The 72089-nt window shown below is 43.3% G+C and overlaps 1 long non-coding RNA gene across 4 annotated transcripts; it reads right to left on the bottom strand.

Annotated features, from left to right (window-relative positions):
• Window positions 1–13961: 13961 nt before the first annotated feature.
• Window positions 13962–68409, bottom strand: LOC110223183 (uncharacterized). Of its 4 annotated transcripts, XR_013486047.1 has the most exons (7): window positions 68162–68409; window positions 30591–30646; window positions 28754–29023; window positions 26354–26430; window positions 21920–22028; window positions 21261–21389; window positions 13962–20842 (listed from the first exon to the last, which is right to left on the bottom strand). It is a non-coding gene; the product is annotated as an uncharacterized LOC110223183 (long non-coding RNA). The 4 variants fall into 4 exon arrangements; XR_002328608.2 differs by having other exon boundaries at window positions 13962–21389; XR_013486046.1 differs by lacking the exon at window positions 30591–30646 and having other exon boundaries at window positions 13962–21389.
• Between the last annotated feature and the right edge of the window lie 3680 nt (window positions 68410–72089).

Genomic DNA, 72089 nt, shown 5'->3' with positions numbered 1-72089 from the left:
TTTGTTGAATGAATGATTATAATTCTAGGGCTTATAAAATGACTGTATAGAGCCATTGCCCCAATTCATAAATGGGGAGTGAAAGCAGTGACTTGCTTGAGCTCTCCCCCAAACTCCAATTCATAATCGGTCAAAGGACACGAACAGTCTTCTTTTAAAGAAAGAAATCTGAATTATCAATAGCTATGCAATACACAATTGCAAATTGTGGTCCCGACTCACAACCATCACTCTGACAAAGTTGACAGAAAAGGAGGATACAAATGCTGGTGAGATGTGGGGAAACAGGTATATTAATACCCTGTTGGTGGACCTGTAAACTGGTCCAGCCATTCTGGAAAGCAATTTAGAACCATGCCCCAAAAGTTACTAATTGTATATTGTGAAGACAGTGTTGAAAGACTCCAATCGACACAGTGACTGACCATGATTCTAGAACATTCCGCCTCCAGATAGAGAGATCATGGACTCAGAGCACAGATTGGGATGGACATGGCCAATGCAGGAATTTGTTTGCTTGATTGTGCAGTCTGAAGCAAGGCTGAAACCTTGCCCGACTCTTTGTGATCCTGTTTGGGGTTTTCTTGGCAAAGATACTGGAATAGTTTGCTGTTTCCCTCTCCAGCTCATTTTTACAGATGAGAAAACTGAGACAAACAGAGTGAAGTGACTTGCCCAGGGTCACACAGCTAATAAGTGTCTGTGGCCAGATTTGAACTCCGGAAAAGGAGTCTTCCTGACTCCAAGCCAGGCACTCTATCTATTGCACCACCTAACTGCCCATACCTTCCTTGACTTATACATGTCTGTAAACAGAAGTTTTATTTTTCTTTCTTTTTTAATGAGAGTGGCAGGAAATAGAAGAGGAGAGGGCAAATTTTAATTAATTGCTAAAAAATGTTTAATTAAAAAAATAAAACAATAGACTTGTATCTTGAAGCAAATGTAGGGTGCAAGACCATTTACTGTCAGCTTTTCCACTCTAATTAAACTTCAGCCCAGTAGGATGAGGAAGCGGATGTCCACACATCCCCTGACTTTGGGGAAGTCTCAGTCACCAGAGCTTCCTTCCTTACAGCACATGCAGTGCCCCAGACCATGATTCCAGAGGACTCATGGTCCAGGAGATGATGGGGAGAGACTGGCCCTGAATGGAGCCGTGGGAGTTCTGAAGAGACTTCCTGAGTGTGGCAGTGTATCATTCTCACAGCTGATAGCTTAAAATAATAATTTACATTTCAACAGTGCTTTCAGGTTTCAAAAGAAGGTTGGGTTGTTGTTTTTTTTTTGGTGAGGCAATCAGGGTTAAGTGACTTGCCCAGAGTCACACAGCTAGTGAATGTTACATGTCTGAGGCCACATTTGAACTCAGGTCCTCCTGACTCCAGGGCCCGTGCTCTATTCGCTTCAAAAGCACTTCCAATCAGTCGATCATTAAGCACCTATTGTGTGCCAGGCACTGTTCTAAGCTCTAGAATAACATGCAAACAACTATGTATAAACAAACAATATACAGGGTAAATCTGAAATAATGCACAGAGGGAAGGCACTAGAGTTAAGGGGATTATCTGGAGAGGCTTTCGAAGAAGGTGGGATTTTAGAAGGTGGCACTTAACAGGAAGCCAGGAAAGCCAGGAGGCTGAAATGAGGAGGGGGAGAATTCCAGACATGAAGGACAGCCAGTGAAAATGCCCATGAAGTGTCTTATTCTTGTGGAACAGCAAGGGGACCGTTGTCATTGGCTCGAAGAGCATGGTGCAAACGAGATGACCTTTGAGACCCCTTCTACCTCTTGAGATTCTATAATTTTATGAATTTAAATCTTCTTTATTGTGAATTCTTCAAGGGCAGAGATTAATTAGGAGCTTATCTTGATGAATAGATTATGGATGAGCAAGCTAAACCCAAGGAGGGGATGTGACTTACCCAAGATTGTTTGGCATTTCAGTCGTGGCCAACCCTTTGTGACCCCATTTGGGGTTTTCTTGGCAAAAATACTGCAATGGTTTGCCATTTCCTTCTCTAGCTCATTTTACAGATGAGGAAACTGAGGCAAATAGGATTAAATGACTTACCCAGGGTCACACAGCTTGTAAGGCCAAATTTGAACTGAGGAAGGTGAGTCTTCCTGATTCCACTTCCTGACTGCCACTGCCTAGCACTCTACCCACTGCACCATCTAGCTGCCCCAAAGTTTCTGTACAAATAGGTCCTTTTCCTTTTTCTTTGATCTCTTCGGGATACAGACCCGAGGTCCCACAGCTAAATTAGTAACCTAGAATTGAGGTATCCTATCTTCCAGTCCAGGTTTCTTCCCATCACTGCATCCTTAACCTAGGGGTTGGTCCTTGCTTAGCTATGATACAAGTAACTGGTTCAACCCAAGTGAAGGAACATGTAAGCCGTTGTAATCAGGAAAGATTTCGTGTGAATGATAACAACGATAGCTAGCATTTATATGGCACTTTACGATTTGCAAAGTGCTTTATGTATTTTAACTCTTATGGAGACACATGCCTCCCACACCTTGGCCATGAAATTTGGACCAGAGGTCCAGGATGAAACGTACCTTTTCAAACATGGCTAGTGGGTGGATTTCTTCTCTTTAATTATGTTCATTTGTTGCAAGAGTGGGCTTGTATTTGGAGGAGGGAGGGTGAGTTAGTGGGTTATGTTTATTGGGAACAAACCTGTGATTTCTTTTTGCATGATGAGGAAATTCTTTTTACCAATGCAGATGGGCGTGTACTCTGTAACTTACAGTTCCAGAGGGTTTCCTGAGGCGTTTAAACGTGAAGGAATCTCCATAGGGCCAACCAGAACCCAGTTCTTCCTTCTCTATGAGGCTGGCTTTCTATCTACCTTGCTACACGATGCCTCTCTGTAGGATAGTGATGGAATTATAGAAGGATAGGAAGGGGAGTTAATAATTTTTTTTTTGGTGAGGCAATCAGGGTTAAGTGACTTGCCCAGGTGAATAGCTTATACGGCTAGTAAGTGTCAAGTGTCTGAGTTCAAATTTGAACTCAGGTCCTCCTGACTCCAAGGGCGGAGCTTTGTCCACTGCACCACCTAGCTGCCCCTTGTTTCTTTTTTTTTTAATTAACAAAATTTTTTTTAAATACCTAAAACAACAGAAATAGGTTCAGCACAGGACACAAGCAGGGTAATTTTGTCACTTCTGTGTTAAATTTAATTTATATTTTAAAAAACTTTACAGGGGGGCAGCTAGGTGGCACAATGGATAGAGCACCGGCCATGAAGTTAGGAGGACCTGAGTTCAAATCCAGCCTCAGACCAAGCAGTTGACACGTACTAGCTGTGTGACCCTGGGCAAATCACTTAACCCCAATTGCCTAAAAAAAAACCCTTTACATAACAGTTTTGTGTCATATTTAATCTTTTTTATAATGAAATGTCTCTTTGATCCAGCAATACCGCTAGGTCTGTATCTCAAAGAGATCAAAGAAAAGGGAAATAGACCTATTTATACAAAAATATTTGTAGTACCTCTTTTTGCGGTGGCAAAGAATTGGAAATTGAGGAGATCCCATCAATTGGGGAATGGCTGAGTAAGTTGTAGCATGTGATTCTGATGGAATATCATTGCGGTATTGTATATGGTGTTCAGGAAGGGCTAGCACCTCTGGGGTGGGGGCTTGTCAAGCCCTTTTCAGGGCTGCTTATCCACCTTTGGTATCCACCTGTCACCCAACTCTTCTGTGCAATGACCACATCGTGGTAAAACCTGCATTGAGGGTAACTGACAGGCCTCAAACCATTGGTGAGTTAGGGGAATATCTACCCCAAGCCTGTGAAAATTTCCCCTGGAAGAATGGCCACAGAGATCTTAGAGTCTGATCAGACATCAAAGCTGCCGAGGTTGTCCACTGCATCCCGGGCCCTGTCCAGTCTTCTTGACTGGACTTCAGTGAGTCTGGAAGAGAGAGTGAGAGGCTTAGGACTTTGTGCAGCTCTGCCTCACTTAAATCCAATTTGCGTGTATTGGCCCTCTTCAGAAATAAAGGACAGACAACAAGAACAACAAACAACCAGAAATGACCAGCAGGATGATTTCAGAAAAACCTGGGAAGACTTATATGAACTCAAGCAAAGTGAAGTGAGCAGGACCAGGAGAACTTTGTACATAATGTCATTGTAACAACGATCAGCTATAAATGACTAAGCTATTCTGAGCAATGCAATGACCAGGGGTAGGAAACCTGCGGCCTTGAGGCCACATGTGGCCCTCTAGGTCCTCAAGTGCAGCCCTTTGGCTAAATTTGTCAAAGGGCCACACTTGAGGACCTAGAAGGCAGATGTGGCCTCAAGGCTGCAGATTTCCCACCTCTGCTTGAAAATCCAACAGAATTCCAAAAACCTATGGTGAAAAAGGCTGTCTACATCCTGAGAGAGAACTGATAGAGTCTGAATGCAGACTGAAGCATACTTTTTTAAACTTTCTTTATGTTTCTTGCTTTTTATTTTTTTTTTTACGGGGGAACTTTGCTAATATGGAATATATTTTGCATGATTTTACATGTATAATTGATATATTGCTTGCCTTCTCTAAGGTAAGGGAGGAGCAAGAGGGAGGGAGAGAATTGGGAACTCAAAATTTTTTAAAAAATGAATGTTACAAATAAATAAAAACTGAAATCCTATGTTTGTTGATAATTTTAAAACATCTTAAAAAAGACTTTATGAAGAAGTGGGGTTTGAGCTGAGCCCTGAGGGTGGGTGGGTTTGGAGGGACAGGGGGAGAAGGAAGCAGTCTAGGCAGAATGCCTATGAAAGGTTTGGGGCAAAGGGAGGTACCTGAACAGTCTGTCTGGAGAATAGAGGGTCAGGTTGAGCAATTATGAGAGATCTATCTGCAGAGATAATAGGGACTTGAAAATAAGTCTTAGGAGCTTGGACTTGATCATGATAGCTAACATCTATATGATGCTTTAAGGTTTTAATTGCACATCACTTTACATGTGTTGTGTCATTTAATCTTCATAACAACGCTGATTGGTAGAGGCTATGCTCATCCCCATTTTGCACGCTGAGAGGACGCTAATCCCTGCACCACCTAGGTAGTTAGTGAGCTATGACAGGTTCTTGAGCAGGAAAACTGAAGATAGACCCAAAAGAGAATCAGCCTGAAGGTTTGCCCTCGGCGAAGCTGGAATCTGGGTCAGCCCAGACTCAAGCTGGGTTTGTTAACATCATCTACAAATAGAGGGCCAGGAACCCAGTGGAAATGCAGCTCAAGTACTAGGTCACAGAAGAGCAGATGTCTTCATGCTTTCTTCTGTGGGGCCAATGAGAGGGCCTGCTGATGGAGGAGGGATGAGACCCAAGTCAGTCTTCCTGTAGTCAGGTCAGGTCCAGGCAGAATGGATGTGGTGAGTGGAGGCTGTGCCAGAGGATACTTTTTAGGAGATGATATGGTATATGAGTGGTCTAGGGAACTCCCAGAGGGGGAAACTTCCTCCATCAATCAATGCAAGTCAGCCCCTTCTCTGCAATTTAGAGGGTTAGAGCAGTGAGTGATTCTCAAAGTCAAAACTATTTTCATGATAAGAATATATAGAGTGTGGGCTGCACCAGAGGACACAGTATATATGAGTCAGCCTTTGAAGAAAGCTTCTCCTAAGTGGGAGCTGACACATGCTGGTTATTTTGGGAGCAGAGCCCTCCTGGTTTTAGGCTCTTATCATTTAGAGCTGAGGCGCCACCAATTTTATGTAAAATGTAAATGAAATATGGAATATAAACAGATGAAATATATGTGAATTTTACCAATTTACATATTGAATATAAATATTATATAGCATATTTGATACAAAATTGATATAAATATGTTGTGTATATTATTTATATTAATATGTCCTTTATATTTGATATAATGCTTGTATTTCATATATAAATCCTATACATTTTATTAGGATTTATTTTGTTTGTTTCATATATGTGTGTATATATGTATATACACATATATGTGCATATACACATATGTCTGTGCGTGTGTAGATAGATAGATAGATAGATAGATTTATATCCCAGCTCAGCTTAAACCCTAATGAAAAGTAGGCAGAGAATGAACTCCTGTCAAAAAAAAAAAACGTGCATTTTATTTTTTTCCTTTAAAAATCTCTCACAGCTCCTAACCCCAAGGATAGGCAAAATATGTGCATATCGATTAATTACAGATTAGAAAACTGAGGCCCAGAGAAGGCTAGAATAATAACTAAAATTTATATAGCGTTTTGAGGTTAACAAAGCACTTTACCTGTGCTCTCTCATTTGATGTCAGGGATGGGCAGGAGCCCTTTCTGGCTTTTGAGGGCCAATTATTAAAAGTTCAGTGTGAAAAAAAAAAATTTTTAAATAAAAAAATTTTTTTTTAATTAAAAAATGTTCAGTGTGAACATTTATACTTTAGAAGTTGGCATTTGCTACAAATCAGGACTTGATTTATTGTTTCATTGATTGTCTAGAAAGTGCTAATAATGCAGATGAAACTTAAAAGTGCATCCTGTATAATTTGGGAGAGTTGGGTTTTTAAACGTCCGCATACCCCTTATATAAGCATTGTTGATCTCAGCAGCAGTAAAATAGAATGCTCAAGCAATGAAATCATCATCAGACTGGAGACCTGGTGACTGTAGGCTAATAATAATAATAGTAATAATAAGCATTTATATAGTGCTTTACAATTTACAAAGTGCATTAAATCCATTATCTCCTTTGAGCCTAATCCTTTTTTTTTTTTGATCCATATGACAGGATCTTGTGAGTTACTGCTGTGGGTCAGTCACTGCCGTCATGTCCAACTCCTTGTGACCCCATTTAGGGTTTCCTTGGCAAAGGTACTGGAGTGATTTACCATTTTCTTCTCCAGCTCATTTTACAGATGAGGAAACTGAGGCAGAGTGGTGTGACTTGTCACACAGCTATTGTCTGAGGTTGAATTTGAACTCAGGTCTCCCTGACTCCCAAGTCCAGAAGCATCTGGTGTAGTCACCCATCCAGTTTGTAGCATAGTAGACCTGAAACTAGCTCCCCAGCACAGCGTTTGTCAGTAACTCTTAGCTGATTTATTCCCCTCCTGCCCCCACCCCCCATCCCCCACCACTGCCTTCTTACAGCCAAGATGGAGGATTGGGCTACAGATGTCAGATAACAGTTTCCTGATTCCAGGGCCAGGGTTCTTTCCCCTGCCACACCCTGTCTCCCAGGGTGTGGGGCTGATCCTTGTTACATTTTATTGGTTTAACTCATAAGAAGCCAGAGGGGGTAACTCTAGTAGGGCAGATGAGATGGTAAGAGGCAATGGGAGAGCCCCTGTCTGCAGGCCAGGCCCCTGGATGAGCCCAGACACTGTCAGCAACAAAGGGCCCCTCTTCCCCACTCTCCCCAGGAGGGTTTCATGGGTGATTGCCCCATAGATCACAGCCTGAAAGTGCCTCCCACACTTATCTCCAGTTCCAGATGGGCAGCAGCATTGTCCCTGCTGAAAGGAGCCCATTTGTCAGAGCCCAGAAGAGCCTCTTCACGTGGCATGCTGGCCCTCCCGGCAGACACTCCTACTCCCCCAGCAGGCATCGCTCTCTCACGCTCTCCTCTCCCCCATCCAGGCCGCTCCAGTTGCCCAGTTTGAGAGAGCTGCCACATCACACACAGCTGGTCGGAGAGTGTGTGAACTCGTGTGAGCCAGGGCCTACATTCCTCCTGACTCTTCCTCTTGCATCCAGGCTTTTTGCTTGCTTAAGCATAGCAGGATTCCAATCTCAGTTCTGCTAGAACTCGTTATATGACCTTTGGCAAATCACTTTCCTGTCTGGGCCTGTTTCCAAATCAAATCACTTCCCCTCTCTGGGACCGTTTCCTTCTCTGTAAAGCGGGAGGTGTGGATTGGGTGATCTCTGAAATCCCTTCTAACACGGGCAGTTTGTGGTTGTATACTGAGAAACCCACCAGGAGTTGGAGGCAAATGGATACATATATAGGGCCTCAGACAGGAAAGCACCCCCCTTTCCATGAGTGATCACCTGTGACAGTGGACAACCTGTCTGCTTTGCTAGAAGAATAATAGCTTCACCTGAATTCAAATCCAGCCTCAGACCAAACACTTGACATTTACTAGCTGTGTGACCCTGGACAAGTCCCCAACTGCCCAAAAAAACAAAAAAAGAAAGAAAGAAAGAAAAAAAGAATAGCTTCATATTTACTGTGTATACATACTATGTTGTATTTACCGCATATGTTGTTCCCATCAGTGGAATGCAAACTCCTCAAAAGGCAGAGACTTTTGTTTTTGTATCCCCAATAGCTAGCTTATAGGGTGGGGATGGAAACTGGATCTGTGATTTCATCAATTTAGGGAACTCCCAGAGGAGGAAAATCCTTCTGCTTGCAGATCAGCCCCTTCTCTGAAATTTATAATCTTAGAACAATGGTTCTCAAAGTCAAAACTAATTCTGTAATAATATTAAAGACGTTTTATTTCTCAGACTGGAAATATTGGTAGATATAACTCATATGAACAAAAGGTTTTTTAGGGGAGGACACCTCTGGCCCAGAGAATTGAGAGAATTGCCCAAGGTCACACAGTCAGTTTGTGACTTGAACCCAGGTCTTCCTGGCTCTGACTGATAGCTCTCAATCCAATACATCACACTGCTGCTTGCCTGGCACATGGTAGACACTTAATAAATACTTAATGAGTGAATGAATATCTGTGCTGGCTGAGCACTGTGCAGGGGACTGGGAGAACCCTAGAATATCAGAATTAGAAGGGGTCTAATAGCAAAGAACACAAGGGATTTAGGCGAGGAGGGGTCATAGAGATCATGGAGACAGTCTGATTCAGGGGAAAGAGAGTGAACTTAGAGTCACAAGACTTGAGTATGAATCCTGACTCAGCTATTTACTACTTTTATTTGTTGTAGTTCTGTCATTTCATGATCCAGTTTGGGGGCTTTCTTGGCAGAGATATGGGAGTGGTTTGCCATTTCCTTCTCAATATTATTTTACACATGAGGAAACTGAGGCAAACAGGGTGAAGTGACTTGCCCAGGGTCACACAACTAGTAAGTGTCTGAGGCCAGGTTTGAATTCAGGAAGATAAGTCTTCCTGATTCCAAGCCCAGTGTGCCAACTAGCCGCACCTATGAGTAGAGAAGAGCCTCAGTTAACTACTTTCGTCAAATGAAGGGGTTGGCAGTTATGACCTCTAAGATCCTTTCTATATCCAGATCTAACCCAAACCCTTCATTTTACAGAGTTGGAAACTGAGGTCCAGAGATTGGAAGCATATTGGCTATATTAATGGTAGAACCAGGAGAGTTCAGATAAAATCATGGGACGGCCGTCCTCCAAGGTAACTTTTTTGGAATACTTTGGCATACATTTTCCTGGCTGGAAAGATGAAGTGTAATTAGGCTCTAAGCCAGGAGGATAGACAGCCTGGACTGTAAAATCTTTGTCTAGATCAGGTATTAACTTTTTTTGTGTCATGGACCCCTGTGACAGTCTTGTGAAGCCTAGGGACTCCTTCTCAGAAGAATGTTTTTAAATGCACAAAATAAACGACATCGGATTACAAAGGATACCAATTATATTGAAATTGTCATAGGATATTTTTTTAAAATAAAGGTTTTGATTTAAGGTTAAGAGTGCTAGCTTAATGGCTGCTCCCTGTGTGTTTACTTACATGAATGTTCTAGCATAAGCAAATGGTTATTTATGTTCCTGTGTACACAGACCCAACCCTACATAGGCAATAATATTAGTACCACTCCTGTGATTTATTGTAATAGGAGTGAGGGTAGGGGCAAGATGTCATATCCCACAAACTCCTCCCCACTTTTTAGCCGTGGTGAGGGTCAGGTGGCGCAAGACAGACAAGGGTTCATTTTGGCAACTCCACACAGCATTTTGGGGGACAAAGGGCCTTTTCAGAGAGGGGTGAGTTATGGCCCCAGATGACTCCTGTTTGTGGGAAGGAGAAGGATTTTCAGGCGGATCATGGGCAGCAGTGTCTTCTCCAGAGGTCTATGCTTGCCTCCCTTTCATGGGAAGTCCCACTCACGAGCACAGTGGGAGCCCACTCTCTGTCACCATATATGGGAGCGGGGAGGAGGCAGGAGGTAATGAAGGTCTTCTGTAAGGACGAAGGAGGCCCTTCTCATGGGAATAATACTAATAATACTAATAGCTTATATTTTGGGTTTGAGGCTTAATAGCTTAGTACTGAACTTGGGGTCAGGAAGTTGTTCAGTCTGTGTCTGACTCCTTGTGATCCCATTTGGGGTTTTCTTGGCAGAAATACTGTAGTGGTTTGCCATTTGCTTCTCCAGCCCATTTTACAGATGAGGAAACTGAGGCAAACAGGGTGAAGTGACTTGCTCAGGGTCACACAGCTAATAAGTACTTGAAGCTAGATTTGAACTCAGGTCTTCCTGACCCCAGGCCCTTCAGTCTATCCACTGTGCCACCTAGCTGTCCAGAGTCAAGAAGACTAAGGTTTAAATGTCTCCTCTGATACTTACTAGCTTACTAGAGTAAGTTTAATTTCTCTGAGCTTCAGTCTTCTTAGCTTTCAAATGGAGCTATACTTATTCTATGTTGAAAACTATTTTTACACGTAATTGGAAAAAAATAAAATACTATTAAGTGGGAAAAAATTACATATTCTGTCTACCAACAGGATTGTTGTGAGGTTCAAATAAAATAATGTATGTTAAATGATTTGTAAGATTTTAAAGTAATCTGTGTAAATGCCAGCTGTTGTTACTACTTATCGCCTGTGTGACCTTGGGCCAGTTAGATCCCCTCTCTAGGTGGGCTTCAAAAGGAGGGTGCTAGACTAGATGAAATCTAAAAAGGGATTTTATGGACAGGAGTAAAACTATTTACTAAAGGTAAGCAATCCTGATTGGTAGACCTCTCAATGAGGAGGTGGGATTAGTGTTGCCTCAGTTTCTCCCCATTACAATCATTACATCATTGAGAGATGGAAGTTGCCCTCAGGAGATGGGATTAGTCGTAAGGGGACCTAGCCCTCTCCTGCAGGCTGGTTGAGCACAGTACCTCCCCAAAGGTTGAGCAAGGTTAAGACATCTGGATCACTCAGAATGACTCTGTCCCAGTGGCTGACTTTGCACAATTTTCCCCATCCCCATCACACTGGTGCTAACCACACTCATGGTGCAGCACCACAGTCGGTTCTATATTGTTCCTCTATCCTCAGTTGGATCATCATTTCTGCGGCTTGTGAGTAAGCATTAGTGGCTATAAACTAGGGGACTTAAATTTACAACAGGAATGTATTGTGGCTATGAGTATTACAAAAATCACGATCCCATGTTTCCTCCAATGTCATAAACATTAAATAAATTTAGTTGCACAGAGTCATAATCCCATATATGGGTTAGCTAGGGGGTGCAGTGGATAGAGTGGTGGGCCTGGAGTCAGGAAGACTTATCTTCATGAGTTCAAATCCAGCCTCAGACACTTACTAGGTGTGTGACCCTGGGCAAGTCACTTCGCCCTGTTTGCCTCGGTTTCCTCATCTGTCAAATGAGCTGGAGAAGGACATGGTAAACCATTCCAGTATGTCTGCTGAGAAAACCCCAAATATGAAGAGTCGGACATGACTGAGCAACAATGACAAACTCTCATCTATCCCTTAAGGAGACAAACCTTGTTTAAAAAAAAAGGTTCTATAGGTAAGCTAAGCAAGAATACAGATTAAACCACTTAGAGGACTCACCAGGTACTGATTTGTAAACTCCTAAAGAGTGCTATAAAAATGTCATCTATGGTAATCATCATACCAGAGGTATCCAGGGTAGGACAGCCAATAATCTTTCATCAAGTTGTTGGGACCAATAAGGCAGGTTCCTTTAGCTTTCTTTTTTTTTTTTTTTTGGTGAGGCAATTGGGGTTAAGTGACTTGCCCAGGGTCACACAGCTAGTTAAGTGTCAAGTGTCTGAGGTCAGATTTGAACTCAGGTCCTCCTGACTCCAAGGCTGGAGCTCTATCCTCTGCACCACCTAGCTGCCCCATTCTTTAGCTTTCAAACTGATACTAAAGACTACCAGCAGATACCCTGGAGAGCCTATATTTTGTCCAGGAATGCGAATGGATTGCACTGAGCCATCCACAGTGTCATGCCCATTCCCTTAACAGCCAGGCTGCACATTTAGACTAGAAATCACAATTCTGAGGCTTGAGATAGACAAGAAGAAGCTAATTGGCATGTGGGAGGATAAAATATATTCTTGGCCTCATTTAAGCATTAGCTCAACTTATAGAAAAGCACCAAAAACGATTCTTTATGTGGGTCTCCTAATTTTGTAGTTTATTGTAGTGCAATGGAAAGAATTTACATTTTCCTTTTTCTTAGTGGCAAGGTGAGGGAGTACAGAGGTGAAATGTTGCATACATCATTAGACGCAGTTGTTTTGTTGTTTATTTTTCTTTGTTATGAGGAAGGTTCCTTAAGGGGTAGATATTAGGAAATGATTGACGTTAAAAACCAAGAGGGATCAAAATTATTTTTAAGGAATGTGGGAGTTCCCAGTCCATATTAGGCACGTGACAAGCCTCAGAAGAGTTAAATGGTGACATGACCAATCTGAGTCTGAACCAAGGTTCAGATCCCAAGTACCATGCTGTTTCCACTTACCACAGTGCCTTGCGGCCAAATTCAATAATGGTTCTGGCCCTTTGAATGGCTTAGAGACATAGGAAGGATGAGATTGATTGTGGGACCAGGGGTCTAACCACTAAGCTCATCTGATCTTCTGAACTTTGCAGCACACACCTGGTTATCACCAGCATCAGACTCATAATTCAGTATTTCAAAGGATCCACGACCTCATTTCCATGGGTACTCTCACCACTGACAAAGGGTAGTCAAATCCACACTGTCTCCGCCTGTCACCATCCTTTTTCTCCCATAAATCTTCCCAGAGTGCTGCAGGTTCCTTCCTCTTATACCTTTTGTGGGTACTAGGGCATCAACTAGACTGATGACCACCTGTTAGCCTTCCCTCTTTTTTTTTTTCACTTAGGCAATGGGGTTAAGTGACTTGCCTAGGGTCACACAGCTGGTCTTATGTGTCTGAGGTTGGATTTAAACTCAGGTCCTCCTGAATCCAGGGCTGGTGCTCTATCCACTGTGCCACCTAGCTGCCCCCTATCCTTCCCTCTTAATACATGGCCAGTTCACCTCTTTCTCTATCAGATATTTCCTGGATAATGTATATCCCTCATGCTAATATTTATAATATACTGCAGATCATCATTTCGAAGATATAGCAGCCTACTCAGGATTCACAAGCCTGCAGCATCATTGGTTAAAAAGATAGGTAAAAGGTTTCTGAATGTGCAACGACCGAAAATTAATTTAAAATCAAACAAGTAATGAGGTGTTTCTGGCAGCATTTGCCCATATTGCATGGCACAACTTCACTGCAGCCTTGATTCTGAACACAAAGCATGCGCACTTTGCATTGTACGTGCTGTCACGTCAGGCAGTGCATACCAAAATGGGAAAAGGGGTCACAAGTGGAAAAAGTTTAAGAAGCCCTGAATTCTAGCATGAGCAACTGAGGCAAACGGGGTTAGATGACTTGCCCAGGGTCAAACAGCTAAGTGTCTGAGGCCATATTCAAATTCAGGTCCTCCTGACTCCAGGGCTGGCATTCTATTCGTTGTGTCACCTAGCTGCCCCCAATGTTTTCCACAGGCTGGGGAAATAGGGATTTTTTTAAATATATTTGGTTTTTCTTATAGGAATTACTAGATTAATCTCATTAAATGGTCATGGGTTTCTTCTAAGAAGCCTTGTAATATTCTGGGACTTGATACAATCAATAATCAATCAACAAGCATTAATTAAGCCTTTCATATATGTCTGTCACTGTGGTAGGAAATGGAGATAGAAATATAAACAAGATTTATTCACATGGAGCATATATATATAGGCAGTCTCAAAAAGTCTTAGTACAGTTTCAAATTGTAATAACATGAGAAGTTTAAATGCTACAAACTTACAAAAAACAGTATTTTAGAGGTCAATAGTTTGTATTTTTAAAATACTTCTGTTTCTTATTAAAATTCAACATAATCACTGTTTTGTGTTCTAGTTGATTTTTGAACTTTGTAAAAATTTTCATTAGATGCTGCTGCTCAGTAACTGAAAGGATTGCATTTGTAATATTAGCTTTACAATCATCCAAAGAATGAGATTTTGATGCATACCTGACAGTCTTGACATAACTCCACGATAAAAATGCTAATGGAGATACAGCCCTAATCATAACCCTAAGCCTAACCCCAACCTTATTGTCCTTTAACCCTAAACCTAACTGTAACCCTAAACATAAGCCTAATCCTAATTGCACTCTAACCCTAACCCTAACCCTAACCCTAATGGCGCTCTAACCCTCCTTCCCAGCCTAACCCTAATTCAAGCCAAGCCCTAACCCTAATTGCTCTCTAACCCTAATAATAACCCTAATCATAACCCTAATTGCTTTGTCACTCTTTATGGTTCCTTTCTAACCCAATGATTAATTTCTAACCCTAAACCTAATTGCTCTGTAACCCTAAACCTTACCCTTATGATTCCTTTCTAACCCTAACCCTTTCTAATCCTAATCCTTATGATTCCTATCTAACTCTTAGGATTCCCTTCTAACCATAATTGCTCTCTAATCGTAATCCTAATTGGACTCTAACCTTAACCCTAATTCCTTTCTAACAATTCCTTTATAAACCTAATTGCTCTCTAAACCTTTGTAACCCTAATTGACTCCTTTCTAACCCTAATTCATTTCTAACCCTAACCCTAACCCTTTCCAACATTAACCCTAATTCCCTAACCCTAACTCTTTCTAACCCTAATCTTTATGATTCCTTTCTAACTCTTATGATTCCTTTCTAACCCTAACCCTAACTCTGATTCCTTTCTAACTCTAACCCTCCCCCTAACCCTAACCCTAACTCTAAACTCGAACCCGAACCCTAACCCTAATTGCACTCTGTAACCCTAACCCTAATTCCTTTCTAACCCTAACCTTTCTAACCCTAACTCTAACCTAATTCCTTTCCAACCTTAATCCTTTTTAGCCCTAACCCTAACCCTAAGCTTTTCTAACCCTAATTTTGCTCTAACCCAAACCCTAACCCTAAACTTTTCCAACCCTAATTCCTTTTTAATGATTCTTTCTAACCCTAAGCCTAACCCAACCCTTATGATTCCTTTCTACCCTTAATTCCTTTCCCTAACCCTAACCCTAACCCTTTATATTTCTAAACTTAACCCTAATTCCTTTCTAATCCTAATCCTTTCTAATCCTAACCCTAACCCTAATTCCTTTCTAACCCTAACCCTTTCTAACCCTAACGCTAAGCCTAACCAAACCCTAATCCTTTCAAACCCTAACCTTTATGATTCCTTTCTAACACTAATCCTAACCCTAATTCCTTTCTAAACCTAACCCTAACCTTAATGATTCCAAATGATTCCTTTCCTTTGTAACCGTTTTTAACCCGAATCCTAACCCTAATTGCACTAACCCTAACGATTATTTTCTAACTCTAACCCTAACCCTTTACTAACCCTATTTCCTTTCTAACTCTAAACCTAATGATTCCTTTCCAATCCTAAACCTTTCTAACTCTAACCCAAATGATTCTTTTCTAACCCTAACCCTAATTCCTTTCTAAACCTAACCCTAACCCTTTCTAACCCTAACCCTTTCTAATTTCTTTCTAACCCTAACCCTAAACCTAATTGCACTCTAAACTAATGATTCCTTTCTAACCCTTTCTAACCCTAACCCTAACCCTTTCTTTATGATTCCTTTCTAATCCTAATTCCTTTCTAACCCTAACCCTAATCCTAATTGAGCTCTAATTCCTTTCTCACCCCAAGGTCTAACCCTAATTCTTTTCTTGGCCACACAGGTGGCCAAGGAAAATGACCTCATCTACCAATCCACCAGTCTGTGCAAGTGTCATCCAGAAACTGTCACACACTGCATGTCACACATGCAGACAGGGTGTCTGTCTTGATAAAATTAAAATTTATTACTCATAATTAACAAAACTAAATTTAGTCATTTAAATGAACTTCCAAATAGCTTTTTGTAAGCTTGTAGTAATTGTACTTCTGGAGTTATAAAAGCTTAAAACTGCACTAAGAATTTTGGGACACCTTGGATTTAAATGGGGACACATCTAAGTATATAGAGAAGACATACAATCATATTAACAAATGGGAACATCTACAGAACCTAACCATTTATACTGAATCCCTCTCCCACTTGGATTCTGCCTGGGGCATCCTCTGTGATGGTGACAAGCATGTTTCCCAAGCATACGTCTCTCTATTTTATACCTTGATTGATGCTAACAACAGAGATATGGAAGAAAGATATTTTCTGTGGTTGCGTTTATTAAAGAATTTTGTGTAACCTCAACATAGGTATGTCCTTTCTCATTGGAGGAGAGCCTTTAAGGCTGTCTTTTGCTCTGCCATTCAAAGGCTTATATAATAATATTAATATTAATAATATAACATATAATATATTAATATATAATATATTAATATTAGTAATAGCTGGCATTTCTATAATGCTATAAGGTATGCAAAGCATTTTACAAATGTTATCTCCTGTGGTTAGTATCCCTATTTGACATATGAGGAAACTGAGGCCAAGAGAGGGTAAGTGGTATTCGCAGGGTCATACAGCTAGTAAGTGTCTGAGGCAGGATTGTAACTTACATCTTCTTGACTCCTTGTCCAAGAGTCAAACCGTGATACCATCAACAAGCAATGAACTCATTCTATACCTTTTAGTTAGTTACATAACCGAAGATATGGACTGCTTTATGATAATAACAGTGATCCTTAACTGTTAATAATGACTGACATTTAATTTTAATGTTGGCAAATAATTTAAAATATAGTATCTGTTTTAAATCTTAGGAGATAGGCACTATATGTATTTTTATTTCTGTTTAAAAGATGGAAAAAACGAATAGAAAAATAATTTGTGGAAAAGACTGACAGTTCCTTTCCCATATTTTTATGAATGATACCCTCAATATATATGTAACTCATTCTCATAAAGATTTCATAAAAATGAGAAAGTATGAGTATGGGTCAGTCATGACGTTAATTTCGATTGCCTTTTGGGGGTAGAAATATTGTGCATGTTTTTTTTCCCCATTCTTTTCTTCTATTTCTGAAACTATCTTGTAATCACAATATTTTCAAGTTGTGTTGCATCCAACATAGACTTCCTCGGGTGTGTGTTTAGATTGGTTTTGCACTCTTCCTGACTGCCTTCTTAAATACCATTTCTACTTTCTCATACAGCAATCAATCCAAATATGGCGGTGACATTGTCATCTATTATAAAAATATATCATTACACTAATAAAAATAACAATTAACTAACTTGATAATAATTAACAAATAATAATTAATAATAATGACATTTTATACAGTGCCAGACACTACGCTCAGTGCTTTACAATTATTATCTCATTTGCTCTTCACAAAAACCCTGCAAGGTAAGTGTTACTATTATCCCCATTTTAGAGGTGGGGAGGCAGAGTGACTTGCTCAGAGTCACAGAGCCAGTAGGGGTCTGAAGTCACATCTGAACTCAGGTCCTCCTGACTCCACAGCCAGTGCTCTATCCGCTGCACCACCTAGCTGCCCATGTTTAATAACATTTAGCACAGAATTAAGTTAAACTTATTTCAAGTCACATCTTATCCACTGAATTTAACTGTAGGCTATCTGAGAGCAGCATTTGTGGCTTACACCTCTCTAAATTTCCTTCCAAAGTCTAGCATGCATGTAGGGTCATGGTAGGTGATGAGGAAATGTCTATTAGATTTATCAATGTAAAAACCTCAGGTTGTTTAATTATGTCCATCTTCTCTGCCTACCTGGATTGTAAACACTTTGAGGGCAGGGCCTTAAAGCAATGCGAGTTAGATTGATGGTCAGGAAAAACTTCATGGTTCTGGTTTCTTCTCTGTACTCAAGGGTCTGGTCTCTCAACTCTCCTAGGCTAGAGCATCAGTGATCAGCTAATTTAAGAGGAGCTTAATCAAACTGTACATATCCTTTGATCCATGCCATCATAAAAAAGGGGAAAGGACCCACATGTAAAAAATCTTTATAGCAGCCCTTTATGTGGTGGCAAAGAACTGGAAATGAAGGGATGCCCATCAACTGGGGAGCAAGTTGTGGTATATGAATGTAATGGAATACTATTGTGCTATAAGAAATGATGAGCAGGCACACTTCAGAAAAACCTGGAAGGACTTATATGAACTGATGCTGAGTGAAGTGAGCAGAACCAGGAGAACGTTGTACACGGTAACATCCACATTATGCGATGACTTAACTTTAATAGACTTGGCTCTTCTCAGCAACGCAAGGACCTAAGACAATTCCAAAAGATTCATGATGGAAAATGCTATCCACATCCAGAGAAAGAACTACAGAGTCTAAATGCAGATCAAAGCATATTATTTCTACTTTTTTTGTTTTTCATGGCTTTTCTTTTCTTACGTTTCTTCTTTTACAGCATGACTAATGTAACGTGATTACACATGTATAACCTATGTCAGATTGCTTGCCGTCTTGGGGAGGGGGAAGAGGAAGGAGGGAGGGGGAATATATTTGGAACTCAAAATTTTATAAAAAATGTTAAAAACTATCTTTACATGTAATTGGAAAATAAAATATTATTTAAAAAAACAGAAGAGCCAGCTCTGAGGGAGTTGGAGTGCATTGCCCAAATCGCCTCTGAGGCTGCTGTACAAAGCCAATGTAATAATTTACAGGGAGAATTATATAACAAAATGGACTCACAGCCTTCTGAAGAAGGAAGAATGAAATGAAGAGCCCCAGCAGCCCTGATCTGTGAAAGTGTTAACAAATGACCCCTTGGGCCCATAAAGAGACCTGAAATGAAACAGTCTCATCACTAATTAAAAGCACTTATAGGGCAGCTAGGTGGCGCAGTGGATAGAGCGCTGGTCCTTAAGTCAGAAGGACCTGAGTTCAAATCTGGCCTCAGACCAAACACTTGACAGTTACTATCTGTGTGACCCTGGGCAAGTCACTTAGCCCCAGTTGCCTAAAAAAAAATAAAAAAGAGAACTCATCTGCCCTTTTGGGGCAGCTTGGTGGCGCAGTGGGTAGAGCACTGGCCCTGGATTCAGGAGGACCTGAGTTCAAATCTGGCCTCAGACCAAACACTTGACAGTTACTATCTGTGTGACCCTGGGCAAGTCACTTAGCCCCAGTTGCCTAAAAAAAAATAAAAAAGAGAACTCATCTGCCCTTTTGGGGCAGCTTGGTGGCGCAGTGGGTAGAGCACTGGCCCTGGATTCAGGAGGACCTGAGTTCAAATCTGGCCTCAAACACATAACACTTAACTAGCTGTGTGACTCTGGGCAAGTCACTCAACCCCGTTGCCTAACGCAAAACAAAATAAAACAAAAAAAAAATAAATAAAAGCACTTATTGTCTGAGAAAAAGACTTGTTGGAGAGAGAAGACCCTACAAGGGAGAAGGGAAGGAGAGTTTTTCAGCTGCTCAAAGAGGACAGAAAAAGAGTGAGATATTGTAGTTTTTAGAGGCTTTCGGGCAGGGAGCGGGGGTTAAGGGAGGGGACATCTGTAGACACAATAAGCCAGGCAGCAGGATGTTTACAAAATTCGGAGCAAGGTCCCGACTGTAGTTTCAGCTCAAAGTTGAGCTGGTCAAGGCTGGTTTCTGGCAGATACAGGCATCTCCAGATTCAGCTAGAGTTCACTCGCAAAGGATCACTGCTGTGTCAGGCAGCTCTGAGCTTCAGAAAGCCTTCTAATTGGCTGTGTCACTCCATTGTCCCGCTCCCCTGTGAAGAAGGGACTTCTCACACATAGTAGGGTCACGACGGACCCATGTCCACCAGAGCAAAAAGGCAAGTCATAGGTATGGCATGAGCAAGGGTCATCACTTGGACATCCAGAATGTCAGAACTGGAAGATGGTTTAATAATCAGCTAGTCGAGCTGACTCATTTTACAGAGGAGGAAAATGAGGCACAGTAACTTATTATATATAAGAGCCAGTAACTTATTTCTGCTAGCCAGGACCAGACCTCAGTGTTCTTCCGCTGTTGATAATTGTCTTCTTCACCTGTCCAATTCATGTCTCCCCAGCTAGACTGACAAGCTGCCTGAGGGCAGGGACATGTCTGAGAAGTCTTGCTATCCCCTACGTCCAGAGAACATGGCTTTACACAGTAGGCACTTGGTAAATCTGTGTGATTGATTGACTGGTCAGTTAAAGGAGCAGAACCTGAAAGATTCCCATCACACTGGCAATGCTAGGTCTGCCCAAGCCAGCCCAGGGTTCCTCTTGGCCGCTCTCTCCCTTACTTAGCACTGCCCAAGAGTACAGAATGATTCTCTTAACTCTCCTTTTACAAAGGAGATTTGCCCTTTCAGTTCTAATTACATCATGGCCTAGTTTACAGCAAAAGGTCGTCCCAGATTGCTTCAGGGAAAGCCTGTCCTTACAGGTTAGTCTCTCTTTTAACACTGTGGCTTTTGGCTGGCTTCTTTTCAAGGAGGATACATGTACCTGCTCCTAAACTCAAATTATGTCTTCTTCTTGTCTGGTGGCTCTGCCCTGGGGAAACTTCTGAGGCCTCTCTGATGCAGCTAGACACATGGCAAGACCAGTCATTGTCTAATGTTTGGAGAATCTCAGGTTTGAGCCGCAATGGGGAGGGACCTCAGGAAGGCTTGTGTCCTTAGATGACAAGAGGAGACAGACTGAAACATTGTCCAGGGCATTGAAGGGGATGGGGGAAAAAGTTTCCATTCAGCTCTGGGTTTTCTTACATGAGATGCTCATAAGGGCTAAGGGCAGCAAAGGAGTAGAACCTCATTTACACTCAACCCAGGAACTCAGAGTGGCTGAAGGAGGGGGTGAGGAAGGGAGGGAAAGGTTGGGGTGTATTTGGAGGGGCAGGAAATGCCTGACCAGGGAGTGATGGGGCAAGCACAGTGTCCCAGGGACAATTAGAGCAGTTTGGATAGATCAATAACTGGGAATGTGGGGAGACAGCAGGGATTTGTACTGTTCCGAATACAGCACAAAAGCCAGGGTTGTTTTTGCTATGGAATGTGGGACAGGAAGGTGGAGGACAAAGACCTTGCTTTCTTACCCCATCCTTGTGGAGACACTCTATCTCTCAGCTCCAGTATTCTCTCTGGCCGTCCCCCCATGCCTGGAATATTCTTCTTCTCATCTCTGCCTCTTGGCTGCTTTCAAGTCTCAGCTAAAATCCCACCTTCTAAAGAAAATAAAATACAATAAAATAAAATAAAATCCCACCTTCTAAAGAAAATACAATAAAATACAATAAAATAAAATAAAATCCCACCTTCTAAAGAAAATACAATACAATACAATAAAATAAAATAAAATCCCACCTTCTAAAGAAAATACAATACAATACAATAAAATAATAAAATCCCACCTTCTAAAGAAAATACAATACAATAAAATAAAATAAAATCCCACCTTCTAAAGAAAATACAATACAATAAAATAAAATAAAATAAAATCCCACCTTCTACAGGGAGCCTTTCCAACCCCTTAATTCTAGCATCTTCCCGCTGTTAATTATTTCTAATTTATCCTACATGTAGCCTGTTTGTACATGGTTGTTTGCATGTTGTCTCTGTGATTAGATTATGAGCTCCTTGAGGAACTGACTGTCTTTTGCCTTTCTTTGTATGCCTCAGCACAGTGAGTGGAACATAGTAGGTGCTTAATAAGTGTTTAGTGACTGACCCACTTACTGCTTATTGATTGACTTACTAACAGCTCAGATTCATTTGCATTCCAATCCTGAGGAGATCTGGAGAGCAATGTGAGCTTTCTCTTCTAACTTCTGCACAGCTCCGATGGGGTTTCTTTGGTAAAACCACTTGAAAAAGATTTTGGGAAAGCACAGAATCTCCATAAGAAGTTAAGCAGTAGTTAAAAGGACTTTTTAAACCCTAGCTTCGCCGCCCCCTCCACCCCAGTCTTTTCTAACCCTAAGTCAGGAGCTTGGAGAAAAGACTTTGAACCTACCAGCAAGAGGAAATGAGTTTCAAAAGTCAGACTAAGTGCTTTTTGATCTCTTATAGGCTGGCTGGCCTGCCTGTGTTCCAAAAGAGCCTAGCCCTTGGGGCTGAGATTTAGGAGCTGAGAGCTCTTGTCTCCTTATGGAAAGTTACTTTTCTGTAGCTAAAAGTAGCACAATGGCTAGAATATCTGGCCTGAAGTCTGGAAGATCTGAGTTCAAATGCAGCCTCAGATGCTTTACTAACTGTGTCATCCTGGGCAAGTCACTTAACTGTCTTTGACTTGGTTTCTTCATCTGTGAAATGAACTGGAAAAGGAACTAACACAAACTACTCCAGTATTTTTGCCAAGAAAACCGCAAATGGGGTCACAAAGAGTCAGACACAACTGAACAACCAAAGCTTATTTGTAATTGAGTGTATGAGGACCCAGCTTTCTAAGAGAGCTAAAGTTTTGCCTCTAGGATATAAGCTTTAAAAAAAAAATCACCAGGGGCAGCTAGGTGGCACAGTGGATAGAGATCTGTCCTTGGAGTCAGGAGGACCTGAGTTCAAATTCAACCTCAGACATTTGACACTCACTAGCTGTGTGACCCTGGGCAAGTCACTTAACCCCAATTGCCTCACCAAAAAACAAACAAAAAAATCACCATATATTTATTTTGCATATATTCTGTGAACAGGTAGAATCCCTCTAGTTTCCCAGTGAGGTAAACTCCTTGAGAGCAGGTACAGTCTCATTTTCAGATTTGTTTTCAGATTTTCAGACAGAGAGAGAGACAGAGAGCGCAAGAGAGCAAGGGAACAGTAGGGATGGGACACGCTTCACAGTGGGGCCCAGAGACACCCAGCAGGAAGCAGCAACATTGTTCCCAAAAAGGAACTAGCCCAGCAGAGAATAATGATGACATCACCAGAAGACCTAGTATGATTTTGAGGTATGACAGATAAATAATAAACATTTATTAAGCCCCTGCCAAGTGCTGAGTGCTCACAGCAACTCTAGGAGATAGATGCTCTTATTATCCCCATTTTACAGATGAGGAGCCTGAGGTAAATGGGTAAAGTGACTTGCCTAAGACCACACATATAGGAAGTGTCTGAGGCCAGATATGATTCCAAGTCTTGGACTCTACCCACACACTGTACCACCTAGTTGCGTCTCCACTCACGTGTCCTGACCACACACTCAATATATAGCCCTCTATGTAAAATCTAAACATGTCTACTCTTCCCTCTGATGGAATAAATATTCCATTTTTCATTTTTTTTTTACTGATGGAATATTTGAAGGAATGTTGCTGTAAGGACCTCATTGTCCTTCCCGGTACTGTAGCCAAAATAGCCGAAAGCCCCTTTTCCTACCATCAAGAAGTATTACTGTCAACTAACCTAATAATTTTCCAGGTGTTCCCCCCTAGCACCAGTCCCCAAACCTTGACCTACACACTCAATCTGAGCACTCCCTGCTCCATCTCACCAGTGTTGAATCCTACCTGACTGACCCATTGAACAGCCCCATTAAAAACCCACTGGCCTTCAATTTGGATCCCCTATTGCACTAGGGGCCTCAGCTGACCTGACCTGGTTGCATCCTCCCTGACTGCCCCCTTGTACTGTGTATTTCCCTTCCATAAAGCTTGCTTGCTTTACTCTCTTCTAGCTCCCAACTTGTGCTGTATTCCGTCCTGTGGTGCACGGCCCTCTCCTTCAACTGTACCCTGGAATTCTGAACCTCTCTCAAACTACATTAAGACAATGCCCCAAGTATAAGAGGGATTCTAGTGCTACTTTGCTATTTTATTTAATGCCTTTGCTTTGCAACTAATTATATCCTCTGGCTAACTAATAAAAAGTGAATACATCTATGGGGGCTCATTAGCTATGTTTTTGAGTGAATTGGATACCATAAAGTGCTTTGAAACTAGGATAGTTTCTCTGGGGTCTCATATGTAAAGGGGGGTGTTCTAGGTACTCGAGAGGTATTTTACAGAAGGGACCAAATTAGCTAAACCTTCCTTGATCAATAAGAACCTTCACTTTCTCACTTTTGTTTCTCATCTTTCTAATGCAGGGATGGAGAACCCTCGGCCTGGCCGCATGTGGCCTCAAGGCCACAGGTTCCCCACCCTTGCTCTAATACAGTTATTATGTAATATTGTGTATGATAGTTATCTGTGTCTGTGCCCTATCCCCCATTAGACTGAAAGCTCCATGAGGGCAGGGACTCCATTATCTCCAGTGGCTAGCACAGAGCTTGGGGCATAGTAGGGATTGTTGACTGATAAGTGATTGACCTCTGACTGGGGCCCCTCTTCTCCTTCCCCATGTCTCTGACAAGCTTTCACTTGTTCCCAACTTTACCCTCCAATAACTACCCTCTCAGCTTCACTGGTGCTATACCTCTGGCTGCCATGCAACCCCCAGCATGGTTCAGAGGATACGTTCCTGTGCCCTCTAAGGATATCTCACAGTTCTGTCCCTGGCTTATTTCCCCCTCACCTTTACATTCTGTCTGGGCCAGCCACTGGGGCAGATTTCCCTGCCTTCTCTGAGCACCTTGTTATATCACAGAGATTTAGATCTGGAAAAAAAAATCTCAGAAGTCATCTATTCCAACCTATAGCTGAACCTTTAGCTATAGCTATATTCAGCCTATAGCATGAATCCTTTCTATAATATGCCTGATAAATAGACGTCTAGCCTCTGCTTAAACAGAGAGCCGACTACCTCCTAAGGCAGTCTATTCCACTCTAGAATGGTTCTAATTGTTAGGAAATCTTTGCTTATATGGAGCAAAAATCGGATTCTAAGCACCTTCCACCCATTACACCTAATTCTCCCCTCTGGGACCATGAACAACCCAATCCTTTTTCCATCACCCATCTTTCACATTACAGTCTTTCTCATATTCCAAGCCAGTTCAATTTGAAAAGCATTATTTAGTGCCTGCTCTGTGCAAAGCACAGAAATAGTGTTGTGCTGTGTAGCCCCTCCTGCAAGCTTCCAGGGAGTAATGAGAGAGCTTCTTAGGGGGAGGGAGTCTTCTATCCTGGATGCATGAAATTTGGGTCGTGAGGAGATGAAATCTGGTAGCAGCACAAAGTTTGGGGGCACTGAGAAATGGGTGGTGTGAGACTGGACTGCACTCTAGGCAGATGGAGCCCAGACACCAGAGAGAGAGAGATCCTGTAGGTAATGTGGAGAAAAATTCCAATACTATGTGTTTGTGTCTCCTCATGCAGAGAATTATACCATAAATCTCTAGAAGCTTTTCAGTGTGGTCACAACTCTAAGAAAGGAGCATGTGAGGAATTTAGAGAAATATGTGATGATTTGTATGAACTGATCCAGCATGAAATAAGCAGAACCAGGATAAAAGTCTACACATGAACTATAATAATATAAATGAAAAGCAAACTAAAACAGAGGCTGCTTTAATTATAATGTCTAATCCTATCCAGGAGATAAGGAAATGTTCTATCACCCTTTCTTTGGAGAGATAAGGTGTGGAATGATAACTAAGCTGGGGTTTTTTTTGTTTATTTTCTTTTTGGTGAGGCAATCAGGGTTAAGTGACTTGCCCAGGGTCACACAGCTAGTAAGTGTTATGTGTCTGAGGCTGCATTTGAACTCAGGTCCTCCTGAAAGGCCAGAGCTCTATCCACTGTACCACCTAGCTGCCCCATAGCCTTCGCTCTTAATAAAGAAAAACAGTTCATCAAAACAGGATAGGTGGGGCAGCTAGGTGGTACAGTGGATAGAGCTCTAGCCTTGGAGTCAGGAGGACCTGAGTTCAAATCCAGACTCAGACACATAACACTTACTAGCTGTGTGACCTTGGGCAAGTCACTTAACCCTGATTGCCTCACTAAAAAAAAAAAAGAGGTAAGTCTCACTCTGGGGAGGCAGAAGGAGGAGTACATGTATATTTCAGAATGACTCTGATGTAAAAATAAAAGGCATCTATAACACTTTTAAAGACAAAAATAAGATAGTCTCTGCCCCCAGAGAGTTTTCATTCTATGGAGGTGGGGGGGGGAATCTAGAACTTAAATAGATAAGTATAATACAAGTTAATTTGAGGAGAGAGCATTAGGTGCTTGAAGACAGCTATCATGCCATGCCTCTTTTCCCCCAGTGTCCTGGCTTCTTCATCTGATGTGCTCTCTAATATACTCACCATCCTTACCACCGTGGGAGACAGCTCGGTGTAGTAGAAAGAGTGGTCCTCACTCTGCCACATGCTGTTTCGGTGACCTTGGGAAAGTTATTTAAACTCTGAGTCTCAGTTTCCTTATCTTAAAGAAGAGAATTCAAATAGATAACCTCTAAGGTGCTTTGCAGTTCTAAATCAATCAACGTCCTTCCTAAATTGTGGCCCTCAGAACTGAACACACAGCTCCAGAGGCAGACTGGCCTGGGCAGCATGTAGTGGGACCTTCACCTCCCTCATTCTACTGTTGTAGGCTCAAGTCACTCTTTGGAATGTGGCTCTGCTCCCTGCATGGACTTTCCGCCCAAAGGAGGAATTGGCCCTTCAGGAGTTGGGGGGTGGGGGCAGCATTCTCCATGGATTTGGTTGTCATCCTCACAGGCTTTAAATTGTAGCTGTTCTCATTTAGTGCCTCTGAGCTTCCAAAACCTGCTTTTTTCTGGTGTAGGAAAAAAATTACACTGCCCCTCAACCCACTCCTAGGCCGTCTACCCCCCCACTCCCCTACTGGCTTTTGGGATAAATCCTTCCTTCCCTCTCATCCAAGTGTCCCACACTGAGATCTGATTTGAGTTGAGTGATACTCGTGAGGCCTACGGGAAATCCTTCCCCTTCCTAAGAGCTGGCCAAAGGAAAGAAATCAAGTTACTCCTCCCATGAAGAAACCTATAATAGGAAATTCGGTCCTCCCAGGCCAGGTCAGCCTGAGTCTAAGTTCCCCAAAGAGCAGAGAAATGGGAAAAGGAATTTTGTAGGATATATTGAATAAAGAAGAGAGAGGAGCCCATGGGACACCGATGTACACACACCTGCATGAAAGGACACAAATACTTATGTATGAGACCCATGTGTCCATATGTGTAGACATATATACATGTGCACACTCTAGCAGTGGCCCTAAACGGGGGGAAAACTAAAACCAGAATTTCATTTATGTTTGTGTTGACTGGAATAGGGATTAGGGGAAGGAAAGGTGGCGAAGTGGAGATCAGGGATGAGAGTATGAAACTGCAGGTCTGAAGTCAGTGCAGGGTTTGTCTTGTAATGGGAGAGATCCTTGTGTGTTAAGCTAGAGAGCAGAGATCTCAGGTAGAAAAGAAAAAAAAACCAACCACCTAGATCTTAGACTGTTAGAAGCTGGAAGCAGTTTTATTGCTCATGAAGTCCAATCCCTTTCTTCCACTGAGGCCCAGACACAGGAAGCAAGTCTACAGCAGAGCTGGGGCAGGTTAGGGGGCCCAGAAAGGGGGAAGAAGGCTAGACAGCCGCCACCCCCCCCTTACCCCCCGGGCCTTTTCTAGCTCCAGCAGGGACCTCATTCAGTCTACCATCCCCATACCCCAGACCTGAACTCTTAGGGGTTGAAACACAGATCTTTGTTTCTCTCAGAGAAAAAATGCACAAGTTACAGGTTATTCCAGATTCTGAGCAAACAAAAACCAGCCCAAAGTAGGGGGCCTATGCCTACTCCTGTTTCCCCCATTCCAAGGGGAAAGGCACACCTGCAAGAGGGTGGGGCTCCCTAAAAAGAAAGGCACACTGGTTGAACAGCTGTATGGGTTGGTGAAAGATGAAAGCTCAGTGCAAAAACCCTGAGATGCCCAGGCTGTGGGTGATGTCAGGAGGGTGTGGGTGCGGGGTGGAGTGTGTCTGCCTGTCATTTGTCTAAGTCACTAGCTGTGGATGGGAAGGAAGACTCAAATATACATGTGGGGTCATAGGAGCTAGGCTTGGGGCCACACCTCCTATTCTTCCTTTGTGATATTGTGCTTTTTTAAAGAGAGAAACTCAAATCTTTTCCAGGGTATTGGGGTGGAGTAGGGAGAGAGAGAAAGAGAGAGAGAGAGAGAGAGAGAGAGAGAGAGAGAGAGAGAGAGAGAGAGACAGAGAGAGAGAGAGAGAGAGAGAGAGAGAGAGAGACAGAGAGAGAGAGAGAGAGAGAGAGAGAGAGAGAAGACAAGAGAGAGAGAGAGAGAGAGAGAGAGAGAGAGAGAGAGAGAGAGAGAGAGAGAGAGAGAGAGACAAGCAGAGGAGGGGGTAGACTTCTCTTTGTTGTGAAAGGAGCCTCTTCCGAGATTGATACTCCCATAATGCTTTAGAATCAAGGAGATGTGTTTCTGGGAAGACGAGTCTGAACTACATATCCCATGGTTCTTTGAGACCCAAGAGACTCATTGGGGAGAAGGCCTCGAGTACGTGGAGAAGTGACAATGTTTAAAAAAAAATCAATAAATAAAGACGACAGGCCTGTAGAAGGGAGATATGAAAGAGAACACTGAGAAAGAGAAAGACAGAGAGAGAGAGAGAGAGAGTTGTCTCCCCTTGACTCCTCTTCCCCTGGCAGTTCACAGGAATTGAGAAATGTACCTGGAGCAGCAGGACCCAGGTAGCTGTTGGAGGAAGCCTGGAGGGGCAGATAGGATGGGAGCCAGCAGAGCAGGGCCTAGAGGCCACTAGGAGGAGCTGACGAGGTTTCCTCCAATGACCATCGAGCCAGGCCCAGAGGCCAGCACACCCCAAGGACTGCAGTCAGAAATCCAGCCTCAGAAGAGGATGGAGAATCACGTTCCTATGCGGCATTTTAAAGTTTCCAAAATGTTTTCACAATAATATCAAGAACTTCGTGGCATCCTCATTCTGCAGAGGAGAAAGCTGAGATTAGATGTTAAGTGCTACAAAGCTAGTAACTGTCAGAGCCTGGATTTGAACCAGGGTCTCCTGCCTTTGATGAGTGCTCTTAGGCGGAGCCAGGAGGCTTCTTCAGTTTCTGAAGGCCCTGCCCCAGGTCACTTCTATTTATGGAGGCCAGGGTGATTCTGGGACCCAATCTGGAGTTCTCCTCCAGGTAGTGTTTAATCAGGGAGGAGGCTTTGCAGAGGAGAGGGAGAGGGTAAACTTCACCATATAGGGTTAGTCTCCTGTAGGACCAGGTAGTCCTGGAGGAATGTGGAGAAGACTAAGAAATAGGATCCCACCTCACATATGGTAGCCAGGTGTTCTTTTGTCAGCAGAGCAAAGAACAAGTGAGACTTTATGGGAAACAAGAAGAAGACACTAAATAAAGACTTATCCCACTCCCAGCTTGGAAGAGCCAAAGCCTGCCCTTTGAAGATGAAGCCAAGGCAGCGACCACCATCACGGGCAGGAGTGCTGTCCTCCCGTTAGTGAGGTTGCATACTGCTTTACCCTGATGCCCCAATAAACCACAGGCTGGAATTAGGGATTTATTCTTAAATAAGGCCAGCAACATTGCCTCCTATATCCTTAAATTACCCTTTTTTGGTTTTTTATTTTCCACAGATGTCCAGGGCCCTTATGCTCTTTCCCCCTCCTCTGTCATTTATACCGTAGTATGAATTCTCAACATATAATAAATGTATATACACATGTATGTGTATGTATATATGTATGCATATATTCACGTTCAATCGTTTTCAGTTGTATCTGACTCTTTTGTGAGCCCATTTGGGGTTTTCTTGGCAAAGATACTGGAGTGGTTTGCCATTTCCTTCTCTAGCTCATTTTACAGGTGAGGAAACTGAGTCAAACAAAGTTAAGTGACTTGCCCAGGGTCACACAGCTAGTATCTGAAGCTGGATTTGAACTCCTGGCACTCTATCCACTGCACTGTTTAGCTGCCCTGTGTATGTATATATGCATAATTTGTTAAGAATTCTATAAGTATTCTCAACAAATGTTGAGTATGTCAATAAATATATTTGAAGATATGTATACCTATACATATATGTATATACGCACACATATATAGAATTCTATAAATATTCTCAACAAATGTTGAGTATGAATTCTCAATAAATATATATGTAGGTGTATATATACCTACATATAAGTATATATTCATATGTAGATATATATCTATATATAGATATATATACCTACATATATATATCTATTGAGAATTCTATGAGTATTTTCAAACATTGAGTATGAATTATCTCTCTATATATGTATGTATGTATGTATGTATGTATGTATGTATGTATACAATGCCTGCTACATATAAAGTACAGTGCTAGGAAATGGAGATACAGGAGTGGAGAAAAAGACAGCCCAGCATAGTCCCTGTCCTAAAGGAATTTACAATCTAATAACAGGATGAAACATCATTACTATACTATAATGCAAAGTAGAGTGTGATGAAGGGTAGAAAAGAGGTTAAACAGTAGCCTGAGAGAAAACTCACTTCCAACTGGGGAGATCAGGAAAGGCTGCATGGAGGAGGAGGCAACTGGGCTGAACCTTGAAAGAAAAGAAAGATTTCAAGATGTGAAGTTTGAAAAATTCTTTACAGCCGCTTCCAGGGACGTTGTGCGTCAGGGGGATCTCTAGTATCAGGGCACGGAATGGACTTGTAATTTCACAAGAATAGGCCATTCTTAGATGAGGAAATCCTATCTACCAAAGAAGGCTGGTGCCTTCTCTGCCACATATAGTCTTAGAGAACAATGAATGTCACTGGAGTACAAACAACTTGTCCAAGGTTAAACAGCCAATGTGTGTCAGTGATGGGTCTTGCTCTTAATGACTTTGAGACCAGCTTTCTATCCAACACACTAGTGGTGTCACTAAACCCTTTGTATCTCTGTGGGCAGAATGTTGACTTAGAAAGCCACGCATTAAGATTGTCTATGTTCTATTGTATTTTTATTTATTTTGTTAAATATTTCCCAATTATATTTTAGTCTGGTTCAGGCTGCAGCAGCAATGTGGCCCTTGGACAGCATGTTTGACACCCTTTCGACTATACTGTTCAACCTTGTTATTACTCTGCTCTCACCAAGCAAGGTGACTAACCCAGTCACATTGCAAGCATGTAGTAAGTGCTTATTATGTGCCAGGTGTTGTGTTAAACACTGGGGGTACAAAAAAAGGCAAAAAGTCCCTTCCCTCAAGTAGCTCACAATCTAATGGGAGAGACAACATACAGACAACTACATAAAAACAAGCCGTATACAGGATTAATGGGAAATAATCAGCAGAGAGAAGGCCCTAAAATTAAGAGGGGTTGGAAAAAGCTTCTTATAGAAGGTGGGATTTTAGTTAGAACTCAAAGGAAGCCAGAGAGGTCAGTAGGCAGCAATGAAGAGGGAAAGCATTCCAGGCATGGGAGAGAGCCAGAGAAAATGCCCGGAGCCAAGAGATGGAGGATCTTGTTCGTAGAACAGTCTCTCTGAATCACAGGGAGTAAGGTATAAGAAGACTGGAAAGAGAGGGAGGGAGGGTTAGGTAATGAGGGGCTCTGAAAGCCAGAGGATCTTATATTTGATCCTGGAGGCGATAGGGAACCACTGGGGATTATTGTGGGGATGCATGGTCACACCTGCGCTTTAGGAAAATCACTTTGGTGCAGGCACGGAGGATGGACTGGAGTGGGGAGAGACTTGTGGTAGGCAAACCAACCAGGTGAACTATCACAGTAGTCCCGGTGTGAAGAGATGAAGGCCTGCATCAAGGTGATGGCAATATTAGAGGAGAGGAGGGGACATATTTGAGAGATGTTACAAAGGTGAACTCAATAGGCTTTGGCAATGGATTGAATGGGGGTAGGGTGAGAGACAGGGAGGAGTAAGGATGATACATAGGTGGGGAGCCTAGGAGACTGGGAGGATGGTGGTGTCCTCCATGGTAAGAGGGAAGTTTGGAGGAGGGGAGACTTGGGTGGGTGGGGGGGATAATGAGTTCAGGTTTGGATATGTTGAATTTAAGATAACTACTGGACATCTAGTTCCAGATGTCTGATAGGCAGTTGGAGATGTGAGACTGAAGGTCAGCAGAGATGTTAGGACTGATTAGTTGATTTGAGAATCAACAGCCTAGAGATGATCGTTGAATTTATAGGAGCTGATGAGATCCCTAAGTGACGCAGTGTAGGGATAAGAGAAGAGGACCCAAGACAGAGCCTTGTGGGACACCTATGGTTAGTGGGCATGACCTGGATAAAGATTCAGAAAAGGAGACTGAGGAGTGGTTAGATGAGAAAGAGGAGAACCAGGAGAAGGTGGTGTCCTGAAAACATTGAGAGGAGATTAACAAGGAGAAGCTGGTCAGCAAGTCCTTGGATAAACTTAGAAAAGTCTCCTTCCCACCAGAAAAGGCATCAGGATTAACCACTTTCTGGGCATAGAATTCCAGAAACTCCCCCCACCCCAATTCTGGAGGAATTTTGAGAGTTAGACTAAATTGGAAGGTGAGTTAAACCTCACCTCAGCCTGCTATATCTAGTAAGCCCCAAGATGCTTCATCCTATCCATTTACCAGGCACCATGATACTAAGGCCTCGATGGCATTGGCATCTTTCCCTCTGCCTTGTTGCAAATCATTCCCAAACATGCACACATCCCCTTCCACCTCTTGCTCAGGAAATAATAATCAAATCAATACTATCATTGCTACTGGAAAGAAAGTACTTCTGCCCTATTGCTTCATTCAGAATCTTTGTGACTACCTCCAGGGGTGGGGAACCCGCAACCTCAGGCCACATGTGGCCTTCTAGGTCCCCAAGTGTGGCCCTTTGGCCACATGTGGCCTCGAGGCTGCAGGTTCCTCATCCCTGACCTAGACCAAAATCCCTTATCCAGGCTGCCACTTCTCATTAGTGTTTGTTGTACCCACCCACCCACTCCCATGCTGTACACAGAAAATTAATCATTTTTGAATTTGGGGCTCTTTGGGCAATTTAGTGAAGCCTATAGACCACTCCTCAAAAGAATGTTTTTAAAATGCATAAAATAAAATACAGAGGATTACGAAGGTTAGTGAGAATAAAGATGTAATTTTTCTCCATCCAAGTTCACAGACTCCCTGAAATTTATCCACAGTCTGTGAGCCCCAGATTAAGAACCCCTGCAAGCTCTCTGAGGCAAGGCACTGCTTCACTTTTGTATCTGTGTCCTCAGTGCCTAGGACAGTGCCTGGCACATAGTACACACTGAATAAATGTTTATTAGTTGATTGATTCATTGATTCTCCTTTCAAATTTCCTCCTTTGTAAAGTGAGGAATCTGAATTAAGGTCCTATCCAGCTCCTACTGCACCTACTTATTGAGCACCCACAGAATGTATAACCGTAGAACTCCCATGGAAGGTGGCAAGAAAAAAGGACTTGAGTCCCCAGCCACTGGCCCTGGTGAGCCCCAAGGCTCCTCCCACCCCATGTCTCTTTTTGGCCCGCTATTTGGAACAGGCTGTGGGAAAATCAAAGGAAGACACTGTGAACAGCATTGTCAGGATGGATTTGCTTGGGACACTGGCCAGCTCCTGAGTCATTGCCTGCTTCCTGCCAGGGTGGGGGTGCTCCTGGTACCATGTAGACAGACTAGTAGGGAGCACCCAGTGCCCCATTATTGCCTCTTGAGGGTCCCCTTTCTCAACAAAGGGAGAACAGAATTTTGCCTCAAGAACACTTGTCACCCCAAAATTTTCCTTTGGAACTCTCTCCTTAATCTTTCAATATCTTTCTCTCCCTCCTCTCTCTCTCTGTCTCTCTCTCTGTCTTTCTGTCTCTCCTGCCCTTTCTCTCTCTCCCTCCCTCCTCCTTTCCCCTCCCTTCTTTTCTCTCTCCCTCCTCTCTCACTCTTCTCTTTCCCCCCTCCTTCTCTCTCCCTTTTCCTTCCCTCTTCTCTCTTTTCTTTCCCTCCTTCTCTCTCTCTTTCCCCTCCCTCCTTCTCTCTCTCTTTCCCCCTCTCCTTTCCATCCCTCCTTCTCTGTTTCTCTTCTTCTCTGTCCCTCTGTCCCCCCCTCCTCTTTCTCACCTTTCCCCTTTCTCTCTCTCTCTCTCTCTCTCTCTCTCTCTCTCTCTCTCTCTCTCTCTCTCTCTCTCTCTCTCTCTCTCCTACTGCTTCCCCTCTACTCATACAGGAGCATTCTCACTTCCTCACATCTGCTTCTATCATCTCCACAACTGGAATACCTTCTGCTCTCCCAGCCTATCCATATTCTAGCCATCCCAAACTTAAGTCCCTTTTCCTTTAAACAGAGCCTCCAGGGACCTTTCCTTTTCCTAAAGTCCCATAGGCATGCATTGACTATACTATTTTATTTTGCCACTTAATCCCTTATGTCTACACAATGATTTTCATTCTTTTCCAAGAAATTTCAGAGGTTATTTTTGTTAATCCTCATAATCTTGGGAGGTGTGGGCAGCTAGGTGGCTCAGTGGATAGAGTGCTCAGCCTGGAGTCAGGAAAGATTCATGTTCCTGAGTTCAAATCTGGCCTCAGACACTTCCTAGCTGTGTGACCCTGGGCAAGTCACTTCACCCTGTTTACCTCAGTTTCTTCATCTGTAAAATGAGCTGGAGAAGGAAATAGCAAACCACTCTGGTATTTTTTGCCAAGAAAACCCCAAATGGGGTCAAAAAGAGTTGGATATGACTGAAAACACCTGAACAACAAAAAGCCTGGAAGGTAGACAGGGCAGGTTTTGCTATCCTTATTTTACAGGTAAGGAAACTGAGGCCCAGAAATATCGCTAACTTAGCCAAGGTCACAGAGCAAGCTGAAGGTCCCGTTTTGCCCTCCCAAGAATATTGCAAGGACACATGGAGATCTAAAATATGAATGGCCTTTGAGGGCAGGTGGAGAAAAGGAGCACCTGAAAAAGGAGGTGAAACCTTCTGTCTTGGCCAGAAGAGAAGAGGGTGCCACCTTCTTCCAGCCAAGCCCCAAGAACCAAGCCAGTCTATTTTCTGCCTTCCCCTCAGGAGTCAGGCACTGAGGAAAAGGAAAGGAATCCCTCCTGCCCTCACACTTTGTTGGCTGAAGACTTCAGAGTGGCTTATGGGCTGGAGAGGGGAGCTGGGGTGAGTGAATCATAATCCTGCTACCCACTCCCCAGAGCATCGAGAAGCGTCTTCCTTCCCTTCATGCCCAGAGAAGCTGCCAAGGGGAACTCCCACTTCCATAAAGGCTATTTTGGGGACAGACTTTCCCCCCACACCATCCTCTATCTTCTTGTCATTGTTAGAGCTTAACAATAGAAGCAAAGGAGTCCCCCCTGGGGTCTCCACGGGCGGGATTCCAAATTTAAGCAAATGTTCACAATGGCAGGAAGAGATCTCTTCCTTCCAGGGGCCACAGCTGTACCTGGTGCCTGACCCCGCAGCTGTACCCGGTGCCTGACCCCAGACTGCCCCTGACCCCGGTCTTCCCCATGCACCATCAGGGTACTAGAACAGAGTAGATCCTCCCTCTCAGGGGTCTGCCCCCGCCCCCCGGGGCGTGGGTGAGGTTGCCCTGGTTTTTCTTTTTAAGTGCTTTCTGCCAGAGGAAGGAAGGCACAGGCAGGTCCCTTGCAGGGTGTGCATGGAGCAAGCTTGAACCAGCTCTTGAGAACTGATTGTTAAATTTTCAGTGTGAGGTTTTACAACTCGAAAATCTGCAAACCTATGAAGCAGGGCTTGGTTTATAGTTTTGTTGATTGTCTAGACTTAAGAAGTAATGGAGGAAATCTTAGTATTACAGGTTGAATTTAAAAATCTGTCATGCAGACATTTATTTTCTCAGAAAGTTAGTTGTTGAACCTTTACCAGCATACCTCTGCCTTTCCTCCCCCTACCTCCATACATCCCAAGGCTAGACCTGTTACCATATTGACCACAGTCCTTCCACCTCCCCAGTTATATGGCTCAGCAGAAACAATTATTAACAATATACTAATTTAATTCACAATGCTATATCATTTCCTTACAAAGTGTGTTTCTTACTATGACCCTGTGTAAATACTATTAGCTCCATTTTACAGATGAGGAAATTGACTTGCCCAAAGTCACATAGCTAGTTAATGTCAAAGGCAGGATGTGAACCCAGACCTCCCATCCCCAAGTCCTGCTTTCTTTTCAACCCATTCTATCACACTGAAAGTCTCTGCCACAAATGCTGGATGAGTTTTCCCCTAGCCTTTCCCCTCTGTAGGCAGGGGTTCCTGTGCTGGGGACAGCACTGCCCACTCCCTCAGCTCCAACACCCACATGTACTCCGTAACCCTAGTCACATTTTCTTCTTTAAAAGTCTATATTGAATAACTTTTATGTTCCCAGGGCTCTGTGGGGGTACAGAAGACACAGATTTTCGCCTATCACTATCCAGTTGTGGGAACAAGACGTGAAACAACAGCAAACGCTCTAGGATTGAATATAATTAAATGCTGAAATGAATGGTACAGGCGGTATGCTGTTAGAACTCTACCTTTAGAAACTGCTTTCTATACTTTGTGTCATATCCTAGCACCAGCACCCCTCCCAAGAATGTAAACCCCTTCAGGGAAGAAACTTGCATTTTTATTTTTGTATCCCTAGCTGTTAGCTCATATTGGCCACTCAGTCTTTGTCAAATTTAATTAAGCGCTAAAGGAGGGCTGGGGTGGTCAAGGAAGTCTTCCTGGAAGCAGGATAGGTAGAAGGATAGGTTGGATTCAGACAGCTGGAATAGGAATCAGCATGAGGTGGCTGGTTCAGGGAGTAGTATAGAGCAGTAGCCTTGGGGACTGGAGGGATGCCAGGCACAAGATGGGTGGCTCCCAATAAGAAAATAAATGTTAGCCTTGGGTTGGCAGGGACACAAGGAACCCACCCAGCAAGTCAGCAGAATCCATCTGCCGCTTCCTTCGGTCACTCCTGTCATCTCTTCAGGCAGCTCCCATCTCACAAGGGGCCCTGGCTCTACTCCAAACAGTTCCAACAGGAGCAGGGGTGCAGTTCAAGGATTGGACTGAAGAACCCTCACGGCTATGGCCAACAGCCCAGATCACTGAGTTCAACCAAAACCAAATAGCAAATTCTTGGTTATTCATGTGAACTATAGAATGTTGGGCTGGAATAGTAATAATAATTTCTACAGTGCTTCATGATTGACAAAGCCTTCTTTACAACTGTCTTTTGAGATAAGAAAGGCTGGTATCATTACCGTTTTACAGATGAGAAATTTGAGGCTTACAGAGGCTGGCCCAAGGTCATGGATAATGAATAGCAGAGCCCAGATGCCTGGCTTCTAGGACTCTTTCACTCTAACATTCTCCTATCAGTGAAGAAGGGGGGTGCAGGGTCCCAGAAAATTCCAAACAGTGGATGTCATCATAATTTTGCTAGATATAAAGGGTTCTTAGTCTGGGGCTAACTGTTTTTGAATATAATTGATTTTCTTTGTAATCCAATGTATTTTATTCTGTGCATTAAAAAAAAAAACCAGCTTAATTCTGAGAAGGGTTCAGGTTTCACTAGACTTCTAAGAGAACATAATAACACCAATGGGATTAAGAACCCCTACTATAATGGGGCAGCTAGGTGGCGCAGTGGATCATCAGCCCTGAAGTCAGGAGGACCTGAGTTCAAATCCAGCCTCAGACCTGACACTTACTAGCTATGTGACCCTGGGCAAGTCACTTAACCCCAATTACCTAAAAAGAAAAAAAAAACAAGAACCCCTGCTATGGTGATTAAGAGAGGGAAAGAGTGGGCTAAAATGGTTGACCCATATTTGCATTTCCTAAGCTCATTCTGTGGGAGGGTGAAGTGCTAGGATTGGCCAGACATAGCCTGGTAGTATATAATATATAGTATATCATATGCGATATACTATATATTATAGCATATATTATATAGCATAATGGAGGGTTACCTAGTGTACTTATTGATGCTACCTATTCATGTACACAGGAAGGAAGGAGGGAATGAAGAAGGGAAAGAGGGAAGGAAGGAAAAGAAGAGAAGAAAGGGAAGGAAAGAGAAGAGAAATGAAGGAAAGAAGCATATATTAAGCACCTACTGTGTGCCAGACACTATACTAAATGCTTTAGAAATATTATCTCATTTGATCTTAACAATGACCCTGGGAGGTAGGTGCTCTTATCATCCATCCCTATTTTAGAGACAGTGAAACTGAGTCTGAGAGAGGTTACGTGACTTGCCCCAAATTACATAAATGTAGAAGGTAAGTTTTGAACTCAGATCTTCCTGACCCCAAGTCCAGCACTCTATCCATTATGCCATCTACTATAGACACTTTGTAAGCTGATCTAGTACTATAAAAAAGTCTGAGGCTAAAATGAAGTTTTTGCAAACAACTTTGAAAGACTTAAGAATTCTGATTATCAACACAATGACCAGCAATAATTCCAGAGACCAGTGATGAAGCATGCCTCTTACTTCCTTTTTTTTTTGTTTGTTTGTTTTAGGCATTTGGGGTTAAGTGACTTGCCCAGGGTCACACAGCTAGTGTTTGGTCTGAGGCCGAATTTGAACTCAGGTCCTCCTGACTTCAAGGCTGGTGCTCTATCCACTTCGCCACCTAGCTGCCCCATGCCTCTTACTTCCTAGCAAAGAGGTGATGGACTCAAAAGGATGAGACAGATATTTTTTGGACATGACCAGTGGGGGATTTGTTTTCTCTATATATAGTTTTCGCAAGTTTTTTTTCTTTGTCAAGGGGGAAGGAAGGGAAAATAGATTTTTATTAATTAGAAAAAAATAATTTTCCAAAATGAGGTCTTTGGATTCTCTGTGGGTTTAAATTCTGCCGTCTCCCCCTATAGTCATAGAAATAATAGTAATACAATAGTAATAGAAATAATAGTAACAGAAAGCTGACCCTTTAGCAATACTTTTCCTATGAAAACTACCCCTGTGGAATCCCCTTTTTATTCAGTCCTGGTTTTTTTGTTATTGTTGTTTAGTTGTTTTCAGTTGTGTCCCACTCTTCGTGACCTCGTTTGGGGTTTTCTTGGCAAAGATACTGGAATGGTTTGCCATCTTCTCCAGCTCATTTTATAGATGAGGAAACTGAGGCAAACAGGGTTAGGTGACTTGTCCAAGGTCACACAGCTAGTAAGGGTTGGAGGCCAGATTTGAACTGAGGAAGATGAATCTTCCTGACTTCAGGCCTGGTGCTCTATCTACTTTGCCCTTTCCCTGGGATATTTAATGCAACTTTGTATCTGCCCTTTTAGGTCCGTGGTCATACCCAGATCACACCCCCTTAGCCTGAACCATATCTTTAAGGAAATTGGCCTTAAAGAGGGCCAGTACAAGTTCAGATAGGAGGCATTAACTTTCTAGGAGATGGGCCCAACAGATGCTTGAACTATCACTCCATCCAAGAACCCTCTTGAGGGGATGAGTCAATAAGTCCCCTTCACTTGGTCTGGACCGAAGTGGCTTCAGCTTTTCTCCTAATTCTTGTCCCCCAACTGCTGCATTTGTCCTCATCCCAAAATCTCTCCTCTCCCTACAAACCTAAAATGTTCTTTCCCTGGGGAGGGGAGAGGGGTGTCGCTGACTGTCCTTTCCTGGTTTTATCCATTTGTTTAACAACCATTTCATGGGCATCTTCCCCAGGCCTCGCCCTGTACTAGGCACCATGGGGGACACAGGTGGGATGGAAATGAACTTCAGCTCCACAAACATTATTGTTTACCATATTCAAAACACTTTGCTGGATACTAAGGATTACTGTGGTTCAGTCATTTCTGACTCTTCATGACCCCACTGGGGATTTTCTTGGCAAAGATACTGGAGTGGTTTGCCATTTTCTTCTCCAGCTCATTCTACAAATGAGGAAACTGAGGCAATCAGGGTTAAGTGACTTGCCCAGGGTCACATAGCTAGGAAGCATCCGAGGTCCGATTTGAACTTAGGTCTTCCTGACTTCCGGTCCAGCACTCGCGCCACCTAGCTGCCCATACTAAGGATACCCAGATGAAAAATGGGCAGTCCCTTCCCTTCCCTTGAGAATACAGCCTCTTGGGGGTCTGATGTTTTCATATTGCCCTGGAGGTGTTGAATACATGTGTGCTAAAGGGAAGGGGAAAAGGGGAAAATAAAAAGAAATTTACAGGATAACTTTGTTGTCTATTTGGAGGGAATAGCAAGCTGTCCATGGTGGATTTGCAGTTTTTTGTGCAACCCTCTTTTTTTTTTTATTGTATTGTGGTATGGAAATGCTTGTTTTGTTCCGTGAATTGAAAATACAATAAATTTTTTAAAAAGAAAGAGCGAGAGCTTTGTGTACCTGGGCCTATTCCTTCTTACACCCTCGTCCTTGTAGGACTTCATTCCTTGACCCCAATCTGTTCCTCCCCTTCAGCGTCTTCACCTCATGTGCACTTCCTCACAGAAAGGATAATGATTCTTGGCTGAAAACAGTGATAGGTGGGAGTGGGGGTGGGAACTGACTTACTCAGGTAGCAATGTTTTATGCCATTGCTAGGGCCTGCCAGGCGGCCAGGACAGCCTTAAATAGCACACCGGCTGAGGGGAGCAGGAAAAGAGGCATAAGAACCAGAGAAGGGGACAAAGGAGTCAGGCTGGTAATCTGACAGGAAGGGATGGAGGGGCTGGGGGACGGCCAGCAGTGCTCAACCTGAGAAGGTGCCTCTTCGTCAGCACGGTGTGGTGATAGGAACGGGACTTCCGTGGGGAAAAAAGCACTGGACTAGAAACTGGGTGATCTAGGTTCAAGTCCTATCTCTGTCACTAACCTGAAATGTGACCTTGGACAGGTCCCATCACCTCTAGAGGCTTCACTGTGCTTATCTGGAAAATGATGAGTGGATGATGCCCAATGTCTCTGCGAGCCCTAAAACTCTGTAATTTTTAGTATGCTCTCAAATCTGCTGTTCCCGTCTTAGCTAGGTAAGCTGCCTCCATTAAACCCCTTCTATGAGCTGGAGGAGGAAATGGCAAACTAGGGGTCACTAAGAGTCAGACACAACTTAAACAAGTGAACAACATGCTAGGCACTGAGGTGACAAAGAAAAAAAATGAAAGTCCCTGCCCTCAGGAGGCTTCCATTCTATTGGGGGAAATAGCAAATACACACTTTAGTATATATCAAATAAATATCAGAACATTTTAGCGAGGGAGGCTCTGGCAGCTAGAAGAACAAGAAAGGCTTTACGTAGGAGGTGGCATTTAAGCAGAGATCTGAAGGAAACTGAGAGGTAGAGGTGAGAAAGTTTGTTCCAGGCATGAGGGGCAGACTGCAAAGGCAGAGTTGGGAGACGTTCCATATATGGGTTATAGCAAGAAGGCCAATTTGGCTGCAGCATGCCATTCCTACGGGAAATCATGTATAATAAGCCTGGAAAGGTTGGCAAGGAGGTTAAATGCCAAACACAGAAATTTACATTTGATGCTAGCGACAATAGGGAGCCATGAGAGTCTATGGAGGAGGAGCATGACACGGGTCAAACCTGTGCTTTAAGAATATCATTCTGCAGGCAGCTAGGTGGCACCGTAGATAGAGCACTGGCCCTGGAGTCAGGAGGACCTGAGTTCAATTCTGCCCTCAGACACATAACACTCACTAGCTGTGTGAATCTGGGCAAGTCATGTAACCCCAATTGCCCTACAAAAAAAAAAAAAGAATATCATTCTGGCAGCTGTGTGGGAGACAAAGGGGAGAAACTGGAGGCAAAGAGACCAAATAAGAAGGTGCTGAAATAATCCAAGCGAGAGGTAACGAGGGCCTGAAATGGGGTTGTGGCCAGGTAGGTGGAGAAGAGGGAAGGAGTGCAAGGAATGCTGTGGAGGTAAAATTCAAAAGACTTGGCAACTGATTGGCGATGGGGGGCCGACGGGGACTGAAGAGGTGAGGATAGAGATCTGGGGTGACTGGAAGAACCATGGCTGTCCTTAGAGATGTGTCTGCAGACTCCAAGAGGGCAAGGACCAGGATGTCAATGTACAACTCCCAGCATGGTGTCAGGAGCACTTTAGTGTCTCATAAACGCGTTCACATAATGAGGAGGAGCAGCTAGGTGGTGCAGCGGTTACAGCACTGGGCTGGGAACCAGGAAGACTCATCTTCCTGAGTTTAAATCCTGCCTCAGACACTTACTAGCTGTGTGACCCTGGGCAAGTCACTTCACCCTATTTGCCTCAGTTTTCTCATCCATCAAGTGAGGTGGAGGAGGAAATGGCGAACCACTCTAGTATGTTTGCCCAGAAAACCCCAAATGGAGTCACAAAAAGTCAGACACAACTGTACAACAACAAATGATAAGGAGAAGGCAAAAGGTGGAGGAAGGTTCCTCTGGCCGTCAATAGACTAAGAATTCTCTACAGGCTGCTCTGGCCAAAAGTGGGGTTCGCTTCCCTAGTCAACCTCTCATTCTCAGGGTCCCTTGTCTCTGCCAGAAAAAATGGTAGGATGGTATCAACAACCAGTCATTGAACAAATTTGTGTTGCTTTTTTTAATTTTAATTAAGCACCTACTATGGGCCAGACACTGTGGTAGGCCCTGGGGCTACAAAGTGAAAAAAAAAAATCAGAAGCAATCTTTGTCTTCAGGGAGCTTACGTGCTGTCAGCAAAGTGTGTACATATATATAAGTAGAGATGTACTAGTAAATATTTAACAACTGACTCCCCCCCCAAAAGTATATATAACACATTTTAAGTTTAATCTGCATTATTAACATTTTCTCCATCACTTTCTTAAGTCTAGATAATAATAATTATTATTATAATAAAAATGATAAATCAAGCCTTGATTTTCAGTTTGTTAATTTCTGGAGATGTACATGCTTGTGCTGACAATTTAACAACCAGCTCTCTCCAGGCAGTTCCAATTGGTTCTAGCACACCCCTGTGTATTCGAAATCTAGGCATTGGGGCCAGATCTGTGATTTCCCTGGTATAAGGAACGTAAGGAAACTCCCTTTGCCAGGACAGATGAACGTCACATATGCAATCGATGATCATAGGGAGCTGCCTAGGGATTCAGTGTCTAAGCCAGGGTCAATCATCCAGTATCACCATCAACAAGGATTTAGGGGGCAGCTAGGTGGTGCAGTGGATAGAGCACCAGCCCTGGAGTCTGGAGGACCTGGGTTCAAATTCAGCCTCAGACACTTGATACTTACTAGCTGTGTGACTCTGGGCAAGTCACTTAACCCCATTGCCTAGCCAAAACAAACAAACAAACAAACAAGCAGGCACTTAGTGGGTATTTACTGTTGGCCAGGACCTGTGCTAAGTGCCTGTTATCATAGGCAGTACTTGAACTCAGGTCTTCTGGGTTCACAGGCTAGCTCTCTTACCACACGATGCCTCTCATACAAAATATATGCAAAATAAATACATGGACACAAGATAACTTTGGGGGAAGGCACTAGGACCTGGGTGGAGTTTATCACTTTTCAGCTACAAGACATTCAGTGGGTCATCCTGGATGGATCCTATTTCTGTTCTCTTTTACTGAAGGACATCCTGTGAGCAGAGGAACACACTGAGACATCTGCTAAGGAAGACGAGCAAACTTTTCCTCCCCACCCTCTTTCCATCCCCAGGGGACCCAACCAACCCAGGGTGACCAGGTAAAACTTTCAACCAAGCATCCTTTCCCAGACCCCATTCTTGGCCCAGGTTGACACTCCTGGCTTGCCTGCCTCAATGGTGCCACCTGGTGACTAGTCTAGGCATCTCAGCAGCACCGTCCTACTCATGGGCGGTCCTCTGGAGAGAGAAATAAAAAGGATACTTCTCAAGATTCAGCCTTAGCTGATCTATCTCCTGCCTTGTGAACTGGGATATTGCTACAATAAGAGTGGACCTAGCCCGCCCTATCTACGAAGGCTCATATGTGAGAGGCAATGTGGTTTGATTTAGTAAATAAACAAATAAATAAATAAAAACAAAAGCCAAGCATTAATTGCTTCCTATATGCCAGGCACTGTGCTGATGTTTTATAAATATTATCTCATTTGATCCTGCCAACAGCCCTGGAAGTAAGTGCCATTATCATACCTATTTTACAGTTGAAGAAACTAAGGATGAGAGAGTGGTTGGCCCATACTTTTGGAAGCAAGGACAGTGAGGTTCAGTGGAAAGAGCGCTGGGCCTTAAGATCAGATGACCTGAAGTGTGGTCCCTGCTATACCCCTTAGCTGCTACATGACCTTGGGTAAATTATTTCACCAAGAGCCTCGGGTCCATCGTATTAGACTAGATAGTGTCTAAGGTTGTTTCCAGCTCTGCTTTATATGTTTTATGTTCTTGGGTCCCTACAGCTCTAACATTTCACATTCTAGGACTGACATACAATGTTCTAGGTTCTTAGGTTCCTTCCAGTTCGGTTCTGACGGTGCTGGGTTCTAGCGCTAACATTCTGTGTTCTATGTTTTCAGCCCATTCTGGCTCTGAAATTCTATAGGACTGTATGGGCATCATAAAGGCCCTCCCTTGTTGCCAGTTTTTGTCCAGAAGGTGAAAAAAAGGCAGGATCGAAGGGAGGAGGGGAGGTGGCTGTTAGGTGTCTCTGAGAGCTCCAGTGAATGCAGATATAATTGGGAGAAGATGAAAGAAAGGATATTGACAAAGCTGGGGAATTGGGACAATTGCTCTGGACCACACCTGTCCAAATTCAAGCAATTTGGGTTGCTTAATGTCACTGACCCCATTTTTTGAGAAGATGAGCAACCTTGGAACTCCATGAAATATTTTGGCATTTCTAAAGAATAGAAATTCCCATTTATTGAGCACCTACTGTGAAAAGGGCACCATGCTGGTCACTGTGTGGGACAGAGAGAGTCTCCACCATGAGCATGGCTTACTATATGGGGGGTAAGAGAAGGAGATAGGCCCAGGATTAGTCTGGCGATCTTCATCGCTATCAAAGTCTCTCTACTAATACAGCTCAAGGTCCTCTTAGGCCAGCTAATCCATTCCCCTTATTTTACATCTGAGAAAACTGAGGCCCAACAATGTAAGTGACCTGCCTAAAGTCACACAAGCAGACAAGTCTTGGAGTTCTAAAACCTTAAAAGATCTGCTTTGGGGCAGTTAGGTGGTGCAGCGGATAGAGCACCAGCCCTGAAATCAGGAGGACTTCAAATTCGGCCCCCGACCAAGCACTTGTGTGACCCTGGGCAAGTCACTTAACCTCAATTGCCTAAAAAAAAAAAAAAAGATCTGCTTAGTGAGCATCAGAAGCAAGGCTTGAATCCAGGCTCCAAGGCTGGCTCTTTATCTGCATGCCTTTCAAAGAAACAGGATATTTACAAGAAAAGGGATCTGAGAATACAAGGCAATATTCGGCCAATGTTAAGAAAAGCAGAAATAAGCAGATTAGAGGAATTCAGAGGAGGGAGTGTTGACCAAATTCACGGAGGCTTGGGACTGACCAGTGGAAAGATCTCCTGGAGGAAGAATGACTGAGCTGGGCCCTGAAGGATGTGTAGGATTTAAATAAGGAGTGGGGTGTGGGCATTCTGGGATGGGGGCGATCACATGAGCGTAAGCACAGAGAAGGAGGGAGGACAAAGTCTGTTCAGGGTTTAGCATGACCCTTTTTCCTCCTCAGTTAATTTGTCAGAAGGACAAACTCTCTTGCATCTCCGTAAAGGGGAGCCAGAGAAGGCTTCCTGGAGGAGGAGGTGATTCTTTGCAGTGCCAACTCTTCACTCTGTAGGAACATGTCCCCATCTCCCCAGAGGGGGCCCTCCTGTATTTAGAAAGAAAATATCTTAGTTCGCCTCCACCAGGCAGTCTTCCTAATCTTCCAGGATAGGGAGAAGTCCTTCAGACACAAATAGGCTACTAGAAATACTGAGGGGACTCTCCTTCTGCTAGAGAAAAACAAGGGCTTTATTTTGACTGTGGCATCTCAGGGGGTCAGGGCTGGCTTGTCTTGTCTTACCAGTCCCAGTCATTGTATTATACAGTTTGGAGGAGAGTCACAACTTGGGTGAGGCAGGTGGGGCTTTGATCCAGGGCACTGAAATTTAAAGGGGGGTGGAGACAACACTGTCAATCCTTTAGCAGCATAGAAGCAATTTAGCACCTTGCTAGCAAGAATGGACTAGAACAATAATTTTATTGGAAGAGAGAAAGAGTGAGGAAACTCCCTCTATTAATGAAGATGAGCACTTACCCTGCAACTTATATACTTAGAAGGTTGCCTAGGGCCATTGAGAGGTCATGAGGATCACCTAGCCAGTACACAGGGATCAAAGGCAGGCCTTGAACCCTGACTCAGAAGCCAATTCTTCATTCCTTTCCCCTTAAAATTAATTAAAATAGGAACCTACCAAACGGCTCCTTCCTCTTCCCTCCTTCCTCCAACATTGCCACATACAAGTTGAGGTCCTCCTCTGCCCCACCCTGCTCTCTCTCCCTTCCTCTTCCTCCACTGGGCTCTAGGTCTCTGAGCTATCCCAGCATCTTCTCCAGCTCCCCTCTTTGTCCTTAAGTGGAGAGAGTTGGTTTGGTGCTGCTTGCCCTAAGTACAAAAATTGCTAGTTAAAACTCTGATCTGGGGCAGCTAGGTGGTGCAGTGGATAGAGCATTGGTCTTGGAATTAAAAGAATACGAGTTCAAATCCAGCTTCAGACACTTACTAGCTGTGTGACCTTGAGCAAGTCACTTAACCCCAATTGCCTCAAAAACAAACAAACCTAAAAAACTCTCTAATGGTAGGCCTGAGAGCTTGAAGGTGAGGTATTTGATCCTGGCCTGAGTGCCCTGTCATTCTGTATTCCTCTGAGCTTGAGCATGTAACAGAGAAAGGGGTTGGGCTTACCTAAGACAAACAAGGGAAACTAAGGCAGCTAGGTGATATAGTGGGTAGAGTGTTGGGCCTAGAGTCAGGAAGACCTGAGTTCAAATACAGCCTCAGATACTCATTTGGGCAAGTCGCTTAACCTCTGCCTCGTCAGTTTCCTCATCAGTAAAAATAGCACCTCCCTCCTAAGATTATTGTGAGGATCAAACTAGAGAGTATTTGTAAAGCGCTTAGGCACACAACCGGCGCTATATAAATGCTAGCTGTTGTTATTATTACTATTTGAAATCCCCGAGGTTGTTCGTTTTTACAACGTCATTGTTACAGTATAAATTTTCTCCTGGCTCTGATCACTTCACTCTGCATCAATTCATGCAAAGTTTTCAAACCATCCGCTTTGTTGTTTCTTATGGCACAATAGCTTGTTAATTGACAAAAAAAATAATGAAAAATAATAATAGATAAGATCTCTGAGTCCTGGCCACCTGGAGTTAACGGGATTTTAGCACCATCGTTAGCATAGCCCCTCTGCCCTGGCTTTCTGAGCCCCAGAGTTTTCCCACCTCGGGGCTGAAAACAGGTCGGGAGTCCCCAGGTGAGTGGGCTGACTGGACAAGTCACCTCCCTTCCCGGCCCAGCCGGTTCAAAGGGGAGCCAGCTCTCCTGGTTGGTTTAGGATGAGATCACATGACCGTGACCCCCAAGGAAGAAAGCTCAAGAAATCTGGAACTGGCTGTGTCTGGGTGGGTGGAATGCTCTATAGCCCCAGGCAGAACAACTGAGTGTGGAGAGGCCTGTGTGGCGGTGCAGGCAGGAAAGGAAATAGATCTGGAAATAAAAGAGTAGGGGGTGGGGGTACGAGGGACAGGAGAATAATAGACTTGATTCAAGACTAGACTTTGAAACAGGCTGGCTGGTCTAGCTTGGGAGACAGGAAATAGCCTAGCCAGCCAGACCTCCCTGACCTCTGTTCTCTGAGTTCCTTCAAGAACGTCACTTCATGACCCCAAGTGAAGGAGAGAGATGCTTGAGGGCTTATCCTTTTGAAAATGTCCCAGTGTGGGATGTAAAGCTGAAAGAGATAATCTAACCCATCCTCCTCACTTTACAAAGGGGGGAAACTGAGTCAAGTTAAGCATTTATTAAATGTTCTCTATATGCCAGGCACTGTGATAGTCCTTGGCCCCAAAGAGCTCCCATTCTAATGGGTTAAATGACATGACCAAGGCCACAGAGAGCAAGTGTATATTCAGAACCAGGTTGTCTGACTCCAAGGATTAAATGATTTGCTAGTCAAAGACTAGTTCCTCCCAGGCTACTTTCCAGTTTCCCCAGCAGATAGTATACAGTGGGCCTGTCAATTAACTATGTTTGATTACTTTTGGGTGTCGTATACCTAATCAATTCCATTGATCATCTTTTTTACTTTTTAAACAGTGCCGAGTTGTTTTATTGATTACTGCATTGTAGTATAATTTGAGATAGGGTATTGTTAGACCCCCTTCTTTCTTACTTATTAAATTTTTTCCCTCAATGGAGAAAATGTTAATAATGAAAATTGACCTTAAAATTGTATTGTTTTGGGGCAGCTAGGTGGTAAAGTAGATTAGAGCACTGGCCCTAGAGTCAGGAAGATTAATCTTCCTGAGTTCAAATCTGGCTTCAGATACTAGCTGTGTGAACTTGGGCAAGTCACTTCACCCTGTTTGCCTCAGTTTCCTCATCAGTAAAATGAGCTGGAGAAGGAAATGGCAAACCACTCCAATGTCTGCCAAGAATACCCCCAAATGGGGTCATAAAGAATAGGACACAAATGAAAACAACTGAACAACAACAAATTTCCCTAGCACCTAGCGAAGTAGAGGCTCAATGAAGTTTTGTTGATTATTTGGTATGAAACACAGTCAAGAATCAAGTGATAAAGAAGGCAGTAAGAGAGGCAACATGGTGCCTTGGAAAGCACACTACATTATTTGGAGTTGGGCCTGGCTTAGAATCCCAGCTTCTCTAGTTAAGACCCACAGAACCTTGTGCAAATTGCTTTACAGTAATTACTCCCTCTGTGGGCCTCCATTTCCTCACCTGCAAAGTAAAGTAAAGGAATTGAATTAAATGAGCCTTAAGATCCCTTCTAAATCTCTCCTATGAAAGATCAGAATTTCCAGCAGGCCTCTAAGAAGGTGATTTTAGGGTGAGACAATATTCCAGGGTCAGGCTAAAAATTCACTTTTCCCTCAGTTGAGATTGGCAGTCACTTAAATACCTGCCACAACGGCTGACTCAGGATGGAAAGAACAGCCAAAAGACAGAAAGGAAAAGTAGAGAGGCCTCTGGGATTTTCTCCTTCCACTCCACATCTGGATAGCCTTGTTGGAGCTTTGCCACCATTTCTTTCCTTTTCTCTCCCTAACTGTACAGGAGACTGCTCTTAAGGAATCCCTAATCATCAAGAATTCCTGGAAAACCCCAGGCCATGCAGCCTTTATACGAGCTACTGGGACCATCACCTCCATTGTCTACTCCCCACAAGTAACCTGGACTCCACCGCTCTAGCCTCAGCTGCCTACTCTGGACAAGACGCAGACCTCAAACACTACTTCCTGGACTGTTCCTGGCTATGTTGTCATGCATACACCTTCCCCTTTCCAGTTCCTCTTCAGGTTATTTCTCTCCAGCAGACTGTAAGCTCCTTCAGGGCAGAGACTGTCTTGTTTGTATTTGCATCTCCAATGCTTAGCATAGTGCCTACCACATACTAACAATACTTCTCTCTCTCTCTCCTCTCCTCCTTTTTTTCTTTCCTCCTCCTCCTCCTCCTCCTCCTCCTCCTCCTCCTCCTCCTCCTCCTCCTTCTCCTTCTCCTTCTCCTTCTCCTTCTCCTTCTCCTCCTTCTCCTTCTCCTCCTCCTCCTCCTCCTCCTCCTCCTCCTCCTCCTCCTCCTCCTCCTCCTTCTTCTTCTTCTTCTTCTTCTTCTTCTTCTCTTCTTCTTCTTCTTCTTCTTCTTCTTCTTCTTCTTCTTCTTCTTCTTCTTCTCTCTCTCTCTTCCTCCCTCCCTCTTTCTTCATCTCTCTTCTTAGCCTTCCTCTCTCTTCTTTCTCTGTCTCTCTCCTTTCTCTCACCAAGGAGAGTTATTCATGTTAATCATGAACCCACCCTCAGCCATGCTGGGCCCCGCCCCAGGGCCTGTCTGCCTCACTGTGCTCTGGGCTTCAGTAGATCCCCAGGGGAATTACAGTTTCTTTGCTAATGAAGCATCACTTTCCTTTCTCATATCACTGAAGTTCAGCTTTATCTCCATGGTACTAGGTCTGCCTAGTACTAGGTATTTGTCTGCCCAGAAAAATAATTGCTTCTAAGTACCAATAACATCTTAGCAATGCTTCCATTCTCTCTCCCTACTCCTTTTGTTCTCTGTTTCTGTCTCCTCTCTGCTCTATTTTCTTCTCTATCAATCTTTTTTTTGTTTGTGTTTTGCCTTTTTTTTTTTTGGTGAGGCAATTAGGGTTAAGTGACTTTCCCAGGGTCACACAGCTAGTAAGTGTCAAATGTCTGAGGCTGGATTTGAACTCAGGTCCTCCTGACTCCAAGGCTGGAGCTCTATCCACTGCACCACCTAGCTGCCCCAATCAATCAATATTTATTAAGTGCCTGCTATATGCCAGGCACTCTACTAAGTGCTGGGGATATAAGAAGAGGCAAAAGACAGCCCCTAATCTCAAGGAGCTTACAATCTAATAGGGGACACAACATGCAAATGAACTATACAAAACAAACTACAGAATAAATAGGAAATAATCAACAGAGGGAAGGCACTGGAATTAAGAGATGTTGGGGAAGGCTTCCAGTAAAATTTTAATTAGGACTAAAAGGAAGCCAGGGAGATCAAGTAGGCCACAAAAGTAAATTGGTTCCTAAATATACTGTACTGCTCTTGTCTAGGCCATGAATTAGGGTCAGGCACCTTCGTGGCCTGTCATTCAAGGCCCTCTACAATCTGTTCCCAATTCACTTTTTCTAATGGTATCTCCCACTGCTTCCCTTTAGGGAAGAGACAGTGTCTGAGGTCACATTTGAACTCAGATCTTCTGGCTCTAGGCCTGGCACTCTATGCACTGTACCATTTAGCTGGCCTCCCAGAACAGTTTGTAAAGTACATTACATATACTCTCTCATTTGTCCCTCCCAACCCCATACTGGCTGAAGAAGCTTTTAGTATGAGTTTCATCTTCAGGGTCACTTGGCAGTTCTCTAAGACAGAGAGCAGGTTCCAATTGGCATTAATAGAAGGGAGTTTCCATACTGGGAGTTATCCATGACATCCTGGTCTCACCTAAGCACTCAGCATCAGATTCTACACCTAGTACAGGAAGTAGTGCTAGACTTAGAGTCAGAAAGAGTTGGACTGAAATCCTTCCTTTGCTTCTCATTAGCTGTGGGACCCAAGCAAGTCACTTCATTTCCCTTCATGTCAGTTTATTCATTTGCAAAATAAGAATAATAACAGTTCCTATAGTTCCTCGTCCCATCTGCTAACTCTTCCGTCTAGTCTTCCTTGAACACATCCCTCCCTCGCCAGACTCAGCATTTTCTTTGGCTGGCCCCCAAGCCTGGAACTCTGTCCCTCCTCATCTCTGCCTCCTGGCTTCCCTGGCTTCCTGCAAATCTCAGCTACAGTCTCGCCTTCTTCAAGATATTTTTTTTTGAGGATTTTCCCAGTCCTCCTCAATGTTAGTGCCTTCCCTTGGAGATTACCTCCAATTCATCCTTCCTATAGCTGATTTGTTCATTTTTATTTGCTGATTTTATCTCCACCATTAGACTGTGAGCTTTTGAGGACAGGAACTGTTGTTTTGTCTTGTTTTGCATCTCTAGCACTCAGCGCAGTGCCTGCCACAAATTAGGGCATTTAATAAATGCTAGTAAGTAGTTTGGCTATTCTAGGGCTGTCGTGAGACTCAAAAGATATAAATACAGGATGTTCCAAAAGTCTTGCTTGCAGTTTTAAGCTCTAGCTATGACTTTTGGGATACCTTGTAAATATATATATATGTTATATAATATATTTATATAATAATTTATTAATATTATTTATATATTTACTAATATTGTTTATTTATATAATATATTGCTTTGTAAACCTTAAATCACTATATAAATACTACTACTTTTTAAATTTTAAAATATATATAATTTCCCCCCTCCCATTACATGTTAAAACAAGTTTTTTAACATTTGTTTTAAAGGGGATAAAAGGGAGGGCAGATGGGGGGGTGGATAATCAGAAGCAAACACTTCTGAGGAGGGTCAGGGTTAAAAGAGAGAACAGAATAAACTTGGGGAGGAGGCTGGGATAGGATGAAGGGAAACATAGTTTTCCACAACATGACTACTATAGAAGTATTTTGCATAACTACACATGTATAGCCTTCTCAATGAGGGTGGGTGGGGAGGGAGGAAAGGAGAAAATTTGGAGCCCAAAGTTTTAAAAACAAATGTTAAAAAGTGTTTTCACATGCAACTGGGAAATAAGATATACAGGCAATGGAGTATGGAAATCTATCCTGCCCTACAGGAAAATGGAAGGGGAAAGGGATAAGAGAAGGGAGTGGGGGAGATAGAAGGGAAGGCAGATTAGGGGAAGGGGTATTCCAAATGCATGCTGTCTTGGGGTGGGGGGAGGGACGAGATGGGGAGAAAATTTGGAACTCAAAATCTTAAAGAAGCAAATTGTAAAAACTAAAAATTAAAAAAAAATTTTTTAATTGGTTGTTTTTAAAAAGTTTTGAGTTCCAAATTCTATCCCTCCCTCCTTCCTGAGACAGTAAGCAATCAGATACAGGTTATACATGTACAATCAGATAAATAAATAAATACCACTGCTAACATTATTATATTATATACATTAATATTGCTATAGCTAGCATTTACATCGAGCTTTGGTTTGCAAAGCACATTACTTATACAGAGTTAGCTATTATCAGTATACATTTGTCAAGCATATGAATGAGTTAATCATTCAGTCAATACATCCATTAGCTGATCAACAATCATTTGGATTGTTGGCGGTAGTATACTGACATGGTGTTTCTGGATATCATTCTCCTGAGCATTCTGGGGAAAAATAGTCTCCCGTGCAGCAGAGTATAAGTGGTTGATAGTGGTAGTTAACTTGGAAACCAATGGTGAGTTCTTTAATGAATGATATTAATCTAAACTAGTTCCCAAAGGTGCAGTAACATTCAGTAATGTTTCTGGACTCACAGATGATGTTTGTGGAATTGCAGGTGGAGTAGATAGATGCCTTTGTCAGCTGTCAGTTATCTAATAACCTAAGTGAAAATCTGCCTTGTTTGTACTTCTAAGAGGACCAGGCCTGTCTCTAGATACTCTGGTGCACTGGTTAGAGCTCCAGGCCCAGATTCAGAAAGACCTGAGTTCAAATGTGGCCTCAGACAATTACTAGATGTATGACACTGGTAAGCTGCTAAACTTGTCTGCTTCAATTTTTTTCAACAATAAAATGGGGATAAAGCACCTGCCTCCCAGGGTCGTTGTGAAGACCAAATGAAATAATAGTAAGCACTTAATAAAAATTTCCTTCCTTCCTTCCAATACGATGTCCAACCTTGCCCAAAGAAACCATTGGGAAAGTCAGTAATTTTGGCCTATTGATGTGGAGAATATCTAGGTCTCCCCATACCCCAGTCTTGTTCTCTTTCCCTCCTGGCTGCTGGGATAGGTATGCTGTATAGAATCCCAATCAATTAGTCAATCAAGTCACAAGCATTTATTAAGCAACTACTGTGCCCCTACTGGGGCAACTAGGTGGTACAGTGGATAGAGTGGTGGGCCTGGAGTCAGGAAGACTCATCTTCCCTAAGTTCAAATCCAGCCTCAGACACTTACAAGTTGTGTGACCCGGGCAAGTCACTTAACCCTGTTTGCCTCAGTTTCCTCACCTGTAAAATGAGCTGGAGAAGGAAATGGCAAACCACTCCAGTGTCTTTGCCAAGAAAATCCTAAATGGGGTCACGGAGAGTCAAACATGACTGAAACAACTGAACAACTAATAAATATGGAAATAAGCTAACTTCAAAACACAACTCAGGTGCCCCATCCCCTTACAGGAGGACTCTCTTGAGTCCTTCTCTAGCCCCTTAACCATTACCACTTTTTCTCTCTTGAAGTTACTTATATTGCAGAGAAGAGAACAGAATGAAGGCCAGAAACAATGATATTAGCTAGTGTTTGCATCATGAGTTGATGTTTGCAAAGCATTGGGACAGCTAGGTGGCATGGTGGATGGAGCCCTGGAATCAGGATGACCAGAGTTCAAATCCAGCCTCAGACACTTCCTAGCTGTGTGACCCTGGGCAAGTCATTTCACCTTGTTTGCCTCAGTTTCCTCATCTGTAAAATGAGCTGGAGAAGGAAATGGCAAACCACTCCAGTATCTTTGCCAAGAAAAACCCCCAAAGGGGTCATGAAGAGTCAGATATGAATAAACAAAAACAATATACATTTATTATCTTGGTTACAGGTATACGCTAGAGCTAGGTTGAACTGGCTTGTGACATTTTCATCATGAGTGTTTTGCACCTCAGAAAGTGGCAAACCCTATAAACCAAGGTTGATTTACTATTTTGTTTGATTGTCTAGATTAAGAAAATGATGGGAGAAAATATTAATGACACAGATTAAATTTAAAGGTGTGTAGTACCGACATTTTCTGTTCTGGAGAGCTGGTTGTTAAACATTTACCACTACATATCTGGTTGTTCTTCCATGAAAATTCTGTAAGGTAAGTGCTATTATTATCCTCATTTTACAAATGGGGAAGTTAAATCTGAGAGAGGGATAAGTGATTTGCCCAGGGTCACATAGCTAATAAAGTCAACGAGCAATTACCATGTGCCAGGCACTATGCTAAGCACAGATTTGGACTCGGGGTCTTTCTAATTCCTAATCTAGCATTCTACCCACTATGCCACTGAACTGCAAAGAGCACACACAAGCAGGATAGCTTTGAAAGCTACAGGCTGAATTTTGTTGTATATAAAAAGAAAAACAAGCCATTCTGAGACCTTCAGTTTCATGTACAATTTTCTTTTCTTTGTTCTCTTGTGTATATGGAAATTCCCATTTTATTAAGTGTTTGGTAAATTCACAATACAAATAAAATTTTGAAATGAGAAATTGCTTTGGATATGTTTTATATTTACATCCTTGTGTGTGTGTGTATGTGTATATATATATATATATATATATATATATATATATATATATATATATATATATATTATATCCTCCCAATGGAATGTAAGCTCACTGAGGGCAGGGACAGTTTTGTCTTCATCTTTGTATCCCCATATTGAATTACATACAGTAGGAGCTTAATAAATGTTTGTTGGAATGGATTGAAAGGGTGACTTCCCAGCTGGAAAAGAAAGTAAGGCATTGGAGACGCGGGATGCATTATGATACAAAAGAAAGAGCGCTGATTCTGAAATCAGAGGACTTGGGTTCATATCCCTCCTCTAGTACACCTGTGTAACCTTGCACAAATCCCTTATTCTTCCTGGGCCTCAGTTTCCTCATTTGTAAATGAGGGAGCTCCTTTACAGACTTAGAGCTGTAATTCTTCCATGATTTCAGGCATTGGCCTGTAGGGGGAGTGCTCCTAGCAGAAACTCTCCCCTAGGTATAGCCAGAAAGGGAAGATGGTAGAACAGGCCTTGTAATGAAATCACCTCATTTTACTGGTGAGAAAGTGAAGCCCAGAATGCCTAAAGCAACTTCATGAAGTCAGTCGGAAATCAGCAAAGACTACAGATCAGGGTTAGACTGATTATTTTGTGGATTGTTTAGACTTAAGAAAGTGATGGAGAAAATGTTAAGATTAAATGTAAAAGGGAGTTGTGTTAACATCCCAGAGAGCCAGTTATTAAACATTTGCCAGTACCCCACGCACCTAGATAGTAATCAGGATTTGAACCCAGGCCCTCTGACTCCAAATGAAGCATGCTTTCCCCGGTAGCTGAGTTCCTAAGGCGGGATGCCTGACTGGAAAAGGTCATGAGGCGCTAAATGTGGTAATGAGAGCATAATAATACCTGTCCCTCTGAGCTGATCATTATGTCCTAGCCACCCATGTCATAGGGAAAGCTGCCAAAGCATTGCCCATCCTTGACCTCAGCCCCTGCCTCAGGCAAAGGCACAGATTAGAGAGAGTTCTGGGCAAATTTATCCAGCAATCCTCAACTCCAGTCTGTAAAGGGGGGGTGGGAGGGGCAGCTAGGTAGCAATGTGCTTTGTAAATCTTAAGGTGCTGTTTTAAAAAAAAAACGAACTTAAGTGCTTCACCAATATTATCTAATTTTAGCCTCACAAGAACCCTGATTATTATACCATTTTACAGATGAAGAAACTGAGGCAGAGATAGAGTGACTCATCCAGGGCCATAAAGCTAGTAAATGCTGAGGCAGGATTTGAACCCAGGTCTTCCTAACTCCTAGTCCAGTGCCCTCTCATTACATTCCTGGTTTCAAGAAAAATCCTAACTTGTTGCAAAGGTGTGTGTCTATCACACTACAAACTCCTGTCATGATGAAAAGGGTTTTCTCAATTAAGAACTGGGCTGCTTTCAGGCCAGGCCTTGCAGCCCAGAGGATGCTAACCTTGTCCCTTCCTTTGCAGACTTTTTTTTTTTTTTGGAGGCAGTTGGGGTTAAATGACATGCCCAGGGCCACACAGCTAGTAAGCATTATGGGTCTGAGGTCAAATTTGAACTCAGGTCCTCCTGACTCCAAGGCTGGAGCTCTATCCACTGCACCACCTAGCTATCCCTTGTACAATTTTTTACTTTACTGATTGGAGGGCCTGGACATTTGAAATCTACAGATAATCCTAAGCCCCTCTTGGCACCAGCATTCTTGGCTTCTTCCCTTCTTCTCTAAACCCTTAACCAGAGAAACTAGAGGGATTTATATGGCTAATTTTTTTTCTTCCTAATGGGAGGTACCCACAGGTAGGGAACTGACAGGTCACTCCTCACCCACAGATTATTTATTTCTCTGTTTTTCATTTTTTATTTATTTGGGTGAGGCAATTGGGGTTAAATGACTTGCCCAGGGTCACACAGCTAGTAAGTGTCTGAGGCCAGATTTGAACCCAGGTCTTCCTGACTCCAGGGCCGGTGCTCTATCCACTGTGTCGCCTAGCTGCCCCGTTTCTTTGTTTTTTAAAGACTGGTTCTTCCTGTCTCACCCAGGCCTGTATGAGCATCGGTGCCTTGTGGGCCAGATTCCTTTCCGATCTGCAAGGGAGTTTTGACCTGCTGTGTTTCCCTACCAGAGCTGGTTCATCAAACCTCAGGTAACCCCGTTAATGGGAGCTTACCATATTAATGCTGAATTTAGTGTGAATGGCTGATTGGCCTAGCCCACTGCAGCTCACAGCTCCTGAGCTCGGACATCTGCTGGCCTCAGCCTCCCCGGCATCAGGGATCACTGTGGTGGGCAGTGGGCTCCCACACCCAGCTCTTCACTCCCAGGTTTGAGATTCACTCCTAGGCTAAGGAAGGAGGCTGACTCATAAAGGACTGGCCAGAAGAAGGGAGTGTTTCCACAGGCCTTCAGTGATGCTGATTCCTGGGAAGGATCATGAAGCCCTCTCTCACCCTCTTTGGATTTAGCCCACAGAGCTCTGAGAGGAGATCCTCATCAAGGAGGGAGCAAAGGCCAGGGGTCACTTTAACAAGATGAGGGGAAGGCTGCCAGATCCAGAGATGCAGAGGAGCCTAGATTTAAAGCTATAAGGAGACCTTAGAAGTGACCTAGTCCAGCCCCCTCATTTTATGCTTGAAGAAACAAGGCTCAGAGATGGATGCAACTTTGTTGAATCTAATTGAATTATATGCATATGAGATACATATATAAAATATATGTATACATACATACATGTACACACAAATGTGTGTACGTAGATATAATTATAATTAATAATAAATTGTATTTATTTTAATTAATAATTAATAAAAACATATCATTAATAATAATAATAAGTACTAGAGGATTCAAATCTAGCTAACTCCTGGTACCAAATTCAGCATTCTTCCCACTGCACCAGCACCTTGATTCATTCCAGTATTGGAGAAAACAGAAATAGGGTGATTTGCAAGGAATGAGATTGGAAGCCAAAGGCATGCGTAGAACATATGTCTAGAAGAGATGTTAAAAATCAACTACTGATTTCTAGTAGTAGTAGTAGTGTTGCTGCTGCTGTTGCTGCTGCTGCTGCTGCTGCTACTACTACTATTACTACTACTACTACTACTAGCGAACATTTGTATAGCATTTACTATGTGCCAGACAGGTGCTAAGCACTTTGCAATTATTATCTCATTTTATCCTCACAACATCCTGGGAGGTAGGTGCTATTATTATCACCCTCATTTTATAGACAAGGAAACTGAGGCAGACAGAGGTTAAGTGATTTGCCCAGTATACCAGAACTAGTAAGTGTCTGGGACTGGACTACCTGTGCAACCTGGGGCAAGGAGTCAGTCAGACAACAGTCAGCAACCATTTTATTAAGCACTTACTCTGTGCGCTGTACTAATTGCTGGGGATACAAAGAAAGATGAAAACAGGGACCCTTGCCCTCAAGGAGCTCCCATTCTAAAGATGGAAGCTACTTAAACTCTCTGAGACTCATTCTCCTGCTCTGTAAATAAGGAGGTGAGCTAAATAGCCTCTAAGGTCTACCGTGGCCTTCCAGGTCTGAATCTATGATTCTTTGTTGAATTGACTGGTCAAATTGCATCTTAAGCAAATCTCAGCGCTCAGTGCTGGATTATTTCAATAATGAAATAAAAGGGAGCAGCTAGGTGGCACAGTAGATAGAGCTCCAGCCTTGGAGTCAGGAGGACCTGAGTTCAAATCTGGCCTTTGACACGTACTAGCTGTGTGACCTTGGGCAAGTTACTTAACCCCGACTGCCTCACCAAAAAAGCAAAAAAAAAAAAAGAATGAAATAAAAGCCTTTCACTCTGTTTCCCCTCATTTCAACATAGAAAGAGACTGCATTTGGAGTCAGATGACCTTTATTTAAATCTTACCTCTGCCACTTACTAGCTATGTGACCTTGGGCAAGTCACTTAATCACTATATGCATCACTTTCCACATCCCTAAGATAATAATAGCACCTCCCTCCCATGGTTGTTGTGAAGATCAAATGAGATAATAATTGTAAAATGTTTAGCACAGTGTCTGGCCCATAGTAAGTCTTATATAAATGTTAGCTAGTAGTAGTAGTAGTAGTGGTGGTGGTGGTGGTAGTAGTAGTAGTAGTAGTAGTAGTGGTAGTAGTAGTGGTAGTAGTGGTGGTAGTAGTAGTGGTAGTAGTGGTAGTAGTAGTGGTAGTAGTAGTAGTAGAAATGTTATATTAATATTAGCTATTTATTATTATTATTACTACAGTCTAGCAGTAGACTCCAGAGAGCTAACTAAACTCAAACGGATTTATGATCGCATCAATTGAGGTAGCCCCTCCAGACTGAAACCATTCACATCACAGTGTGTCTCTTCATGCCCTCCCATAAGTTAACCATAGAGAACTCAATATGCTTGGAGACTTCCTCAGTTTCTCATGACTACACAAAGACCCCAACCAAGCTCTGGGGCTGTCCATCCATCCCTCAGCCTGGGCCTGTGACATGAAACAGGTGAGACTAACATACTGTCAGATTGGCTACCTGACATCTAGCAGCTAAATGCATCCAGGTATTGTCACAGCCAATGAAGAACTGGCCCAAGTCCACCAAGCAGGTGATCTGTTTAGGATTGGGTTGCCAAGGCCTAGCCCTCAGCCAGCTGGAGACGCTTTGGCTTTCTTAGTTGGGAAGGGGGTGATTTCCTTCCATCAAGCAAGGTCATGCAGTCCAAATATGGGGGCTGATTAAGACCCAGAGACACTCAGGCTTGGATCCAACTCTTAAGAGCCATGCACATGTCCGTCGGTTATCTCCATATTTTTGCTATCTCTGTTTCCCCTGCCTGGAATGCCCTCCTTTCCCACTTCTTCCTCTTGGAGTCTTTAGTTTCCTTCAAAGCTCAGCTCAAACACCATCTTACCTGAGTCCCCTGAGATACTAGTGTCCCCCCCAATAACCTCTGTATATATTTTATGCATATATATATGTATGTATGTATGTATGTATTTTCTGTATACATTTTGTATATAATTTTATGTTTCCATAAATTGTAAGATCCTTGAGGGCCAGGCCATTTCATTTTTGTTTTTTTATCTCTAGAACCTAGCACAGTGTCCGGCACATTTTGTGGTCATTCAGTGGTTGACCAATCAAGTCTGACTCTTTGTGACCCCCATTTGGGGTTTTCTTGGTACAGATATTGGAGTGGTTTGCCATTTCCTTCTCTAGCTCATTTTACAGATGAGGAAACTGAGGCAAACAGGGTGAAGTGACTTAGCCAGGGTCACACAGCTAGTAAGTGTCTGAGGCCAGATTTAACTCAGAAAGATGAGTCTTCCTGACTCCAGGCCCAGAACTCTATCCACTTTACCCTCTAGCTGCCTTCTGGCACATAGTAGGTACTTAATAAATCTTCATTGTTCAATTGCCATGGAGGCAGCAGGCCTTCCCTACCCCATCCAGCTCCCTTCTCAATCCCCTACCACCTCCAGCTTCTTCCTGCCTCTCTTCCTATTGGAAGCCCAGCAGGACCAACTTCCATGCCGGTGACTGATGGAAAAAGGCTCTTCCCTAGCAGGGTGGAGCCGGGACAGCAGCAAGGCACTTGCCAAAAGCCCAAAGTGACCTGGTTCATTTAGATTTCCTCTTCCCGGCCTCCTCCCTTGGCCCTGGCAACAGAGCACAGACCAGCCCCAGGAATCTTTTTCTTCCGATTCATCCCTCCCTCGATGTGTCACTGCAGGCTGCTGGCTCCCTGCCTGGGAGGCCCTGCCCTGAGTCAGTGAGTGAGTGAGTGAGTGAGGGTGTGTTTTTACAGCTGTGAAGAAGGGACAGACACCATATAAGTCAACACCCTGTCTTACTCCAGCCTGCAACGCCCAATTTTGCAGGCCCTTCTGCAGACGGCAGAGGGGAAGATTGGGGGGAGGGGAAGAATAGGGCAGTCACACTGGGGGGTTTTGAGGTCCCAGGAATTTTGCTGAATCACCTCAAAGCTTGGACAAATACCATATAAGTCAACACTCTGCTTTATCCCAGCCTACAGTGTATAATTCTGGAGCCCTCTTGCAGACAGCAGAGTGGGGCGGGGGTGGGGGGGAGCTGCGCATGAGGAAGCAGAGGAAGAACATGCGAATTATGAGGTCTCAGGAATTTCGCTGAGTCACCTCTTGGTGACTTGGCTTGGACAGCCTCGGTGTCTTTAGCCCAGGCCCTCCTTGTCTGCTGAAATGAAATACAGTTATGGGCTCGGCTCTCTGATGACACCTGTCAGCTGGAGCCTTGGGTCCAGCTCCAATGCAAAGGGATGCCCTGTATCAATCATCTCTCCTGCCCCCCTAATCCATCTCTGGAATATTCCACAATTGGCCACTATGATGTCCAGAGACCTGATTTTCCTGTAAGCCTAGTCAGCGATTCTCCTGGTCTGCCAAAAACTGTCTGCCACTCAGGCTCTATCTACCTCAGCCCAGATTGAGGAAGCTTGAGGAGGTTGCAGATTTGGAAAACAGAACCAAAGGCAAACTCGAAAGCTACCGAGGAACAGAGAGTTTAGGAACCTCTGAGAGGTATTGGAAAGGAAACCACACTGTTCCTCTTTCTTCTGGGCAGTTCCTCATGCCTGAAGTAGCCTCCCCCTTTCTTTCCTGCCTGTTTATGATCATTGACTTTCATGCACTGCTTTAAGGTTTGCAAAGCACTCTGTTAACACTATCCCCCTAGAACAGGGTTTTTAACCTGGGGTCTGTGAATTTCTTTAAAGTAATTTTATTTGACTGTAATTGGTTTCCTTTGTAATCCTAGATATTTTGGTTTTATGCATTTACTTATTCTAGGAAGGGGCCTATAGGCAGACTGCCAAAAGTGTCCATGACCACCCAAAAAAAGTCTTATTATATTCATTTTATAGATGAGGAAACTGAAACTCAAAGGAGTGATTTGCCCTCAGATAGCTTCTGGGGATAGAAAGTGGGACTTTCAATCCACTTCTTCCTGACTCCGAGGCCACCACTAGCTCCTCTCTGCCCTATTGCCCAGATGATTTGCCATCTTCCTCCTCCTCCATGAAGGCTTCCTTGAAATCCCATAGCAGTTAGCATATGTATCCCTCATCTTGGCATTTGATCCTATCCTGTCTGATGTACTTTGTTCCAAGTACATGCATATTTTATTGTCCCTCTTCAACCAAACTGTAAGCTATTTGAGGGCAGGACCCCTGTCTCAGGACTTACCCCAGCATTTAACACAGTGTCTCCTATCTAGCAGGTACTCAATAGATATTTATTAATTTAGTTGTATGGCATTTCTCCTCTACACATATTTTTTTCTTCCTCAAAATATGACCTCATACAGATCCATCACCCACACTGGACAGCTCCAGGGCTGTGGTCCAGGGGTATGAGCCCACAATCCTTTCCTATAGCTTGGCGGGCTTTGCTCACATCTCTCTTGACAAAAGCTGGCAGTAGGCATATGTCTATTACAGGAAGTCTTTTTTTTTTCCCCCCTCAGGGAAGTCAGAGATCCCAGTCCAGCCCTAGGAAAAAATTGTGGGCTGTTTTATCTGTGGCTTATCATAGCTCTGGAGCTGTCCAGCTAGGATTGTAGAGAACCTATGGAAATGGAGCTGGTTCCTATGAGAGCTGGTTTGTGAAATGTGCACTGGGCCCTCTTGCCATGGTCTTGTCTACTGCTCTGCCCTATGTGTAGAAGTGGAAGAGTACCCATACGTACCAGGGAAAGAGGGTTGGGACACAAAGCTGAGAGGGAAAAAAGCTGGGAATAGCATGTGAATTGAGTTGGCTCTCTGTTAATAAAGCAGATATCTGGGTGAAGCTAGGAAATGCCAAAGGAACTGTGGTTATTCAAAATCCAATTGTCTGAAATTTCATTTAGCAAAGAATCACAATTAAATTTGTGTCTCCCTTGGCTTATGTACAATGCATTATAAACATATCCAGTGAGTTGAAATATCCCATGACATTTAAATAAAGTTTTTACATATTTAGAGTCTGTGGAGTAGGTGTATTATCTATGTGTGAGAATCTATATGTCTCTTCCAAATTTCTATATATGGACACAGGTTTAGCAGAGCTAAACCTGCTGGGGGAGATTTTTATACAACATACTAGGGCAGGTGGCACAAAAAGTGCCCAGATATTGATCCAAATAAGTGGAAACCCTAAGACATAGCAAAGCTATTCTACCACAGGATAAGGGGCAGAGCCCGCCTGGGATACAGTAATTGGGGAAAAGAAACATGTACACCATCTGTTAGTTTCTTATTTTAACTATTTTTGCTAATCAGGTGCTAAATTCAGTAGTTTCTCCACTGTTGGAGTTTAGGTACTGGCAGAACCCTCTAAATTTTAGCACCCGGAGGCAAAGCCCCTGCCACCTTGCCCTAGTTACAGCTCTGACTTGTAAGCTCATCTGTGATCTCGTTCAGTTAGTTTAATGGGTCAGCATCCCTTCTGAGAGACACCAAGGTGATGGATTTGATCCCACTATGGCCCAATTTGCTTCTCCCAGATCCATGGCTACATGTTGCACAGCTTGGTGGTAAGGTAACACTGACTAAGAAGGCCCGTAACTGGAGTTAGAGACCTAGGTTCAAATACTGTCTGTGATGCTTACCTCCCTGGTTCTCCATTTAGTCATCTGTTTGACCAGATGGCCCCTAAAGTCCAACTCTAGATCTATGATCCTTGGAAGCGAGAATGGGGATGGTGCACTGTCCAACTGTTCTCATTTCTAGAGAAATTACTTGAAGTATAGGTTCCGTTGGTATGTCAGAAGATTCTTCTTGGAAAGCACCTTCACTTGATATCTTGGTAGAGATCATGGAGTATATAAGGTCATCTCTCTTCATATTTTCCCCAAAGCCTTATTCCTAATTTGTGGTAGAAACCACCCATCTCCTAGAGAGTTTGGAAAGGCCTGGACTATCCGTCTCTCTGAAAAGGCTAGCTCAGAGTTTCTCTTCCCTCGAAACAACCTGAGTTTCCCTACCCCTTCCTATAAGATTCTTTCTAACCTCCTGACTCTTTCATGTCCCCAACATACAATCAGAACAATTTCCTAGGTACTTCTTAGCTCAGAGTATTAACTTATTGGGAGCTGGCAAAACGATGACTTTTTTTACTATTCCCTTAGAATAGAGGACCTAACAAACTGTATTTCAGTGACTATCTCCAAAGTCAGTATTATTGCACAGATAATGTGATAGATTACTGGATTAAGGAGAAGGGAAACAAGGAGAGTATCATAAAATTTAAGCTAGAAAAGACCTTAGAGCAAAGGTATACTGGTAAATGTTTAACAATCAGCTCTCAAAAAAAAGTACAAAAGTGACACACTTCTAAGTTTAAGCTAAAGTATCAACATTTTCTCATCACTTTTTAAAGACAATTAACAACAACAACAAGAAGCAAGCCTTGATCTATGGCATTTGCTGATTTCTGTGGTATAAATGCTCACAACTGAAAATTTAACAATCGGCTCCATCAAGGTGAGCTGGCTCCAGCGCACCCCTTCTTAGGGGTTATCTTGTCCAACTCCTTCATTTTACAAGTGAGAAAACTGAGGCCCAGAGAAAGTCAGTGACTTGCCCAGGGACACACAATGAATAAGTGGCTGAGCCGAAATTTGAACCTGGTACCTTCTCAAGCTAAGTCCAACATCCTTTTCAGGAGACCACATTACATTTTTAGGGTAGGTGAGAAGCGAGGAATTTGTTTAAGCAGAGGATTTACGATACAGTGTGAGTGACTTACCCAAAGAAACCTTCTGGGATTGTCTTAGAGGACCAGGGATGCTTCGGCCACAGGAAAAAGGACAAGCTAGAGTGTAAACTCCATGTTTTTTTGCTTTGTCCATGGGATTTCCCTTCTCTCTAAAATGCTTCCTCTCTCTGCCCTGAAAATTTTAGCAGGTTTTCAAGGCCTGGCTGAAATCCCGTCTGAGGGCCTGTACTGAAATCCATGCAGCCTTCTGGACTGGCTACTTCAGTCCACCTCTCCTATTGTGTAAAGTCAGTCCTCTATAAATATTTGTCTATTGATTGATCATATCTGTTATGCTTGTTCTGCAAAGCACCTGCCTGGTAGGATATGAATCACAGATAGACCCTCAGCCAATGACTTCTAAGGTCCTTTCCAGCTCTGACATTCTGTGAATTTTCCCATTCTGATTCTGTCTGGTGAATTGTTCTCCCTTAGAGCCCACCCCACATTAAAAAAAAAAATCTGGCTACAGTGGTCTAGGGGTAGATTAGGGATGAGAAGACAGATAGGGGATTGCAGCAGGAGAGGGTGGGGCTAGGCAGAAAGCTCTGGACTTGTTTTCGTCTCTTAATAAGGGCCTGGGAAGGAAGTCAGATTGTGAGAGACAGAAAGAAGAGGAACAAAATAATTGAGCTGTGTGCAGGAGGAAACAGCAGTCCTCTGCCCCACCCCTAGTCCCCATGACCACATTAAAATACTGAATTCACCCTGGTTTCTTGGGGGGCTAGAGATAAAGTAGTAAAAACATAAAATAAAAATCAATCAATTTAAATAAATAAATTCCTTTTTCTCTCCCCCAAATGCTTAACAGCACATTCAGGAACTACCAGCATAAGAGGTGAAGGGAAAAAGTAAGATCTTTTAAAAACTACCCCACAGGAGTAGATTTGCAAAAATACACCTCCTGCCTTTCTTTGCAGAGGAAAAAGACTGTGGGTATAGAATATTGCATACTTGTCAGATTCAATGGATATATTCATTAGTTTTACTGAATTTCTTTTTTTCTACTTTCTTTTTTATTTAAGAAATAGCTTATAACAGCTTCCTATCTGGGGAAGGGAAGGGAAAGGTAGTATGTACTTCGAAATGAAGGGTACATAAAAAAACCTAAATATATCAATAAAAATAGGATTAAAATAAACAGTTGAAAAAACCATCCTAAAAAAAATGACATGGCACCAAGCTTTCCACTTTCATTTTCTAATGGGAGAAATGGGTTTTTCCCCTTGGGCAGCTTTTCTTAGGTTGTGTATTCTCTCAGTAAATCTCCAAGGACATTCCACTCCCCCAGAGGAACTGGATAGATAAATCTCCCCCTGGTAAGTACCAGACTCTGATAGGGGTTTTACAGCAGCTGGGTTCCCTATACGGGAGTGCAATCAGGGCAAGGCTCTTTCAGGATGAAGAGGTTTTGTAGCATAGGGGAGGGGGATGGGAGAGCACCTTACTGGAGGAAGAAAGCTGTCCCCACCAGGGTTAAAACAGAAAAGGAAACTCAGCAAGGCAAGAACAGAACTGGGCAGGCTCAGCCTCTTTAACGGGGCCTGTTCCAGCCTGGCCCTAGGGAGAGAGAATGCTTGCCAAGAGGATGTCACAGCTAGCTGGACCAAAGGGTCTGTCTGTTCTTAAGATAACAGGGGAAAGCCTTAAATTAAAATAGGAACTAACACAGGCTGGTTAATAACAATTGACTTAGATCGTGTAATTTACAGGGGAACGTTTATTGGAAAGCATCATATCAAAAGGTGCTAATACATTAACATAAATAAATAAATAAACTAGCCTCTCTGGGAGCCATGGTGGTGTAATAGAAAAAAAGAACGTTGAATTTGGTGTCAGAGAATCTAGGTTCGAATCCCAACTCCATCACTTAATGTCTGTATGGTCTTAGACTAGATACTTTGGTCCTCAGTACTATGATATGTAAGATGCACCCCACCCCCCAAGGTCTCAATCTATAATTCTATGTTCTTACGCCTTACACATTTGGAATCATGGCTGGGAATGGGAAGTACTCTTGGGAAGTAGAGGCAAGCAGACCTGTCTATGTATAGAAAGTTGAAGTCCTTCTATGGGTTTAGAATGAAGTTCTAAACTTCAGAGGCCTCTTTATTTTACAGAGGAGGAAACTGAGGCAGAGAAAAGTTAAGTGACTGCTTCAGACCCCACCGGTAGCAAGAATCAGAGGTGGGGCGGACAGTTGATCCTTTGATTTATGGCATTGGGGATTGTCATATTTCCTTGTTTGTATCCCCAGCACTTAACACAGAACCTAGCACATAGCAAGCACTTAATAAATGCTTATTGATTGATAGCCCTAGAATTTAGGGAAGGGTAATATAGTATATATGGGCAGCGTGGTGGTGAGGGTGAGGGTGTGGGGGTGGGTAGAATGTCAGGCCTAGAGTTATCAAGATTTATCTTCCTGAGTTCAAATTTGTCCTCAGATACTTGCTAAGCCCTATGACTCTGGGCAAATCATTTCACCTTCTTTGTCTCAGTTTCCTGATCTGTAAAATGAGCTGGAGAAGGAAATGGCAAACCACTCTGGTATCTTTGTCAAGAAAACCCCAAATGGGGTCACGAAGAGTCAGAAGAACAACTAAATGGCAACAGCAATACAGTATATGAGACCCAAGGGTCAAGAGGCCTGGGGTTATCATAGGATCAGAGATATAAAGCCAGAAGGAACCTCGGGAATCATATAGTTTACTCCATTTTACATATGAGGAAACGGAGGCCCAGAAGGGTTAAGGGACTTGTCACCCCAAGATATAAGTGGCAAGAGTAGGATTTTAAGGAGATCTCCACACCCAGTAAATTTTCTCCTAGACTCACCATATACCCTGCCCGGTCATTTTCATTTCCTCTTGTGAGGTAGTAAGATCCCCGAGACCAGGGGCCTCTTCTTACACTTTGGGAGCTCCTACAAAGTCTTCCATAGGGCAAGGACCAAGCAGGCTGGTTGGTCAGGCAGCCTCTGACCAGACAGGGGCTGAAGAAAGAAGGTCCCGCTAGAGGGAGCCTTCGAGGCACAGATTTCCCCCCTTCCCCACCACTAGAAATTGAGCCTGCCTTGGCCGCCTGGCCTTCCTCATCCATCTGCTTCGCCTCCGGCTCAGCTATGAATGGTATGCTCGAGCTCCTTTCTTTCTGCCTAGTGGCCTTTTGTCCCTGTGTATGTGCTCACCCTCTTCCTTTCCCCCTTTTCGTCCCCTCATCTCTCTTTTGGTCTCCCACTCTTTTCTCTCTCTCTCTTACCTTCCCTTTCACCCAATCTTCTTCCTCTTCTTTTTCATAGAGAACCATAGAATGTCAGAACTGGGAGGGGCCTTAGAAGTCCTGCAAGTCACCCCTTCCCCTTTCCAGACGAGAACGAGGAGGCCCCAAAAGGGGAAGGTCCAATGACTAGAACCCACATCTCCTGACTCTCAGGCCAGTCTTCCTTCTCCAGGATGCAATACAATCAAAGGATCCGCGTTCAGCCCCACCTCTGATTCTTGCTACCAGTGGGGTCTTAGGCAGTCATTTAACCTTTCTCCGACTCAGTTTCCTCCTCTGTAAAATAAGGGGGCCTCTGATGTCTCTTCTAGCCCTGTGTCTACAAGTCTCCTCATTATCTTCTCTCCTTTCCCCCCTCCTTCCCTTTACCATCTAGACAAGTCAACTACATAGAGCACAGCTATTTGTAGATGTTCCTGGAGGGTTAATTCTCAAGTAACTCACTCTTCAGCCTCTGACCCAGGGAAATATTCTGGCCTGGAGGAAGTGGGGAGAGACAATGTCTGTCCATCTGCCCTCAGTATGAATAGCCTGCGTTTGTGGTCCCCAGTGAGATGAAGTTACCAGAGGATCAGTCACGCCCAGCAATTTGGTGCCTCCAGGCCTAAGTGCTTTTGGAAGTGGTTACTTCATTATGAGCCATTCCAGGGTAAAGGGGGAGGGGGGGAGGTGGAGTGGGGCTTTGGGGAGTCTGTCTGTTCAGTCTTTGCAGATTTTAAGTGGCTTCTGGGCCCAAATCCTGAGATGCAATCCTGGCAGCTGGAGAGGGTGTTTCCAAGGGCCGTTCCTGTCCTAAATCACCTGTAAAAGATGCCCCTCCCTCTGACAAACAGAGAAGTGCCCTTTTCAGTGATGACAGGGAAGAGGAAAGGAATGGATGATATCTTCCTGGTTTTTTGTAGGCAGCTGACAGATTTGGGAGTAATACCATAGGCTCACTCCTGCTGAATGACGCTGTAGGAAGCTTTCTTTCTGCCTAGTGGCCTTTTGTCCCTGTGTATGTGCTCATCCTCTTCCTTTCCCCCTTTTCGTCCCCTCATCTCTCTTTTGGTCTCCCACTCTTTTCTCTCTCTCTCTTACCTTCCCTTTCACCCAATCTTCTTCCTCTTCTTCCCATGTAGAAGATTGGGAAGCAATGGGAGGCCAAAGGGTCTCCTTCCCTAGAAATAGAGAACAGCCTGCCTGGAAGCTGGGTGGGGAATGGCTTTTTTATGGTTTTTTCTAGGCCTTCCTAGGCCTTTCTGCTTAATAATCTTGGTCAGGTAATAAGTACTCAGTGAATTCTTGTGGTATAACAGGATGAATAAATATTTGATTACATCAATAATAATAACAATAATAGCCAGTATGAATGCAATAGAATATTATTTTGCTGCAAGAAATGAGAAAATCGGTGATTTCAGAGAAACCTGGGAAGACTTGCATGAACAGCTACAGATTGAAGTAAGCAAAGCAAGGAGAACATTTGGTACAATAACAATATAAAGACAAACAACTTTAAAAGACTTGAGAACTCTGACCAATGCAATGACCACCAGTAACTTCAGAGGACTGAGAATGAAGCATGAGAGGTGAAGATTTAGGGTACAGAATGAGACATATTTTTTGGACATGGCCAATGTGAGAATTTGTTTTGCCTGACCATGCATATTTGTAACAACAATTTTGTTTTATTTTTTCAAAGGGAAAGGGAGGCGGGAGGAAGAGCAAATCAATTCCTATTCACTGAAAAATATATATAATTTCACTTTTTAAAAGAATGTAAGCTCCTTAAAGGTAGGAATTGGATTTTTGCTTTTCTTTGTATCCTACCGCTCTGTATGGTGCCTGGCACATAGGAAGCATTTAATAAATGCTTGTTGACTTGAAATAAAAATAAACGGAAGGATAGAATCCCACAGGTTGCCCCCTCTGTCTCTCTGAGAGACAAAAAGAGAGAGACAGATAAGGAGAAACTATGAGAAAGAGAACAGAACATATGGAAGCAAGATTTAAAAAGAGAAGACTGTGGAAAGAGCCTGATAGAAAAGGGGCAGAGACAAAGTAAGGAAGAGGCATGGAAAGGAGAAAGAGGTTGATGAAGGCCTCTGGGAGTTTTGGTCTCTCACCTGATTTAACCCAAACTGGAGGGACCTGGAATCTGGAAAAAACTGGCTGGCCCCATTAGCCAGTAATATAAGCCTCTCCTTTTAAAAGATGAGAGGCCAGAGAAAAGGGAGCATGCAGGCCACTGTCTGTGGGGGTTATTTGGGAAGTGAACTGGAGACTCCCTTAGCCCACAGCTTCCCTTGCCTCTCTCTCTGGAGAAGCCCAGGAAAAGCAAATCCTAGTTAAAAGAAGGCCCTGGAAACCTGAAATCCCAAGTAAAATGTATTTTTTCTTCTTAGAATGAACCTGTCTCCTCTCCCAATATTATGTCTGAATAATGATGTATCTGAGTCATTTATTGTGCATTTCCCAAGCACCATCCCCCCTCCTTCCTCGATGTCTATCTTTGTCATAATGTGGCCATCCCTGATCATTCCTGGCCAAGTACCCAAGACTAAATTTGCCTCCTCCAGAACTGATGGTACAGTGCCTGCCACGTAGTAGGCACTTTATAAATGCTTGTTGATTTGTTAGTTGGTATAGTAGAAACAGCATGGGATTAAGAGTCAAAAGATCTAAATCTGAGACCCATTTTATGATAACTCCACTATTCAGAAGCTGTGGGGCTTTGCACAAGCCATTTGACACTTCTAGACTTTTGGTTTCTTTTTCTGATAAATGAAAGCGTTAGACCTAGGTAATACTAAAGATCACTACTATTTCTACTATTTAATGAGTCTAAGCTTCTTGAAGCTCCTCTGCTGACTGATCCAGGGACTCTGAAGAACCCTAGACTTGGACTCAGGAATTTAGCTTGATGATCAAATCAACTTCTGTAGGGCTCAGTCTTCTCCTTCAGAAAACCAAGAATTTCACTAGATTATCACTTTGGGTTTCCTTAAAATTCTGTGCCCTATCTATGTCTTTCATCTTCACCCCTCTGGGTTCTACAACCATGAGTCCCCAGGGGCAAGCAGGGGCAAGTTATAGACTCTACGAATGAGTAAATGAATGAATAAATGAACAGGATGAAGATGTCAGTAGGGAAGACCCAACTGGAGCCAAGCAGTTAGAGGAACCCAGCTGGGCATATTTCAATGAAGGATTGTGGGAAGATAAACTAGGGGGCAACCTTCCTAGACTGGGTCCATTCTCTTGCATCCCCCCAGCTCCATCCTTTAGCACATGTGCTCCTTTGGACTAAAGTAATGCCTCACAAAAACCTTCCTCCAAGCCAACTCCTGACTAAGCTCTTTTCCTTAGGGTAGCCAGTTCCCTTCCCTCCCTCCCATCCCACTCCTGCCCTTCCATTCCCCTGGAGAAGAATCTGACATCCCTCCCTTTCTTGGTCCCTTCCAAACCGTCCCAATTCGGGAGCCTAGAGCTAAGCAAGAAGTTGAAATTAACAAACAAAGGGGGGTGAGGGTGGGAGTGGGGGGAGGGGGCGAGGGGGGGTGGGAAAGAAGCCTTTTTGCGAAACTGCAGAGCATTTCGAAAGAGTTGAGCCCACACCTCCGAGGCTGCCCCTTCTCCCCATCGCCTCTCCCCCTCCCCCTCCGAAAACGGGAAGTTCTGCGAGGAAATTGCTGCTGACCGAGCTGAGCTGCTAGGGCTGGTGGACGGGGGATGACTAAGTTTGGCAGTACTACCTGCCGGCTGTTTTTCCTTTTATGGAGGATTTTTGAGAGCTGGGCTGAGGAGGCTCAGGGCAGAAGCGAAAGGGATCCACCCTGACTTTATATGACAGGAACTGAAGTCCGAGGGTGTCTATTCAAGGACAAGGCAGAAAGAGGGAAGGGGAGGGGAGAGGGCAAGAGGA

This window comes from Phascolarctos cinereus, unplaced genomic scaffold, assembly GCF_003287225.1.
Source record: "Phascolarctos cinereus isolate Bilbo 61053 unplaced genomic scaffold, phaCin_HiC Scaffold_4;HRSCAF=312, whole genome shotgun sequence".
NCBI classification, from domain to species: Eukaryota; Metazoa; Chordata; class Mammalia; order Diprotodontia; family Phascolarctidae; genus Phascolarctos; species Phascolarctos cinereus.
This window is presented reverse-complemented; position numbering and strand designations above follow the sequence as displayed.